The sequence below is a fragment of the Arachis ipaensis genome, chromosome B9 (genome assembly GCF_059453495.1).
Source record: "Arachis ipaensis isolate K30076 ecotype BB chromosome B9, ASM5945349v1, whole genome shotgun sequence".
NCBI lineage: Eukaryota > Viridiplantae > Streptophyta > Magnoliopsida > Fabales > Fabaceae > Arachis > Arachis ipaensis.
In genome coordinates this window covers 143,929,724-144,001,812 of record NC_142444.1, presented here as the reverse complement: position 1 = coordinate 144,001,812, position 72,089 = coordinate 143,929,724, and the positions used below count along the sequence as shown (strand labels likewise).

Sequence of the window (72,089 nt, the reverse complement as noted above, 5' to 3'; positions counted from 1 at the left end):
TTAATAAATATAATATTATTATAAAAATACAATTCACAACTTCATAAAAATCTAGAAGTACAATATGAATACAAAATATACAGTAAACTAGTAAAAAAATAGTAATAGAATTTTATTGTAAATAATCATAAACCAAACAATAAAAAAATATACAATAATATAATTATTAAACAAAATACTTAACAATTGAATAAATTAAAAAATTAATAGGATTAGTATTGGGTCTATAGTCCATAGTCCAATTAGAGAATTATATTATAAATAAGAATATAATATAATAATGTGAGATATTGATGATATAATTAAAAATTCTATTTTCTCTCTTTGACTCTAATTCTAGAAATTTCTATTTGATTCTCTTTGAATTTTTATTTAATTCTTTATATCTTCGTACAAATTTGTATCAAAAATATAAAAGGTAAAAAAATAGAAAAAGATAGCAACAGTAGTAGCAGAAGATTGGATTTGGACCTTTGGGATAATTAAGATTAGAGTTACTTATTTATTTTGATTTTTTATTGTTTTATTAAATAGTCAATATAATATTAATAGTTTTGTTAGTTATTTTAAATTTAATATTAAAATAAGAGTAATGCTATGACTAATAAAATTTATTATTTGTTGTCAACATTCTAAATTCTAAATTCTAAATATTAAATTCTAAATCCTAAATTCTATATTCTAATAGTATAAAAATAAAATATTAATCTAAAATATTGATTTATATTAATAAAAAAATATTAATTCTCTAATATTCTTTTAAAATAATTTTAATAAAATAATTTTATTCAACTTAAAATTAATTTAACATAAACAATTTTATATATTTGTAAAATTAAATCTAACAAAATAATTCAAATAACATAATAGGATCAAATTTAATTATATAATAGAATAAATAAATTTTATTATTATATACTATATAAAAATGTTTTAAAACCCAGTGGGGTAGAGCAAGTTGTCACGACCTTGGACACACTCCAACGCTACCATGCCAGCATTCGGACTTACTCAACCTTTTGAGTTAAGACCAAGTCAGCCTAACCCTCAGTATTATTTAGCAAGAAAGCTAAGAACACAAGAGAACACAAGAGAAAGAAAGTTTTGGTAGAAAGAACATTTTATTACTCAAGTGTTTATTACAAATGACTTACACACTCAAACTCTAACTCTCACTTCCTATTTATAGCCATCCACCTCCTTAATGGATGGTTAGGATTAAATCTAATCAACGGTCCAGATTAATTATCCAAAACCTTCATTACAAATATCTATCCTACCACAACTTTCTAAATACTTTTAGATTGTTCCATACTACTTTTTATACTTCTATTTACATCAAGACTCTTCTAGAATACTCTATGACCTTCTAGGACATTCTAGAATGTTTCGGAACTATCTAGAGCATTTTCAAACACTCCAGAAAACTATGCAAATACCGTTAAATCTAACCTTCTAAAATTTACCGTGCATTCTCTCTCCACCTAATACGCAGACGTTTTCGTCGTGTTCTGTTCATGATAGCGATCTAGGTATTCTTGGAATTGCCCCAGAGCTTCACAAGCTTCCCAACTAGCTTCGGTTATCGGGAGTCCTTTCCACTTGATCAAGTATTGGATACTTGGTGGTACTCCTCTTCGTCGCACGACGCGATTAGCTAAGATCTCTTTGATTTCTTTATCAAATGATCTAATCACCACAGGTGGAGTGCGACTTGAGTCACCTCTACTCGGTTCATCTTGGTCTTCATAATATAGTTTAAGCATACTCACATGCAAGACGGGATGGATCTTCATATAGGGAGGGAGTTGTACTTTGTAAGCAACCTCCCCAACACGTCCAATGATCTCAAATGGCCCTCCGTGTTTACAAATTAAACCCTTATGAACCTTGCAAAAGACTTTGAATTATTGTGGAAGAAGTTTAATCATTATCTTGTCTTCCACTTGATAGCTTGCAGACCTCCTCTTTTTATTTGTCCATTTCTTCATTCTCTTTGCAGCTTTGTCGAGGTAAGAACGAGTGACATCTTGTTTGGAGCTTAACTGCTTCTGAGTTTGAAAGTAACTTGTAGCCACATTATCTATCTTGACGATGAAGTGTGAACCAAGCAAGTATTGGTGCCAAGTTCTCAAACAATGTATCACCGCGGTCATCTCCTTCTCTTGGATGGTGTATTGTCTCTCTGTAGCATTCAACTTGCGACTTTTAAAGGCAATAGGATGTCCTTCTTGCATCAGAACTCCTCCAATAGCATAGTCAAAAGTATTAGTGTGGACTTCAAATACCTTTGAGTAGTCGGACAGTGCTAGTACTACTCCTTCTGTGATAGCAGCCTTCAACTCATCAAAGGCCTTTTAACACTCCTTTGAACATTCCCAAGAGTGATTCTTTTTTTAGAAGATCAATTAATGGTGCAGCCTTAGTGGAGTATCCTTTGATAAACCTCCGATAGTAATTAGCCAACCCAAGAAATGACCTCAATTCAGATACTTTGTTTGGTGGCTCCCACTTTTTGATAGCCTTCGCCTTTCCTTGATCCATGCAGAAAGTTCCATCTTTAATTATGTGTCCCAAGAAGTGGACTTTGTCCCTTACAAAGGAACATTTTTCCTTCTTCACATATAGGTTATTCTCTCGCAAGATCTTGAACACAGTTTGTAAGTGTTCTACATGTTCCTCCAAGATATTGCTATAGATAACAATATCATCCAAGTAGACCACTACAAACCGATCAAGATAAGGTCGAAAGATCTCGTTTATCAAGGTATAGAAGGTTGCAGGAGCATTGGTCAAGCCAAAAAGCATCACCAACTATTTATACGATCCATACCTCGTGACACACGTGATCTTAGACTCATCACCATTGACAATCCTCACTTGGTGATATCCTGACCTCAAATCCAGCTCTGAGAACCACTTAGCTCCACAAAGTTGATCAAACAAATTGGCTATCAAAAGAATAGGGTATTTGTTCTTGATGGTTACCTTATTAAGTGCTCGATAGTCAATGCATAGTCTCAACAAACCATCATGCTTCTTTTGGAACAAGACTAGTGCGCCATAAGGTGCCTTCGATGGATGGATGAACCTGGCATCTAGCAAATTCTTGAGTTGCTTCTTCAACTCCTCAAGTTCTGGCGGTGCCATCCTATAAGGTGCTAAGGTAGGCAGCTTTGTTTTTGACTCCAATTCAATCTTGTGGTCCACCTTCCTCCTAGGCGGTAGTTGTTATGGCAATTCGAGAGGGGCATCACATCCTTATTTTCTTCAAGGACTTTCTTGATTTTAGGAGGAACGTCTTCTCTTTTAGATGTTGACTCCTCTTGTAATATAGTCAAATATGTAATCTCTCTCTTCTTGAACCCTTTCTTGAGTTGTATAACAGAAGTATCGGTAGTCCTCCAGTTTTAGAGACTGTAGGGACCATGCATGGAGACCCTTTCTCCATGACACATAATATGTCGTAGTATGGCATAGGTATTATATTTTCCTTCCTTTATAAATCGAGCCCGATGACTATTTTAAAATCGTCCATGGGTGCTACTGAGAAATTCACAAAGCCCTTCCAAGAACTAAAAGTTATCTCATTAACCTCCTTTTGCTACTCCCTTAAGGGGTTCACCCTTGGTATTCACGGGTTTGAACCAACCATTCTTTTCGGTGATTTTCAATCCAAGTTTCTTTGCTTCATTAGGCGTGATGAAGTTGTGTGTAGCACCAGTGTCGATCATAGTCATGACAGATTTTTCGTTGATAAAGGTTTTGACATACATCAAGCCTTTCTTTTCTGCAGTGCTTGCCTCTTTACCCTTCACAACAGTCATGAGTTCGATAGATCCAACACACTCAGTTACTTGAGATTGAACCTCTCGTTCCTCAGCAATAGATGCCAGAGTCCCTAACTTGGGATAGTCCTTCATTTGGTGTGGTCCCTTGCACACGAAACATCCTCTTTTGGGCACGAAAGTCTTCTTCTTTTCCTCGTACTCTTTCTTTGAAGAGTATTTCTCTTCCTTCTTGGTTGAGAAATTCTTCCTCTTGTCTCCCCCACCTTTAGTAGAAGGTTTGGAGGAAGACTTGGTTTTAGAGTCTCTCCTATGATACTCAGTGAGTGATTCGGCCACTACGATGGCCTTATCAATATCGTTAACATTCTTTCTTTGAAGTTCTTGCTTTGCCCAAGGTTGGAGTCCATCAATGAAGAAGAACAATGCATCATCTAATGCTAAGTTAGAGATTTGAAGCGTGAGAGTAGTGAACTCCTTTAAATAGTCGCTAATCGTACTCTTGTGCTTCAACTCCCTCAACTTCTTTCTTGCTTTAGAGACCACATTCTCAAGGAAGAATTGTCTTTTCAACTCCCTTTTGAAATCTTCTCATGTGGCTATGTTGCAAGTACCCTTTTCTATATCTGCGCACTTTCTCCTCCACCACAAAGTAGCATTATCAAAAAGGTAGAGAGCTACAATGCGTACCTTTATTGCTTCTTCGACCACCCCGTGGCCTTCAAAGTACCTCTTCATTTGTCATAGGAAGTTCTCCACCTCTCGAACATCCCTCACGCCCTTAAACTCTTTTGGCTTTGGGAGATCAATCTTTGTCATCTCCTTTATAATGGTTGGTCAAGATTTTGCCTCCTCGAACCGAACTCGAACTTCCTCAAATAGCTTCAAGGAATTCTCAAGCTTTTCTTCAATTTGGAGCATACTTTCTTTGAAAGCATCTAGTTCTCCTAATATGTGAGTCTCGAGGGTCTCCTTGTCATGTTCTATCCTTTGGAAGCGCTCATCCATAGAGAACAGAACATTCTCCAACATAGAAACTCTCTCTTCTAAGAAGTTAGAGTCCTTACCTCTAGACTCACTTGAAGAACGGGCCTTCTTGCCTCCCTATTGAGAAGGAATAGCATCCCTTCCCCTTTGAGACTCAACATGCTCCATGGTTACACTAGAAGTCATACCCACAAACTACTTGTACTCCTTCTCGAACCTTGCTCTGATACCAAATTGTCACGACATTGGACACACTCCAATGCTACTGTGCCAGCACTCAGACTTACTCAACCTCTTAAGTTAAGACCAAGTCAGTCTAACCCTCAGTATTTAGCAAGAAAGCTAAGAATACAAGAGAAAGGAAGCTTTGGTGGAAAGAACATTTTATTACTCAAGTGTTTATTACAAATGATTTACACACTCAAACTCTAACTCTCACTTTCTATTTATAGCCATCCACCTCTATAATGGATGGTTAGAATTAAATCTAATCAACGGTCCAGATTAATCATCCAAAACCTTCATTATAAATATCTATCCTACCACAATTTTCTAAATACTTCTAGATTATTGCATACTACTCTTCATACTTCTATATACATCAAGACTCATCTAGAATACTTTATGACCTTCTAGAGTCTTCTAAAATTTTCTAAGATATCACGTGACCTTCTAAAACATTCTAGAACGTTCCAAACCATCTAGAACATTCTCAAATACTCTAGAAAACTATACAAACACCATTAAATTTAATCTTCTAAAATTTATCGTGACAAAGCGTGTCCCATCTAGACTCTTCTAACTAAATCCGTCCCTCTCATATCAATCATAATATTTGTCATATATATATATATATATATATACTACAAGAACAATTCTGTTCTGACAAGACATATATCATTCCACAACGCCACAAAGCAGTGACTACAAAGCACATTTAACTCAAAGCGAAAAACTCCTTACCTTTTTTTCTTCTTTCTCAGTTGAGTACATGCACATTCTTATAGAATCGATTAGTGCATGATCTGTCAATATATATATTATCGTAATATATATATTATCGTGGTAACACCGTAATAGACTTATAGATATATTATTTATGTTTATATTTTGTTATGGTATAATGTTATGGTAGAAAACGGCATTTGAATTTTTTTTTTGTCTTGGCATTCGAACTTAAACGGACTAGTGCCACATTGATTGATTTATGTTCATATTTATTTGTCATTTTATCAGTGTATTTTTTGCTTTGACATATGGGTCATTTTGTTAGTTTTGATTTGATGATCACTACAGTGAGTGAGCTTTCAAAATCCCTTTCTCTTTTCATAATATTTGTTACCTTGCTTTTGCTCAAACTTTGGTCGGGTCATCCGGCTACTTCATGAAAAATAATATTTGGGCCTAACCTGAAGCCATCTTGATAAACTTTGGTCGGGGTCATCGGGCTACTTCATGAAAAATAATATTTGGGCCTAATCTGAAGCCATCTTGATAATCTTTGTTCGCCTAACATTCTAACCAACTGAGCTAATAAGCCATTTGTTAATATAAAAGTTATTTTTTCATTTAATTGATTTAAGATGTAAAACATGGCTTAAAAGATATAATTTTCCCTTAACCTTTCCAATAAATTCTTTGACATTTTGGGATCTTCTAATCTAAGGATTTTTTATTTTAATAAATAAAATAAATGTTATATTTACAAAAATAAATAATTTCACGAGTATTTACCGATTTAAATTCCCTTGCCATATCTCGTTTACATATGGCCTGTCCGCGCCTATATATAGAAGTCGTTTACAGCTTAGTTTCGGGCCCCAGTTTGACTTTGTCAACCTCTTTCTCCCCTCTTTTAACCCTTTCTGACTATACCTTTGACCGAATCAATGATGGCGCGCCAAACGGAGAATGACGGAGACATTAACAAGTTGAACGAGACGACACATTACGCCGGGGTGGCCGACTTCAAGGTTAGTTTTGTTATGTTTGTTTAATTTAAGGATGTGGCCGTTGTTAAGTAGTCATGAAAAATTAGAACGTAGTTATATGAATTAGGAGTTAGGTCTGTAGGAGGAATTTAGAACTCTATTCGCTTGTGCTAGGTTGGTATGACATAATTATTAGTTTGGAACTCTGTTATTCTTGTGCTATGTTGTTAGTATTTATAACACTGTAGTTAGGATTTGTCTATTAACGAATATGTAATGTAGAGACATGTGTAGGCTAGAAAGTTAAAATATTGTATTCTTAAGGCTAATTTTTTTTTTCATTCTTCAGAGGCCTCGCCTCCTACTGCCCCGGCGAGTGAACCATACTTTACCTCCACCAGATGCCATCTTCCCGTATCTGGCTGAGGCCGGATTCGGCGACACGGTGCCCCTCAAAAATTTTACTTTTGACAATTCCCTGATTTTGACACTGGTGGAGCGATGGCGTCTAGAGACACACACGTTTCATCTCCCGTAGGGTGAGGTCACTATCACCCTATAGGACGTGACATACCACCTAGACCTACGCGCACACGGTAACCCCGTCGGGGGTGCCTCCGAGACCTTGGTAGGTGGTACCACACGGAGACATGGGCATTGGTGGAGCAGCTGCTCGGCGCCAGGCCTCCCGTGGCAGCACAGCAAGTGGAGCATAGGAAGGAGTCCTTCACCTTGAAGCTTGTCTGGCTGCGGGATCGTGTCTACCAGATGCCCCCAACAGACGATCTCGAGACCCTCCAACAGTACGCTAGGGTTATATCATGTTACTAATCAGAGGGTATTTGATGACCGACAAGTCCAACAATCTGGTGCACCTTCGTTGGCTATCGTTGCTCCAGGACTTTGAGGAGTGTAGGGCGTTTTTCTGGGGCTTGCTGTGCTAGCCTGGACGTATCAGTCACTTTGTTCGGCGGCACAGCGGGGTGTCACGGATATCGCTGGCTGCACTCCACTATTGATGTCCTGGATCTATCAGATATTTCCTCAATGGTGTCCACCAGATAGAGGGGTCTACCAATATCCTCTGGCTGCGAGGTGAGAAATGTCTATTTATGTATTTGAGTTAAATAATTTTGTCAATTCTTTTGGTATGTTACTTAACGAACCATATATGCTCTCCTGCGATGTGTTAGGTTGGTTGGATTGCCGCAGCAGAGTAGGGATCAGCATGAGGCCAGGGTCCTGCATTAGAGGGTTTCGATCGACCGGCTACGGTTCGACGAGGTTAGCTGTAAAATACTTATGTTTTTATTTTGGATAATTAGATAGACATCATATGCTTTAGTATGCTTGTTATATGGATAATTAGATAGATTTCGTATAATAATTGTGTTTGTATTATATCGAACACTTTCTCTCTTCAGTTTGCATGGAGAGTCTATGATGACCCTGCCATGCAGGCTTTGTGTCCGCCCTGGTTTTGTGAGGAGGAGGAGTGGGGGACATGGTTGTCAGTCGTCCCACTATTGTGCTTCAATATAGTCCGGTTTCACCACGTTGATCGGGTGAAACGGCAGTTCAATGGAGAGCAGCAGGTACCAGGCATTCCGGTAAATCTTGATAGGTGAGATTGATGTTATATTTTCACTTACTTATCCGTTGTTAGAGTTCAGTTATTATGAAGTAAGGAAGTATTTAACACATTGTTTTCATTGACAGGTACCTGACTACCACTGGTCGTGGTGAGGATGTATGGTGGTCACTGAAGCTGAAGGAGTGGTACGATAGATGGCACCAGAGGTTTGATCCTGGTCACCGGATCACTGTGCACCACACCTTCGATACTAGGCCGACCCTAGAGTACTATGACTGGTGGCGTGGGGCTTGCCGTGTTAGGCATCTGTCGGGGCAGGAGGTACTGGAGGACCCGAGGCTGGCGAAGTTGCCCCCCGACGTACAGCCCACTGCCAGCCAGTCCAAGGACAATCTCGCCTATCCTCGGGGCGTGCCGGATCGAAGTCGACGTGCGAGGGAGGGTAGGGATGATACTCGACGACCTGCTCGGAGGGACAGAGGCCATAGAGAACGTCGACCTGGCGTACCGGTGAGGAAGGAGATGGCCCGGCCATGATGTTTGGGGGTCGGTGTTGAGTCTGACGAGGAGGCGGAGTATGCCCATCAAGAGGAGCATGGAGACATCGCACAGGACAGAGAGGCTTCACCTCCACCACCTCCTCCTCCCCCGTCACATGGAGCTTGGCATGCATCTGGGAGCGGCGGTCAGCAGCCTCTGGGAGATTAGGACATATCACCTCCTGGTTGGCATGAGGGCGGTTCATCCGGTACTCATCAGGAGGAGGAGGAGATGGTTGACTGATAAACTCCATTTTTAGGGTTTATCTTGTGCTTAATTGAGTGGATTTTATCCACTATTCTCACACTTATTCATTGAATTCGCATGTTTTACATTTTCCTTCCTAATTGTGTGCTATGATTGAAAATATGCTTCTTTAGCCTTAAATTTGCTAATTCTAATCCTCTCTTATTACCATTCGATGCCTTGATATGTGTGTTAAGTGATTTCAGGGTCTATAGGGCAGGAATGGCTTAGAGGATGGAAAGGAAGCATGCGAAAGTGGAAGGAATACAAGAAATTAAAGGAATTGCTAAGTTGTCAAGTCTGACCTCTTCGTACTAAATCGATCATAACTTGAGTTACCGATGTCCAAATGAGGCGGTTCCAGTTGTGTTGGAAAGCTAACATCCGGGGCTTCGAAATGATATAAAATTTGTCATAGTTGCCTTGCCATTAAGCGACGTGCACGCGTAAAGGACGCGTACACATGGATAGTGCGGCAGACAAGCGACGCGTACGCGTGACAGAGCCATGTGCTGGACGTATCAAAAATCGCTGGGGACAATTTTTGGGCTGTTTTTGGCCCAGTTTCAAGCCTGAAAAATACATATTAGAGGCTGTAGAGTGGGGGAATCACACACATTCATTCACACAACTTTCATACACATAATTTTAGGTTTTAGATGTAGTTTTCTAGAGAGAGAGGCTCTCTCCTCTCTCTAGGTTTTAGGATTCTTAGGTTTAGTTCCTCTCAATTTTAGATTTCTATCTTAGTTTAATTTAGTTTCTCTTCTACTTTTATTTGTCCTGACATTCTAGTTTATTTATTTACCTTATTGACCACTCTATGTTGCCACTTTAGTTTATGAATTCTCATGTTAGACATGATTTTTTATTTAATACAATTTGAGGTATTTCATATTTATGATTACTTTCTTCTATTTGTGTTATTGATGCATACAATTGGTTGTTTGGATTTTATTGCCTTTTATTGCTTTTCTATGCTTTTATGTTGTGCCTTTCAAGTGTTTGATAAAATGCTTGGTTGGATTTTAGTGTAGATTTCTATATTCTTGGCTTTGGTTGAGTAATTGAAGACTCTTGAGTTATCAAACTCCTTTGTTGATTGATAATTGAAAGTTGCTGGTTGATTTGGATCCCTCTAAAGCTAGTCTTTCCTTAGGAGTTGACTAGGACTTGAGGAATCAAATTGATCCATCCACTTGACTTTCCTTCATAGTTAGAGGTTAACTAAGTGGTAGCAATGGACAATTCTCATCACAATTGATAAGGATAACTAGGATAGGACTTCCAATTCTCATACCTTACCAAGAGCTTTATTAGCTATTAGTTTAATTCTTGCAATTTACTTTTCTTGTTCCTTATTCAAAACCCCAAAAAGATACAATCTCATAACCAATAATAACTACACCTCCCTGCAATTCCTTGAGAGACGACCCGAGGTTTAAATACTTCGATTTATTTTTATTGGGTTTGCTTTAGTGACAACCAAATTTTTGTATGAAAGGATTCTTTGTTCGTTTAGAAACTATACTAGCAACGAGAATTTATTGTGAATTCTTTACTAGCAAAAATCCGTTCATCATTGACGAGATCCTCATTGATGACGCCTTCCATCTTCACACCGCACCGCCCGTCACTATGGATCGGATAGCCGAGTCGTTCTGCACAGGTAGGGAGGTTGGTATCGGGGAGTACTAGCACCCTTCAAGTCCCGCGCACACGTCCTCCTAGATTCTCCAGATATCACCGGCTTCTGCGTCATCGTTCGGGGCGGGTGTTCGGCCGGGTAGCCAGTATGTGACCCTGCCCTTCCACGACTACGATATGTATCTGACCTCATCCCAGCCGCCAATCACCCCTCCGTCAGCGCCACCTTCGCATCCTCATCTACTGCTACATCAGTACGCCACAGGTCCATCGTCGAGGGGCCCCAGCCATACTATTCCCCATCGCACCAGCAGCCGGCTACCCCGACGATGCTAGTCGGAGACCCTAAGATGTCTCAACCTTAGCGCCAGGCTCAGCCTCCACCATGTGGCATCGGGCACAGGCGCCACTACCAGGATCCCACCATAGATGATGTTTACGTTGTCTTTTTTAGTATTTTTTCTGTACTTTTGTTGGATTGTATATATGTACGTAGTTATGAGTTATGTATTTATTTTTTGGTTGGATTGATGTTATTTTTATTTTGGTTGGATTGATGTTATGTTTATTGTTACTTACTAGTTTGCCTTATTTTCATAGTTACGAAAAATTCAGAATTTTCATGACAAACTATATAAACTTAAAAGGCACTCCAAGTCAAGAAATGTCATCTCCAGCATGACTAAAACATAGAATGTAATAGTGACAATAAGAACTAAAATATGACATCTTCAACGGTAAAGTAAATTTTCAATTCAAAACTCAAACGGCAGTAAAGTACATCCAAACTAAAATGGCCTAGGCATCTCCGGTGGGTTGTTTAGGGCAACCCCGTCTAGTATGGCCGACTTGCCTACACAAGGCACACCGCTTCTCTTGTCGCTCGACGTCATCCATATCGTTTCGGAATCTGGTGGACACTGGTCTTCCGGTCGCCTTTCGCCGCATGGCTAGGTTAGGACGCAGCATCGTCCCATGCCACTCCGCCCATAAGGACTCGTCGGGAATGGGTGGAAACCCCATCTCATACACCTTGAACACAGCTTCCTGCCTGTAGACTGGATGCACATACGGGGCCCACTCAATGCTAGCAGCAGCGCATCCGGAAAGTGTGTGCCGGCACGGATAGTAGAGAGACTGGAATAATCCGCAATCACATGTTCCCTCCGAAAGTCGAACCCGAAAGGAATCATGCTCCCATCCCTCGAACGACTCTAGTTCCTCCACAATAAACACGAAGGCCCGTCTATCACAATGCGTCACACGCATCTTCAGAATGCTTTTTCTATTCTTCTCAATGGCGGCCAAGAGTCTCTGTGAGAAGCGGTTTATGGCCGCCAACTGGCTCTGCACTTCTCTACCCTTCGTAACAAACAACTTCTGCAGTCTCTCGTACGTGATTCGCACAATGGCCAAAATGGCCAAGTAGCGTGTCCCCTTCAACACAGCATTGATGCACTCGGACAAATTCGTGGTCATGTGTCCAAACCTCCGCCCACTATCGCAATGTTGAAACCAAATCTCCTTTCTGAAACGATCAGCCCAGTCCGCCATCGCCGGGGAGACACCTCTCAATGCATCCATGTACCACTCAAACCCGGCCTGACTTGGACTGTAAGCAGTGTTTATGAGGTATCTCTTGCCCTCAACTGACTTGAACCGGCTCATGAAATTCACAGCCATGTGTCTAATACAGTAAGCATGGAACGCCCTAGAGGGATGCCAACCACTATCATCGGAGCTTAGGACGGCCTTGATGGCCTGAGATCTTTCGGATATAACCAGCAAGCCGTCTTGTGGGGTGACGTGGCGCCTCAAATTAGTAAGAAAGAACGACCATGACTCGGTGCTCTCAGACTCAACAATGGCAAAAGTAATTGGCAGTATGTTGTTGTTCCCGTCTTGCGCCACCGTAATAAGCAACACTCCACCGTACTTGCCATACAGATGCGTGCCGTCTTCGAATACAAACGGCTTGCAATGCTTGAAGGCCTCGACACATGACAAGAAAGCCCAAAATACTTTGTCGAACATGCAGCAGTCGCGCACCATGAGGTGTCCATCGTAGTACGGTTTGACGCATAGGTCACATATGGTGCCAGGGAAACAGCTCTGGTGCCTGAAACAGTTTCGGCACCTTGTTGTACAACTCTTCCCAATCACCATAGATTCGTGCAATTGCCTTCTGCTTTGCCATTCACACCTTTCTGTATGAGGGTTTGAAGTGATAGCTTGCTTGGACCGCACCTTGCAAGACTGGAATACTGACAGAGGGGTTGGACTGAATCAAGGACAATATGACCCTGCAGATGAGACTGCTATCTAACTGACGATCGTCTTGAGACATGGTGGGTGCTAGACAGCTGTGTGGTCCACTAAACCTCCGAACCTCCCTAATCACAACAAAAAATTTATGCTTACACTATATCTCTAACCTAGATAACATATCATACAAAAGTACTCAAATTCACAATTAAATTTGAACTTACTAGTATCCAAAATTCTGACGAAGGGCCACATGGAGGCTCCATTGACACCCACTGTCGGCTTGATGGCACTGCACATGGTACTTTAACTGGTTGGACTCGATCACCCGGTACTCAGCACTCCTACGAATATTGTAGTTCTTCACACCTTGAAGCACCGCCTCTCGGCTTCTGAACCTGTGTCCAACCCAAAACTCTACACCGCCGTTTAGGTTTTAATCCACTTCACAGGTGTTAGAAACCGGGGTCCTCTCATGCTTGGCGTTTAAATCTAGACTGTGATAGTGACTTGGCACAGCCGATAGCGCCGGAATCGGGTGAGGTGGAGGCAGCACATGGCGTGCCACACCCCCGGCAGGTGTCTCCGGCACAAACTCATCATCATTGCCACCATCGGAAGACTCACTGTCCGCACTGTCCGCTACGTAATCCTCGTCCGACTCCTCCTCACCCTCCTCTGCCTCATGCTCCGGAATCGCGACATGAATGGGCGGTGGTGCGAGAGGTCGATCGTCCTGCACATATGTTTCATGTACGAAACCCCCACTATCACCGTGACCCACCTTGGCGGACAGCTCCATTATCTGTTTACACATGATCCTCCCATGAATGTCGAACATCAGTTGCACATGCTCGTCCCCGTGAAGTCAGAATAGTCAAAACCGGAAGACTCCATTTCCCATAGGTGCTAGCAACCTATACCCCACCCTACCTATCTCCCTCGCTTGTGTACCACCGAGCTTGCTCAATATCAAACTCTTCAAATCCGACAACGTCTCCACACGCTGAGTGCGAAACAATATCGGATCCTGACACTCAAATGTCACCCCGTTGTCGCCATTTCTCATACGATAATTGGGATAAACAAGCACAACTATGAATGGATTGTTACTGGCCATTCAGCTTTATTTTTGTGAGAAAAACGAGATAGAGAAAGGATATGAAATGTGTGTGGAGAATTCCAAGGGTTACACATCCTTTTATAGATACTTAATATTTGTCTTTTATTATCTCGTTTACATACGTGAAAAATTATCTCGTTCACAGTGTAAACGAGATATGACAAGAAAATTTAAATCAGTAAATACTTGTAAAATTATTTATTTTGGTAAATATAACATTTATTTTATTTATTAAAATAAAAAATCCCTAATCTAAAGCCAATAGGTTCTATTACAATAAAGAGCTCAACGATAATTTATTTTATAATAGTGAACGTAAAAAAATTATTTTTATGTTAGATATTTTTAAAGTTATTTGAGATTTTTAAAGATTAGAGTTTCTCAATTTTTTTTATTTGAGAAAAATAAAATATGATTTCTCATCATATTATAATTTATAGGAGCAATGCTCCTATTAATATTTTGAAAAAATATAAGAAAATATATGTATAAATATATATATGTGTTTCCATTAAAAAAAATGTTTGCTCCCACATTAAAAAAATATTTATTAAATTGTGTTAAAATATTTATTTTATAAATATTATATTTTTTAATTTTTAGAATTAATTTGATATATTATTAGTATAAAATAGTTTTACATGTGTATCTAATTATATAATACCATATCATAAAAAAGAACTAACTTTTACATTGATTGTATTTGTGTAAATTATTATTGAAAAAAATAGATGTAATTAAACAATTGTATAAAATATTTTATACTATTAGTACATCAAAATTAAATTCTAATTTGTATCTAAAAATATAAAATAAAAATATATATTAAATTAATTTAATAAAAACCAAAATATTATTGTAGCACGCATTATTTAATTAATAAATTTATTTAGTTGAAATTTATATCCTTAAATTTTTTCTAATCAACTTAATATTTACTAGTAAATTAAGAATTTTACACTGGACATGTATTCGATGATTAGTTCTCAAACATAAATTGAATTAAAAATTATTTAAAAATCAATTGAATCAATAACATATTTTATATTTTTATCTATTTAAGTAACTAACTTTATTATTATTATTATTATTATTATTTGAAATTAAATTTTGGTCTTTTTTGTTTAAATGATTGAATAATTATTAAGTAATTTATAAAATATATAATGAGGATATGAGAGATTTAATGCATAATTTTTTTTCTAAAATACTATTTATCGTATATAATTTATAAAAAAATATTTTTTTATTTTTATTATTGATTAGAAGATAAATTTATCATCTTGATTAATTTTATTTATTTACTTGTTATTATTATTTTATTATTATATATTTAATTTATAAAAAGGTGAATTAATAACCACATTATTATATATTATTTATTAATATTTATAATGAATAAATAAAAAATTATTTAATATTTAATATTTTTATATGCTTTGATATGTTTATAGGATTTTTTTTGTTATTTTTATATAATACATGTTTGTCTTTATTGCTTAAAATTTTTGGATTTGTCAGTGTACTTCATAAATGAGACCAACAAAAGATATAAAAAAAAATGTTAAAGGATTAACGATCATATATTACACTCTCAATTGAAAAAGAAAATGAAAAGATCCACATTCAGTTTTTCATATACCTTTTTTTTTTATTGCATTTCATTTTACCTTTATGTTTTTCTTTAAATCTTTTGCAATTTTGTGGTATCCACTGTCCACCACCCCCACACGAAAAATCTACGATTAAAGGGTAATTATGTATTAGTCAATTCATAATATATCATATTGAGTGACAACTCTAAAATACATGCGACATATGCTTTACCTTCGGTTGTTCTTGTCCACGCCCCGATTGCAAAGTTCAACTTCCTTCAATTATTTTTTGGACATATTTTTTTAACATTAAGGAAAACGGTTTTTTGGTCGTGAATAAGAAAAAAGTTGGAAACTTCCTTTTGCATAGTGCTTCCATCAATAATGGACAGCCCAATGTCATTGACATGCTCTTTGAATTTCATTTTAACCCACTATAACTTGGATTATATATATGCCAATAACCCAAAAATAAAAGCAACTTGCAAAGTGCAAAATGATAAATTACTGGCAGCGAAACGAAGATTTTGGTTGAGTGACAAAATATAGTGTCTTTTAATATATTATACTCACATTCAAACTTTGGAAACGGCTAAGTAAAAGATAGAACTCTTAAGTGTATAGGTGAATATGAAGTGTGCGTAATTTGTGATGCTTAGGATCGGAGTTATCCAATTCATCTAACAAAAGAAATGATAAATTACAGAAAAAAAAAGGAAATTCATCACAAAGTGGTAGTAGTTTTGGTTGTTCAAGTATGGTGTAATAGGTTCAGCTTTTAGAAGCGTCGTGTATGCTACAGAAAAGTGAGCTCTTAGGTAGCGTTTGGTGAAGAGACATAGACAGAAAGACTGAAACTGAGAGACAGGGATTAAGAGACAGAGATTGAAATAAATCTTAGTATTCTGTTTGGTACAAAATGGGAGACAGGAATTGAAACAAGAATAAAACTCTAATTTAATTTGCACAAAGAGTAAAATTGGAATTAATTAATTAAAATGAGAGTATTTTAGGTATAAAATGTTATTAAAGTTTCAGTTTTCATTTCTAAAAATTTTAGTCCCATATCCTTACTTTTTGGAGGTACTGAAATACTGAAATTTTAGAGACAGAAACAAAAATTTTAGTACCAGTCTCTGAATCAACAAACACGATACTAAATCTCAGTCTCTCAATTTCTGTCTCAGTACCTCAAACAAACGCTACCTTACGGAATTAAAAAATAATTATTGGTATTCGGCTTAGAGATATTCTAAATTAAATTCTTAATATGGTTTCAACAAACAAAACATTCGTATAATTTTGACACATTTTTAAAACACCATACTCGTGCAATATTAATATGTTGATGATAGATATATGAAACAAAATCTATCATTAGTCGTAAAGTTTGAAACTTTTATTTTGGTTGGAAAATTTGAAGAAACGAAAGTTATTTTGACCGATAAACTTGTTTTTGGTCTTGGTAACTGTGAAAATAACTTGTGGATAAGATAAGAATACAAAATTGGGGCGTGGGGTAGGGTTAGTTTTTTATTGGGTAATTTAGAAGTCAAAGAATACTCCTCTACGTTACTATTAGAGAATGGAATCTAATTAATTCACTTATTAACTATTATGAAGTTGACATATTAATCATAAATCTTTAACTGAATAGTGGTTAGTTTGACATTTGAGGGGGTGGGGATGAGGATTCTGAATAGAGATGCTAAATGGAAACAAAAGATTGTACAATTATTCGTTTTATGAAATCATAATAGAATCTGACATTCTAGGCAGTAATCCTTAAACCATGTGTTTGGATGTATCCATGTATTAACATGCATATATACTGATTACTAAATCAATTCTGAATTCTCTGTTTTTGTTAGAATAAATAGATTTTTAACTACTATTACTAGGATTGTTTCCAAAATTAAAAGATTTCTTCTTTTGCATTTAAAAGAAAAAAAAAAAAGAAAAAAAAAAGATAAGTCGCTATATATATATATAGGGTAGGAAGATCTTAGAAGAAAAGAGTAGAAAATGATTGGTTAGTGACAATGACATAGGTATTCAATATTTTATACTTTAAAAAAATTAATATTTTTAAAATATTAATATTTTAATAATTTTAATATTTAATTCCAATTGACATATATATATATATAATTAAAATTAATACTAAAATTATTAAAATACCGATATTTCAGAACATCAAAAATTCATCGGTAGTTTGATTTTGGATCGATTTTGATATATAAATCAATAAATATATAGGTATGGTCTTCCATAATTAATAATACCAACTTGGAATTATCCATTTCACCAGTTATGTTATGTATACGTATACATATACACATAAAAGTTGGATGACGCTGTATCAAAAAAGAATCTTTCATAAAATGATTGTTTTTATCCGATATCATGAATAGGACAATAGAAGAAAATAAATAAAGAGGTGGGATTCAAGCATCAATTATGAGCAGGTGGACATGAAACTAAGTCGCTGACCCTCTTTTTGGGGGTTTTTTTTTCCTTCCCTTATAAATTCACGCATTCCCCGATTATCAAGAATCTAGCTTAAAATGTTGACGTTGAAACCACAAAGCACTTGGAGCATGTCAAATTATACTTTCAAAATAAAATGGAAGAAAACGTATATCACTAGACTAGATTAACAAAATATAATTAATTGTTTATTAAAGTGCTAAACATAATTAATGTATTTGTATTATTTTAAATTAATGTAATAGTATTTTTAAATTAAAATTTTAAATAAACATACATGCATTTTTTAAAATTGACGTATTCGTATTTGTTTAAATTAAAAATTTTAAATAAATATACGCTTGCTAATTTCATACTTGTATAATTAGTGAATGTTAGATAAATATATTGTTGCTAATTTTATACTTGTATAATTAGTAAATGTTAAATAAATGTATTGTTACTAATTTCACTCTCTAACATGGTTTCTCTTTCCAGGTAAATCATGGTTTTTTTTTTTTTTTTTGGTACACATAAATCATGAAAATCTGTCATGTTTTACTCTTTCTTGGCGTAAAACTAAAGTTGATGCCATGATTTATATTTAAAAGAAGAATTTGGCCACTGCACACTATCAATGCATGAATCATGGTATTCATATGGATTTTATATAATTTTTTGAAAACTCACAGCAGATCCGCTATTTATATAAAAGAAGAGAGGATAAAAATGTTATCATTTTTCATTTAGGACAATATGATAGTTTTCGCACTCAATTAATTTATTTAAATAATTTTTCCGTTTCTTTTAAATGATAATTTTTTAACATTAATTTTACTTAATTGATTAAAATAACTAGTATATATCATTGTCCTATACAAGATAATATATAAAAATATATAAAGCATCTTTTATTTTTTTGAATTTTTGCAAAATGATAACACGAATAGTAATTTTGTTATAAAAAAATTATAAAATTAATTAATTTTAAAGTTTAACTATTTTTAATATTGAAAATAATAAAATTAATGAGTAATAATTTTATTTGTTATCAAAATATAATAATTACTCATTAATAATAATATATAGTTTGTGATTAAATTAAAATATTTACATTAAAATCTTATCTTTTTAAAGATTTTTCTCTAAATAATATTAGTGGTTGAATTTGTAGACTTTTTTTCATGATTCATAAATAAAACTTTTAAATACTCTTACTCTTATGTTAAAACTGATTTGAACAAGTACAATCTATGAGATAGAATTTGTCCTTGAATTACCTTCTTTATCATCATAGCAAAAGAAACTATTATGAAGATTTGTTTTTGTTAAAATCTATCTATAATTGTTTTATATTTTAATATTATATATTTTTGGAATCAAAGTAATATAACCAACGTTATTACATGTCAAAATTTATTAACATATTTTATCTATTCTTAAGTTAAAGTAGCTGTATTTGTACTATGAAACAGTTTTATATTTTTTGTTAGTCTAAATACCTACCAAAATAATTAAAGATAAGATAAATGCATAATCGAATACGCAATATCTTGTCTTAACTCTTGTGAAATGATAGAAAAAATTTGTGTCTAAAGTCTTAAAAGAATTCGTGTCTCAAAGAAGCAAATCTTTGTTATATGTCAAAAAAATCAAAATATCATTCAAGCATTTATCGAGTGTTTCATAATATTACCTACTAACCAATGTGTCTTTTTCTGAATTTTGAGTTTGGTTCTCACTAACAATATTGCTTGAAGGTAATCGAGTTAGATCTTTAATATAGAATTCGCAATTACATTTGGTAGTATTTAAAAGAGAGATTGAGACTAAAAGACAGAGATTTAACTAAGTCTCTGTATTGTATTTGGTATAAGATGTACATGATTAAGTTATGTCTCAATATTTTATTTTGTTCAAAATAAATATAGAGATTGAAATGATTACAATATCCTTACTAATCCTAACGTGGCTGCAATAACACAAACTAAGAGTAAATACTCAAATTAGTCCTTGAAAGATTACCCGATCTCCAAATTGATCTCCAAAGATTAAATTAATCAGAATTGTCTCCGAAAGATTTAAAATTGATCACGTTAGTCCTTCCGTCTATTATTTGACAAAAGACATTAACATTTGCTTACCTGGCCGTTAGTGTGACATGTCAGCAAAAGATTGAACGGCATCGTTTTCTTAGGTCACCCCTTACAATGCTTCATTTGCCAATCCTGTTTCATTACAGTCAATTCCATCCTTCTTCTGAAAACAGAACGTCTCTCTAATCCCATCCCTCGTATTTGGTTCTCACCTCCACAAAGATGAAGCATCGAACAACAACCATCAGCATAGACCGACGATGACATTGTGTTGGTGTTGAAGGTGACAGTTTTGCGACAACATTGGTCAAGCGAAGAGGGGCACACCATCGCCTTGCGTAAGAGGTAGGTTACCTTTTTTTGTGTTATTTTGTGAGAGTGATTGTGGTTTTGTCTCCTAAGTAACGTGTTTCTATGATCATTGGAAATCCATTGTTACTGTTTGTAATGTTAGGATTTGGAAAATATGTTCAGGCTTAGGGCTTACGTTATGACCCATGAATGACTCTATTTTTCGATATTCGAGGACAATGTTTGTACTCTATGTCACTGCATGTGTGTGTTTTATTTTCATTTTTGTAGTTGATGATGTTTCCGCTCTGCTTGATTTTGAAAAAAAAATTTTCAATAGTTCAGTGTGTTGCTGTGTTGGTTGCAGATGGAAGGCCCCCTATGACCTTTGTATTTCACCATGGTGGAACGTTCAAAAAAGATGAATCAGGATATCTATTTTACAAATCAGATAATACTAAAGTATTAATGGGTGTAGAAGAAGACACTCTAGATGTGTTTTTTGTGAAGGGATATTATAAGAAGTTAGGATATGCTGAGATGAACAATTGCTCGTGGAAGGTTCCTGGAACACGTCTCGATGATGGCTTGAGGAGGCTAGAAAATGATGCTGATCTGTTGGCATTGGTTAGGGACTGTAGGAGGAATCATCACCTCATAAACATCTATTTTGAGCATGTAGTTTCTAAGCCACACATGGTTGACTGCATGAGCGAGGATGATGATGAAGTACAACAATTTCCAACCATCCCTGAACCTCCAGAAAAAATGAATAAGGACCACAATAAATCAATGTCTCAACCAGATTCTAAGACCACAAAAAATCTCCCCAGCCAAAAAGGAACAACTCTCAGCCCACTAAGTTACTCTCACCTCAGCCCACACATCAACCCAAACCTCAGCCCAGACTTCAACCCAATCCTAAGCCCAACTCTCAGCCCATACCTAAGCCCACACATAAGTCCATACGTAAGCCCATCCATCAACCTAAGCCTTGGAGTAAACCCCAGACTGCTAAAGTTTCTGCCAACCCTACACCAGCCAATAACATCAACTAGAAGGTCAAAGAGACAAGCAAGACAAGATCTGGAAGGCAAGTTAAGGCAACCCCAGTTGATAATGATAATGATTCTCATGATTCATATGAGAGTGCTGAAGACAGTTTGTACAAGTCTCCAAAATTTGTAGAAGATTTCGTATACAGTAGTGACAGTGATAGTGGAATTGATGGAGGACAATCTTCAAGGGCTAAGAAAGTGGATCTTAAAGAGAAGCATAGGCCTGCTGCTGACAGAAAAAGGGGACAAAGCTATTGACACCGATGACTTTAGCTATGAGGATATTGAATCTGATGAAAGCTCTGATGCAGGTATTCTTTATTTAATTGTATATGAGTTCATTGTGTAGGATGCTACTTGATGTATTATAGATCTTTGTGAATTGATTGCTTGTATTATAATTTTGTGGTAAATTGATGTAATTGCAAATTCAGATGATGATTTATTGACTGAAGGATGGTCCGGTGATGACAAAGAGATCTTGTATGAAGTTCAGGGATGGCCAACTAATATGGTGGTAGACTTGGGTAACCGTACTTGCTCCTGTAGGTTCTGGCAATTGACAGGTTTAACTCCTAACTCATTTCAATTTGTGGATATATGCCTTATTTGATACTTCGCTGAATATTATTGTTTTTGCTGTTTGATAGGAATGCCTTATATGCACGCAATCTCAGCCATTCAAGAAAAAAATGATAAGAGGCCTGAGGAGTATTGCCATAAATGGTTGACAATGGATGTGTACAGAAGAACGTATCAATACAATGTGAATCCCATCAAGGGATAAGAACTATGGGAGAAAACTGGTTCTCCTGCACCTGTTCCACCACCAATAAACCCTAAACCAGGGAGACCAACAACAAAAAGAAGAAAAGATAAGGCTGAAAGACCCACTGGCACAAAGACAAAGATGAAAAGGAAGTATAATCCTATTAGGTGCATGTACTGTGGAGAGGTGGGCTACAACAAGAGAATTTGCAGCAAGATAATGCTCAAGAGAAGGCAAGGCTAATGCAACTGCAGCTTGCAGTTGTGCCACCACCAGAAGGTGCTCCTGTTTCGGAAGTAGACGATGTAGCTAACACTCAGCCCATTCAAACACTCCCACCACTGCCACCAGCTGCTCCAGATAATTAGATTGAAATTTCTGTTAGTCAAGATGCTCAGCTTTCACTAACACAACAATCACATACCTCAACCAATGATTCTCAGGTTATCTTGTATCCAGTTTCAAATTGAATTAGTTGAATATTAGTCACTAGCATATGTTGAATATCACCCTTTGTAGTTGATTATGAATCTGTTTTGTTTGATTTAATGATGAATACTATTTTCTGTAGGCTAAAGTTAGAGGAAGGCCTCCAAAACTCCATCTCATCAAGGCCAGGGCAAGGGCTAATGCCTCTCCAAAGCCTGTTGCTCCGAGACCAGTTGCTGTATCTGTTGAAACCATCAAGGGTAGTAGCTCCGCAACAGTCAAGAAGCTTACTAGCTTCATGACATTTGTTCCAACTCCGGAGTTCAAACCTTCTAGGAAAAAAGACAAGGAATGACTTGAAGACTTGAAGACATGATATATAGGGCAGTTAGTATTTTGCTATTTTGTCAAGGACAAAATTTGTGATTTGTAAATAATGTGGTTGTTGTGGTATATTGGACAGCCCTATTTTTTGTATAGCCTTTTAGGTAACAATAGCCTTAGTACAAACTGATGTTAGGCTTTTTGAGCTTGCCCTTTTGACTATCTACACTACTTTTATGTTATTATTATCTTCAAACACTATTGTTATTTGAATTTGAAACAATGGTAACTGGTAGACCATTGGTTATGTTATGCTAATCTTATTTCACTTTATTTTAATTCTGTTTTTTGTTATTTGCTGAAATTATGTTATCATCAATAAAAACAGTGCATGTTGCAGCTTTTGTATTACTAAATCAAGATGAACATGGCATATTAAAAGGTTTACTCAGAAGTTTGTTCACATACAATAAGAGCAAACTAAAAAGGTTCACAACATCCACAATTTGACCATTATTGCTTCACTTAACACTAAAGAACATACATGTAATCATAACCACCACAATCACAACTATTAATCCAAAATATAGTTTTATTCTAAGTGCTCTAACTTCAGCTTCTAAACTCATCATTTTCCATGATAGGTTATGCTGCAAGACAACAAGATCACTCTCCATTTCTGCATCAGTTTTACCATCTGTCTTTGCACCATCTAATCCTTCATACTCAATATTCTCAGCCTACCTAAAGTAATTGCAGTGGCTGCCCTTCTATAAAATATTAGGTAACAAAAATCTAAAAATTCCACACATAACTAAGAGGTTGAAGAAGATCATATTCATAACTCACCCGGTATCTTGGACAAGCATAGAACAATCTATCTGGATTCTCTACTGTCCCAGATTTCTTGATCACTGTCTTCAACCCACAAAAGCACACTTGGTCCATGTTCTTCCTCCATAATCGCGGCGAAGAGCTCGAGGCATTGCTTCCGTGTGATTGCGACAATGACCGACTACGACCCCATTTATGCTGCCCATGATGCAGTTCAACAATAATTTTGGCCTCTGCAGAATCAATTTCTTGCTGCAACAACAATGGCATTTAACGACAAGAAGGGATTATGGTTTATTCTATCTAAGACTAATTTGATAAAAATTTCTAAACATATCTTGTCATCAGCCATTCTGTACCAACCTGTCGTGCTGATATGACACACTAACGACCACATAGGCAAGATTTAACGACGTTACTGACGGCATGAATGGAGGGGAGACGAAAGGACTAATGTGACCATTTTTAAATCTTTTGGGAATAATTTTGATTAATTTAATTTTTCGGGGATCAATTTGGACATCGAGTAATCTTTCAGTGATCAATTTGAGTATTTACTCCACAAACTAACTCTCCATCTCCATTAAGAGTTACACCCACCGTGTCTCTCCTAAACTCTAACCTAGTGAACCTCTCTATTAGTTTCCAAATTCCTTTCACTCCTCTAGTCTTCGCCGGCGGCACCTTGGTTCCTTTCTTTCCGTAGTGCCTTGATTTTTGCAGGCTCCAGTGCCTTTCCCTCCAGTTTTCACAGTGCCGTCGAACCTGCTACACAGTTGGTTCCCCTCCTTCGTTGATCCCCTGTATCGTCGTTTTCTATGCCATCGAGCCATTTCCCTATACTTCTGGCTCTTCCTCTCGGAGAGGTCGTGGAGGCAAGCAAAATTGGAGGGATAGTGGTGGTAGTGGTGAGATTTGTTCTGTGGTGGTCAGATCGGAGCAGGATCTATTTGGATGCATTGAAGACATCACACAGATAGACAAAATGCAAAGGATGTTTCTCCTCCATGAATGTTGCATGTGGTTTCTAATGATGATGTTGATGAAAAATGATTTTTTTTTCTGTGTCCTGTGCTTTGTTGTTAGATGAAGAATCAAATAATCTGCGTTTAATTTTTTCAGATAGGAACCACGATCTTTAGAGCTTGATTGTAGAGGGGTAATGTTGAAAATTTAAAAATAGAGGTAAATACCAAATCGGTACCCAAAAGATTCTGGCGATGACAAAATGGTACCTAACTTTTGTTATTGACAAAATAGTCCCTAAAAGATTTTAAAATTTAACAAGCATGTCCCCGAGCTTGCTGGAGCAAATCTCCAGCAAACACAATGCTAACATGGCCACCGTATTTTGGTGACATGGCAAACCACCCCCCAAACCCTAAGCCCTCCCTCCCCAACGCAGACTCCCTCCCCATCGCAGCCCTCCCCTACCCAACGCAGCCCCCCTCCCCTCCCCCTCCATCCCCATCGCAGCCCCCCAACACACTCCCCCTTCCCTTTCTCTCCCCATCGCATCCCCCTCCCTTTCCCTCTCCATCGCTGTCCCCTTCTCTCTCCCTCCCATCGCAGATCATATAAATGCGCAGATAGAAGCATGCACAACAGAACACAATATCACAATTCAAATTACAATCTACCAATACCATTTGTATTTTTTTCCAAATATATTACACTATTTCATCAATTACATTAAAAAAGAAGAAAAAGAAAAAATTCACCTACAAATCCCCCAAATTTCTTACCAAGATGATCATGTAAAGAACTCTTATCGATCCCTTGGTGATGGTAACTCTTGCAAACAGTAAAAAACGTTCTGCACCAACAATCCCACCAAATTCACAATGACCAACACACCCACAATAACCGTGAAAAACTGCAGAAACAAGTTCTGTATATCAATTGCTATAATAAGCAAAACCAAGAAAATCACGAAGACAAAGTTATAGATGAACATCAAAAGCGTGACCCAGAGGTAAGTGATGAACAAACGCTTGAAGATTTTGGGGATTGCAGAGATGGTGAAGGAAAAGGAGACAGCTTTGTTGGTGTAGAGGGAAGCGATGGTAAAGACGGCGGCGGCGGTGGAGAGGAGAGAGAAGGCGAAGAGGAAGAAAATGTAACAGATTTCTGGGATGTTCAGAAATTGTAGCTCCTCTAATACTAGATCTATTATTCCTTCTTCTTCTTCTTCTCAGATTCTCATTCTGTTCTTCTTTTATCTGAGAGAGAGAATTGAAAGTTTTGGCTTGTAGTTGTTTTGAAAGGATGGAATTTTGAGATATTAGATTGTTGTTCTTTTTTATTGCATAAATGAAATGAGATGAGATAAGATGAGATGAGAGGGACGGAGAGGGAAGGGGGCTGCGATGGGAGGGAAAGGGAAAGGGAAAGGGAAAGGGGGCTACGATGAGGGAGGGGGAGGGATTAGGGTTTGGAATAATATTTTTAATTACAAATTCCAACTCAAAATAAACTTCTCTTGTCAGCAAAAAACGGTGAACACGTAAGCATCTTACTCGCCGGAGCAATGGTCCGACAAGCACGAGGACACACTTGGCAAATTTTTAAAATATTCAGGTACCATTTTGCCAATAACAATAGTTAGGTACCAAAATGTCAGCGCTTAAATCTTTCGGGTACTAATTTGGCCATTACCTCTTTAAAATATAATGAGAGTAATGTTGAAATAAAATGTTATTAAAGTTTTAGTTTCCGTCCTCAAATTAAGGACCAAAATTTTGGAGATAGAGACTAAAATTTTAGTTCTAATTTTTAGCCACCAAATACAATACTGAATTCCAATGTTTCAGTCTCAGTGCAGTACCACTTACTAAATACTACCTAAGTGTACTCTATTCTCCTATTATGATTGAATAAAGATACAAATATACAATATTACTTGAATTAAAATTTAGTGCATTTACCCTTTGATTGAATTTTAATCGAAATCAAACTCTAAAGAAATGTTATTGTCACATTCCATGACTATAAACAAAGCCAAAATTATTTTTTTACGATACACAATCGTAATAACTTTGTTTTATATATATATAGTCAAAGATTAATGTGATTAAAGTTATTTATTTTAACACATTACTCTCAAAGTTTAATTTTTTTGTAGCTATTTTTTTAACTAATAAAAAATCTGTCTACTTCAATTGCTAAAAACATAAGAAGATAGTCTTTTAAGATAGATATTGTCATAAAATTATAAAATTTTATCTAAATTAAATAAACATAATTGCTTAATCTCATTATTTTACATGGTTAAGTATGCACATAATATGTTATAATATTAAAAATTCAACCAACTTAAATGACTAATAATTATAAAAGTCATATTATTATGGTTAATAAAATTTATCCTTCATATTTAGTATTATTCTTTATTGATATAAAATATCATTAAAAACTCATGCCAATAGATATCTTATACATTTTTGGTCTTAGAATATTGTTGGGAGGTAGTCGAACCACATATGATATTGAGGCATATGTGATTGCTTCTTTAATGGCATTATTAAATTTTCTATCCTCTTGTATTAATCTAAGAGTGAAACATGCATGGGTACAAATAGTATGAAGTATTATTTTTGTTGTTCTTATGTCTTGAAAATGTATACATTTTCTTTGAGTATTAAAAGAAGCCGCGAGTAATAATTTTTAGCATTTAAAGAAATATCAATTAAAATCTCACTTCTAAGTTCTAATACATTTATGAGATAATTATACATAGATATAAAATATTTTTATGATAACATGGACAACAATGATAGAGTCTTGTAGTTAGTATATATATATATATATATATATATATATATATATATATATATATAGAGCACTAAACTATAATAGCTAAAAGTTATTTGAATATTTTTTATAGCATGAACAAATCAAATCAAATGAATGTGTAGTATATGTCAAGACTTTAAATTTAAATCATTAAACATGTAAAAATAAATTTGAATATAAACTTTATTATTACTTGTAAGTAGAGTAGGGGTGTTCAAATCCAAATCAATTTAAACAAAATCATTATCCAATCTAAAACCGAAAATCAATCAATATCACATTAATTTAGATTAGATCGGATTCTATTTTTGGCAAACTATATAAATTAGATCAAATTTCATATCCACTTTTTAAAATCAAACTAATTCAATTCATCTCGCAAAATGTGATCTAACATTATTAAATTTAAATTTACATTAATATATTAATTTGTTATGTGTTTTTATATTATTATTATTATTATTATTATTATTATTATTTAGTAAGTATATTTTTTAATATAGAATGAGATTTATTTATTTGTTTGCTTTACCAACATAAAGTTGTTTCTATTTATTTAGATCGAATTTAAAAAATAAAATTAAATAGATCCAATTCAAACAGTAACAAATTACATATTGTATCAGATTGATTTTTCTTTTAAATTCGATCCAAATCGCACCATAAACAAGTCAATCTTTCAATTTAAAAATATCTTTCTTTCCAAACAAATTTAATTAAAAATAACATAAGTCAAATTTTAAGTATAAAGATGTAATCACTTAGCTCTCGTTTAGTTTAAAAAAAAAACTTGTCATATTTTGCCTTTTCAACAATATCATGTATATAACAAGTTTCTTTGCAAAGTAAACTTAAACTACTTATTCTCCAAATGGAATGAATCTAATTACAAATGGTTATTTTTCTTAAATATCATAGCTAAATAATCGTTATAAAATATCACATACCAAAATATATCCACAATTAAAATAATTTATAATTTTATCAACAACTTGCGTTTTTCTAATAAATCATTGGCATTGTATATAGTGATTGTTACGTGATTATTGTTGCGCTTGTATATAGTTTAATGGTTTAGTTTTAAACAATTCATTTTTGTTTGAAGGTGTGTGTATTCAACTCTCACAATACTATATTTATTCTATAGGATAATATATAAAAATATATGAAGTATTTTTTAATGTTTAAACGAAAATATATAAAGCAATTGCTACTATAAAATTTTACAAAATAATAATTAAATCCAAAGTTTAACTGTATTCAATTAAAACATAAAAAATAATAAGTAAAATTATATGTGTTTTTAAAATAGAACAATTACTCATTAATAATATTATATAGTTTAAATTTCAAATAAAATATTTACATTATACGTGAAAATTTCAGCTTTGTCAATGAATTTTTTATGTTGTTTTAACTGTTTATGATAAAACTTTGAACATGATCTTATCTTTATGAAAGATGGACTTTTTCAAATAAAAAATTTGGATGAAAATCATTAACAATAAATGAGATTATTATAAACTATGTATGTATTAATTTTTATAAAGATAAAGTGATATATGAAAAAAATAATAAATTTTTTGCCTTTAATTTATTTAATTAATTTTATTTAAATTGATTGGATATAATTATCATTTGATCACTGGTAGCATTTATTATTTTATAATTTATAGAGTAAAACCCCTTCACTTTATTATATAAGTTAAAATGTCTATATATAATCTTTTGTTTTATAAAAATTTGAAAAGGAATATAATCAATTATTCATATATTTACTATTTATAATAATAATAATAATAATAATAATAATAATAATAATAATAATAATAATAATAATAATAATAATAATTTGTTTAGAATTTTGAATAAGTTGAAACAAATTCTTTATTTGTCTTTGAATTTAGTGAAATTAATGCATGACTTATTAAAAAAATGAGTGAATGAATAAAATTAATTTGATTATATAATGTAATTGTATAATAATCATGTGATTAGTATAAAATGATTAGTTTCACAAATTGTCAACAAAAAATTTAATTATCATCAAGAAGTCAAAAACAAAATTTATGGGAGTACGTTGCATAATTAATATGTAATTATTTATGTTGAAATAATTATATTGTCGTTTTAATTATCATTATTATAGAGTTTAATTTTGATGTACTGATAATATAAAAAAATTTATAGTTAGTCAACCAAATTTATACGTTTATGTTGTGATAAGATAGTCTGAGGTGGATGCCCATTTTCCACAAGGCTCATGTTTCCAAAGAGAATCTTATTTAATGTAGTTTGAAAAACTACTATCATATGTGCCTATAAATAGAGGCTTATGTCTCTGATGATAACACATCAATAAAAAGCATTTCTTTTCTCTCTCTACGAAGTTTTTCTTCCTCTTCATATTACAAATATAGTATTAATATATAAATCATAGTTATTATGGTAGGATGATATTAATATTAGTGAATATTAATATTAGAGTCTTTCATTTATATTTTTTTATTTTATCTTTTTTATTTAGTTATTTTATAACACGTTATCAGCACGAGACTCTGATCAAATTTTTAGGAAGACTCAGGTAACAAATTTTTATTATGTTGAAGCTCTCTCATCTTGAATTTAATACTCTTGATATATCTGGAAATAATTATTTATCATGGATACTAGATGTTAAAATCCATCTTGATTCAATGGATCTTGAAGATACCATTAAGGCTGAAAATAATACATCCCAGAAGGATAAAGCCAAAGTCATATTTTTCCTTCATCGTCATCTTGAAGTATGATTGAAAAATGAATATCCCACATTAAAAGATCCTGCAGATCTGTAGAAAGACCTTGAAAAAAGGTACAATCATGTGATACTTTCTCAAACCCGATATGTTAGAGAAAATTTTCTCGACCTTCCATACCTCGATTGTGCTCCTGCAGCAGTAGTATCGAGAAAAAAGAATTTAAAAATATTCTGAGTTAATTTCTTGCTTTCTTGTTGTTGAACGCCAACAATGAATTGCTCTTAAGAAATCATGAAGCGCGCCCAGATGGCGCCGCCCCATTTCTTGAAGCAAATGTGGCAATTATAACCCCAGAAGAGGTAAATAGCAAGATTTTGATAATAGGAAAAATTATGGAAGAAAAAGAAATTATATTCACAAGAAAAGATCCCACCAGAAGTGGGATAAGGAAAGAAACAATGGGCAAAGTAAATCAATTGAGGATAAATACTTCCGTTGTGGTGGAAAAAGGGCCATTGGTCACGTACCTGTCGTACCCCAAGGCACCTAGTTGATCTTTATCAAGCATCCTTGAAAAAGGATGACAAAGTAAAGGAAACAAATTTTGTTTCAAATGATGAAAATTCTACCACTCATTATGATGTATCTAATTTCTTTGAGGATCCTGAAGGAAATGTTGGCTATTTGATCAATGATGAAATAGTTTAATATATGTGTTTGTTAAGTATTCATGTGAATAATTTTACTTTGCATGTACTTCTACTCATTTTATTATTATTATCATTTGTGTTTGAAGAAAAATGGCAAGGATATATTCTGAAGATATTTGCCTTGCGGATAGTGCAAGTTCGCACACTATTCTTAAAAGTGATATATTTTACCCATCTTGTGCCAAAAGAAGAGTATGTTAATACTATTATTGGCTCAGGCAATGTGATAGAAAGCTCCGGAAGAGCTATAATTTTGTTTCCTGGAGGAACAAAATTTGTAATAAATAATGCACTATTATCTACCAAGTCTCTAAGGAACTTGTTGAGTTTCAAAGATATTCGCCGAAATGGATATCATATTGAAACGGTGAATGAGGAAAATCATGAGTATTTATGTATCACAACTCATGATTCAAATAAGAAAGTTATATTAGAAAAATTACCCCCACTTTCATCTGGATTGTATTATACCAAGATTAGTGCAATTGAATCACATGCCATTGTAAACCAGAAGTTTACTAGCCCAAATAAATTCATAACTTGGAATGATAAATTGGGTTATCCGAGAACAACCATGATGAGGAGAATTATTGAAAACTCTCATGGACATTCACTAAAGAACCAGAAGATTCTTAAATCTAGTGAATTTTGTTGTGCTGCATGTTCTCAAGGGAAGTTAATTTTAAGGCCATCACCAGTAAAGATTGGATTTGAGTCCCCTGAATTTCTAGAAAGGATTCAAGGTGATATATGTGGACCTAATCATCCACCATGTGAATCTTTTAGATATTTTATGGTCCTAATAGACGCATCTTCGAGATGGTCACATGTGTGCTTATTATCTTCTCGCAACCTGGCGTTTGCGAGATTACTGGCTCAAATTATTCGATTAAAAGCACAATTTCCAGAAAATCCAATCAAAGCAATTCGTCTTGATAATGCTGGTGAATTTACTTCACAAACTTTTGATGCTTATTGTATGGCTAATGGAATAAGTGTTGAACATCCAGTAGCTTATGTTCACACACAAAATGGGTTAGCAGAATCACTTATTAAACGCCTCCAATTGATTGCTAGACCCTTGCTTATGAGAACAAATCTCTCAACCTCGGTTTGGGGGCATGCTATTTTACATGCCGCAGCACTTATTCGTTTGAGGCCAACAAGTTATCATCAGTTCTCTCCTATGCAATTAGCTTTTGGCCAGCAGCCAAATGTCTCCCATTTAAGAATATTTGGGTGTGCGATATATGTTCCCATTGCACTACCTAATCGTACCAAAATGGGACCCCAAAGAAAATTGGGGATATATGTTGGATATGATTCTCCCTCTATAGTGAGGTATCTTGAGATACAAACGGGAGATGTATTTAAAGCCCGGTTTGCGGATTGTCATTTTGATGAATCAAAATTTCCAATATTAGGGGGAGAGAATAAGCTTCCTGGAAAGGAACTTAATTGGAATGCATCATCGTTGATGCATTTAGATCCTCGATCAGGGCAATGTGAACTAGAAGTTCAAAAGATTATACATTTGCAAAGAATAGCAAATGAATTGCCTGATGCATTTTCCGATACAAAGAGGATAACTAAATCTTATATACCAGCGGAAAATGCCCCAATTCGAATTGATGTCCCAGTAGGACAAGTAGCCACTGAAGCAAATTCACGCCAGAAGCGTGGCAGGGCGGAAAATGCCCTAATTCGAATTGGTGTCCCAGTAGGACAAATAGCCACTGAAGCAAATTTACGCCAGAAGCGTGGCAGGCCTGTCGGTTCCAAAGATAAAAATCTTCGAAAGAGAAAAGAGGTAAATATTCCTGTTGAAAAAGACATTGTAAAGACACCTGCAGTTGTCCAAAATTCTGATATAACGCCAGAAGACGTTCAGGTACCTGAAATTTGTGAAAATGACGAGATCTCGATAAATTATGTCTTTACAGGAGAGAAATGGGACCGAAATAAGACAATTATCAATGAAATATTTGCATATAATGTGGCATTGAATATCATGCATGAAAGTAAGGATCTTGAGCCAAGATCAGTCGAAGAATGTCGACAAAGGAATGATTGGCCAAAATGGAAAGAAGCCATGAAGGCTGAGTTAGACTCACTTACAAAACGTGAAGTCTTTGGACCTGTAGTCCGTACACCAGAAGATGTAAAACCTATTGGATACGGTGGGTATTTGTGAGAAAACGAAATGAGAAAAATGAAGTTGTGCGCTATAAAGCCCGACTTGTGGCACAAGGTTTTTCACAAAGGCCCGGTATAGATTATGAAGAAACGTATTCCCCTGTAGTGGATGCGATAACATTGCGTTATTTGGTCAGTTTATGTGCATATCATAAACTGCATATGCATTTAATGGATGTGGTAACAGCCTATTTATACGGCTCATTAGATCGGGATATCTATATGAAAGTCCCTGAAGGACTAAAGATATCTAAACCATCCAATGAATATTCACAAGGATTATACTCAGTTAAATTGCAAAGATCTTTATACGGTCTAAAGCAATCTGGACGAATGTGGTATAATCGTCTTACTGAGTATCTGGCCAAAAATGGATTCAAAAATGATGATATTTGTCCATGTGTTTTCATAAAGAAATCCGCATCTGGATTCATTATAATTGCTGTGTACGTTGATGATTTAAATATCATTGGAACTCCTGAAGAGATTCCAACAATTATAAAAACTCTAAAGGAAGAGCTTGAGATGAAAGATCTTGGAAGGACTAAATTTTGTCTCGGCCTGCAGATCGAGCATACAAAAAATGGGATCTTTATTCATCAAGCAACATACACAGAGAAGATCTTGAAAAGATTTTATATGGATAAGTCACATCCATTAAGTACCCCAATGATCGTAAAATCTTTGGATATGGAAAAGGATCAATTCCGTCCTAAAGAAGAGAATGAAGATACCCTTGGTCCTGAAATACCATATCTTAGTGCCATTGGAGCGCTAATGTATCTTGCTAATAATACGCGACCTGACATATCATTCGCGGTGAATTTACTAGCAAGATATAGTTCCTCTCCAACCAGAAGACATTGGAGTGGAATCAAACAAATTTTTCGATATCTTCATGGAACGGTTGATATGGGATTGTTTTATCCCTATGGATCCAAGTCAAACCTAGTTGGCTATGCAGATGTCGGACACTTGTTTGATCCACATAAAGGGAGATCTCAAATAGGATACCTATTTACATATGGTGGTACAGCTATATCATGGAGGTCCACGAAACAGACGATAGCAGCAACCTCCTCTAATCATGCTGAAATACTAGCGATACATGAAGCAAGTCGCGAGTGTTTTTGGCTCAGGAGTTTGATCCAATATATCCTGTCATCATGTGAACTGATTGACTATAAGATAGCTCCAACTGTCCTGTTTGAAGATAATACAGCATGCATTGTTCAACTTAAAAGCGGATACATCAAAGGTGATAGAATAAAGCATATTTCTCCCAAATTCTTCTTCACTTATGATCTTCAAAATCAAGGGATAATTGATATCCAACAGATCTGCTCAAGTGATAATCTGGCAGATTTATTTACAAAGTCACTCCCAAAATCCTCCTTTGAAAGATTGGTATATGAGATTGGGATGCGCCGATTTCGAGACATCAACTGATGTTGACAAGAGGAGGAGACTGTACTCTTTTTTCCTTGGTCAGGTTTTTTCCCATTGGGTTTTTCTTGACAAGGTTTTTAATGAGGCAGTCCCTATCACTAAAGGATGTTGTACTCTTTTTCCTTCACTAAGGTTTTTTTCCACTGGGTTTTTCTTTAGTAAGGTTTTAACGAGGCAATAATCCTAAATGGTCATCCAAGGGGGAGTGTTGTGATAAGATAGCCTGAGGTGGATGCCCATTTTCCACAAGGCTCATGTTTCCAAAGAGAATCTTATTTAATGTAGTTTGAAAAACTACTATCATATGTGCCTATAAATAGAGGCTTATGTCTCTGATGATAACACATCAATAAAAAGCATTTCTTTTCTCTCTCTACGAAGTTTTTCTTCCTCTTCATATTACAAATATAGTATTAATATATAAATCATAGTTATTATGGTAGGATGATATTAATATTAGTGAATATTAATATTAGAGTCTTTCATTTATATTTTTTTATTTTATCTTTTTTATTTAGTTATTTTATAACAGTTTAGTGTTTTTTAGGTTATTTTTATTGATATGTCAATATATGATCAGATATTTAGGTGAAAAAGAGATTTACTAAATTTAAAAGAAATATGTGCATTACACATAGTAAATTTTTATTGATAATTTTTTTATTATAAAAAAAATAACCATTCACCAAAATTCATTTTTTCCTTAGTATTATCCAACAAATAATGTTTTTTGGTTTGGTATCTATACTATGCCAATATAAATAGGTCACAGATGTAATCGATGGTAGAAGAACAAACAAACAAAAAATAGATCAAAAGGGTCAAAGAAAAAAATCATTAAAGAGCCATAATTACATAATAAATTAAAAAGCCATAATTAAAATTTCTCATAATTTTACGAATGGAACGAAACAAATTTGATAATTATTGCTTTAACTGATTGTTATTTTTTCTCAATATTATTCCCAATATGATAATAAATAAATAACTCTATTGAACAATATAAATTCTGTTACAAATCATTATATTAATATAAAAAAATTAATTTAAATAATTTGATATTTATCCTAATTAAATCAAAAACTCATATATTAGACAAATTATAATTAATTTGGTTTAATAAAATTATCAATATGTATTTGTACATTTTTAAGCACATAAGGAACAAAATTAAGGACATAAAGAATATAATTTAAACACCGAAAAGATTTATTATGTAAAGAATTATGATAAATTAATTTATTAGTGATAAAAATGATAAAATTTATAATAAAAAATTAAAAAAATTAAATAAATAAGAACAAAATAAAAGAAATAGAAAAGATGGAGTATAATTACGAATAATAATATTTTATACTTTATCAAAAAAATTAAATAGTAAAAATAATATATCATAGGAGGAAAAAAAAGTATTACCGAATAAAAGAAACAATTGGTAAAAGTATATTTGATGCAAATCGAAAATTTTTAGGATAAAATTAAAACAAAACAAAATTTAAGGGTATTTTTAAAACTTTTATCAAACTTCAAGAACAAAAAGTATATTTTACCCAAAATATAATTATTTAGCTCAATAAAGTAGGTTAAATAAATAAAAAATATATTATAAAAATGTCATATAAAAATTATAAAATTTTTAAAAATTATTAATCAAAATACTTAAGACAAAAAAATAATATAAATTAAAATAAAATTAATTTATTTATTTTAGTCAAATCAAATAATTAATATAATTTATTAGTTATAGTTAAAATTTTCAAAAAAAAAGATTAAATAATTTGATATTTATCTCAATCAAATTAAATAAATAATTAATTATAATACTTTAAAAAATTATTAATCAAAATATGAAAATTAAAATAATCAATTCATTTATTTTATTTAAATCAAATAATTGATATAATTAATTAATTGTGGTTAATATGGTCAAACAAAATATTAAATAATTTGATATTTATCTCAATCAAATTAAATAAATGAATCAACTAAAATAAAATAGAAAACGTCACGTTAGTTATGCTATTAATTCAAAAAAAAAACTTAATTTTAATTATATAATAGATAGATTCTGTATTATACTATTATAGTAGTATAATAGGATTGCTATACTTTAAAATATAAAAAAATTAATTAATGCTAGATAGATTTAATTATTTATTTTAAGAACAAATAATTATAACTATGTATGAGAGTTTATAATATTAAGGGATAAGTACTTTTTTCGTCCCCAAGGTCTGGGGTCAAAATCGATTTCATCCCTAACCTTTTTTTTTTTGTTAAAATCATCCTCAACGTTTAAAAACGCTTTAAAATCGTCATTTTCTATTTTTTTGGACCAAATTACCCTCATCATCATCATTCTCCTCTTCACCACCACCACCACCACCACCACCACCACCACCACCACCACCACCACCCTTCCGGTAACCCCCACCCCCACCCCCTCACCCCTTACCCCTCACCCCTCACCCCTCACTCCTCACCGCCTCCCCTCACCGCCTCACCTCACCCCCCACCCCTCACTGCCTCCCCCTCACCCCCTCACCTCATCCCCCACCCTCACCTCACCCCTCACCCCTCACCCTCCACTCCTCACCGCCTCCCCTCACCGCCTCACCTCACCCCCACCCCTCACTGCCTCCCCCTCACCTCATCCCCCACCCTCACCGTAACCCCCCCTCACCTCACCCCCCACCCCTCACTGCTTCCCTCTCACCCCCTCACCTCACCCCCACCCTCACCGTACCCCCTCACCCCCCTCACCGTAACTCCCCCCTCCCACCCCTCACCCCACTCGGTCATCATCATCATCATCATCATCATGATCAACAGATTTCATCAACAACAACAAATTTCATCAAAAATTTAGAAGTTTAAATTTCACCAACAACAAATTTCATCAACAACAACAAATTTCATAAAAAACCACAGAAGAAGAAGAAAAGAATAAGAAGCAGCAGAAGGCAGAAAGCAAAAACAGAAAAACAGGGGCGGCGGGGGGCTGGACGCAGGGGTGACGGCGGGCTGGACGCGGGGCGGCGACGAGGGGCTGGACGCGGGGCGGCGTGGAGCTGGACGCAGGGGCGGCGGCGAGGGGCTGGACGCGGGGCGGCGTGGGGCTGGACGCGGGGCGGCGGCGTGGGGCTGGACGCGGGGGCGGCGGCGGAGGGCTGGACACGGGGCGGCTGCGGGTTGGGGGTGATGGAGTGAGGGTGGGGGGTGGGTGTAGGAGGAAAGGAAAATTGTGTGGAGGGGGAGGAGAGAAACGAAGAGATCTGATGGGGGGTGAGGGTTGGGGTTTTTTTTTTTTTAATTTTTATTAATAGTTAAGGGTAATTTGGTCCAAAAAAATAGAAAATGATGATTTTAAAGCGTTTTTAAAGGTTGAGGATGATTTTAACAAAAAAAAAAGGCTAGGGACGAAATCGATTTTGACCCCAGACCTTGGGGACGAAAAAAGTACTTATCCCTAATATTAATAATAAACAATTTTTTTTTAAATGATAGTTTCTTTTCATATTAATGTTTATTAAAATTAGTTTCTTAAAATATTATTATTCATGTAAATATTATTAATTATGTAGCTGAACAAATTCTGATTCATGGGAAAGTTAATTGTCTATTTTCACTGAAATAGACTCACGAAAAAGTGGACAATGTTTATGATTTTTTTAATTATTAAATTATAAAATATGATTCACCCTATAATTAAATGGCTATTGTTTCTATAATTCTATTACACAATAAAAAAATATGATTTAAATTTATTAAAATAATTAAAAATTAGTAGAATTTTAATTATTAAATATTAATTTTTATATAATTTGAGAGAATATACTTTCTAAAATATTCTGAAAAAAAGAAGCATACATACGAATTTTAGAATATTTTACTCAGTATTTTAAGCACTAAAATATTAGCTGTTGTAAGATAATATTAATGTATATATTTGCACATCTTATTATTTTTATTTATTTCCTACATATGTTTAATGAAAAAAATGTTTATCGACGTTTTTATTTTTAAATTAAGCTCATGTATTTTTTGTTATTAATCTGAGAACTAAACAAAAAAATATAATAAAAAAATTAACAAAATATTTAGATTAAATAAAGAAAAAAGCAAACAAATGTCTTGATTTGTATGTAAAAATATGTGTTCACATTTTTTTTATAAACAACTAAAACTTTAATTTGTATCTCTAACATTAGTTATATAGGATTGATATACTTTAAAATAGAAAAAAAATTTAACTAACGTTAAACTAATTTGATTATCTATTTTAAAACAAATAAATTTAATTATGCATGATTGGTGTGTAATCTAATTAAATAAATTAATATATGCTAGTTTTTTTTAAATAATAATTTTATTTCATATTAATGTTTTTTAGCATGAATAATACTATATATCTAAGTATTTTTGTTAACCAAGTCTAACCAAATTGGTCTAATATTAATAAAAATCAATTATAAATAGCTTTATTCTAAGTCTTATTATTTAATTTGGTTAGACTTTATTCATAAAAAAATTTGAATGTATAGCATTATTCTTTTAACATTAACTTATATAATTAATTAAAATAATTATGCATTTATACAATAATAATATAGTAGGATTGATATACTTTATAATAAAATAATTAATTAATGCTAAATTAATTTAATTAGCTATTTTAATATTAAATAATTATAATTATGCATGATTGGTTCAAAGCAACGTTGATAAAAAAAATTTGGGCAAATCACTGATATAAATCAAGGGGAGGAAAAATTTACGCAAATCAGCCAAATCAAAAACTAGTTTATGAATCAACCAAGAGACATTTCTATATAGTTCGAATCAGTCTGATTCGAACTTCATCTTTATGTAATTCGAATCATACTAATTCGAATTACACTCACACGCACACACCCACTAATTCGAATCAACCTGATTCGAATTACACACTGTAATTCGAATCAGGGTGATTCGAATTACACCCACACACGCGTTCCTAAGTAGTTCGGATTTGACTGATTCAAATTACTCACTTTTTGGCTCTAGTAGTAATTCGAATTGGGCTGTTTCGAATTACTCATGCTTCGGCTATAAAAGGAGTTCGAACCAACCTCATTCAAACCACTTCTCCATTATCATACCCCACAAAATCCCAGAGAAAACGATCCAGATTCGCTCCAACAAAGGCTCGAGTAGGATATTCAGCCCATGGGGGATAATCCGGACAGACTATATCGTTTGGATAGAGTAGCTCATATAGCTGGGGTCATCAACGAAGAGATTAGTACGTAATATTTTTTTTAAAGTAGGATTAAGTAACTTATTCGTTTGTTTATATACGTTATGTTAGTGGTTTTGATGATAAATGACGTTGGTAACATTGTATGTGACTGATTTTTTATGTATTGTTAGTGATTTTGCAAGTGGTTTATGTTAATGGTTTTGTTAGTGGTTTTGCAAGTGGTTTATGTTTGTGGTTTTTGTTAGTGGTTTTGTTAGTGATTTTGCAAGTGGTTTTTGTTAGTGGTTTTGTTAGTAGTTTTTGTTAGTGGTTTTTGTTAGTGGTTTTGTAATTGGTTTTGTAAGTGGTTTTAATTATCTGGTCCATCATATGTGCAGCCCCAGCGATGCATCTCGAGCATGCGACGGCAGCAGGGCATACGACTCGACGAGAGGTACGTTCCGTACTTGCAGATGGCGGGATTATACCATCTTGCGAGACTGAACGAGAGATGGTTCAGATTGGATGAGCCCATTGTGAGTGCTTTCGTCGAGCGGTGGCATCCGGAGACGCACACATTTCACATGTCATTTGGGGAGTGCACGATCACACTGCAGGACGTGGCGTACCAGTTGGAGTTGCCAGTCGACGGACGTTATGTCAGTGGTTGCTTGACGGATTTCAAGACATATATCTAGGGTGGCCGTCCAGCTTGGGTGTGGTTCCAGGAGTTGCTTGGTGTGTTACCTCTTGCGAACCAAATCCAGAAGTTTGCAGTGAACTGCAGCTGGTTCCAGGAGACGTTTGAAGAGTGCCCTGAGGGAGCCGACGAGGAGACAGTCAGGCGCTATGCTCGGGCGTATATCATGATGCTGTTAGGCACTCAGCTGTTTGCCGACAAGTCCAGAAATCGTATTCACATTAGGTGGCTACCCTACGTGGCTAGGCTTGAGGATATGGGTGGCTATAGCTGGGGGTCGGCAGCACTCGCGTGGTTGTACCGATGCATGTGCCGAGTGGCCAACAGACATGTGGTGAAGCTAGCTGGTCCGTTACAGCTACTTCAGTCTTGGATCTTCTGGCGCTTTCCTGGATTTAGACCTGCTGGGTATGACACGTTCAGCTGGCCCTTGGCCTCAAGGTACTGTTATCATTTTTTTCTATTTTGTCAAAAATTATTTTATTCCATGTCCGCTTATAATGTTATACTATGTGGTGATACTTTGGTTTCTTTATACCACCGATGTGAGTTGCAGGTGGTCAGGTCACAATCCTTCTGCTAGCGAGAAGGGACCTCGAGTGCAGATGTGGAGACTAAGGATAGACCTGTTATAGGCTAAGGATGTAAGTATACGAACCACCTTTTTTTAATTAAGTAACCTTTCAAAGTTCGCATCCGGTTTGATGTTGTGGCAGACCCAGGTCCTTCAAATGACTTCTTGGATTGGTGGGATCAGCATGGTAAGAGATTTCTGTCACTTGAGATGTACCTTGGGATTCGAGAGTCATGCTTATTCCACTCGAACTGAACCCAAAGTGTGCCGCCGTCGCATTCAGGAGCACCTTAATACTGACGGATGCATAAGCTCTAACCATTGGCATGATGAATTCCGAGAGCACATGATAATCCAGACTCCTGTGATCGCTAGAGATGGACATCGCGAAACACGTTTGTGGTTCGTTGTACCATTTTACCTCCCAAATACCCTTGCGCTGCCGGAGACTTAGCCTAATCAACCATGTGCACCCATTCCCGAGAACACTTCCCAACATACCGGCGATAGTCAGACTCCACCACTTTGTACTGTACCCCGCGTTGGATGCTATACATCTTCACACTTAACACAGCCTCATCTTTATCCTGAAACTGCTGACCAACCTGAAACTCTGTGAGACCTGCAGACCCCTGGTCATCTCTAGCACCAAATCCAGTAGGCTCCCCTGAAACCCCCTCCTGTCTCATGGCATCCAAGTCCAAAGATGAAAAGTGCGGAGGGTACTGCTGTGTGCCAGAGCTAGAACCACCTCCAGTCCTAACTGGATCACTCGCTCCAATATCATCGCCACTGTCATCCGCAATGATATCCGGCTCCACATCATCATCGTCAACATCATCCAGCAATCCATCGTCCAGACCAGCCGGTGCAGCACACTGTAAAGAAGTCGGCACAACATCCACTATTCCAACCTCTCCACCTCCACTATAGTTGAGATCAACAGCGAACGACGGGGAGGCGACATGCTCGACCGGAGGTTCATTCACAAGGACGAACGAAGATGCACCAACAGGTCTGGAGCTAGAACCGGCTATCGTGCCTATAGTGTGGGTATTTCGGTTCGAACCCCTCGAGCTAGATACCACATCAACCAACTTCGCCAACAGCTCAGGTGTCCTAACCTCGGGAAACTGCCGACGACAATGAAACAGGACCTGCAAGTCCTCATCACTCCCGATCGTGAAACAATCATACTTCACTATTTCTTACAGCACTGAGATCAGAATGTGATAGAATAACTTGTGAACCCGTTTCACGCCTTGCAGACCAAGTTTCTGTAGTATAGAATTCACAAACTCATCATAGCTCGTCTTAGGCCTGATAAAAATATTGAGAGGATCCTTATCAGTGAACTTCACACCAGATTGTGTTTTCCTCTTAATCGATCCTCTGTGATGAACCAACACTACAAAACTCTCCTTGCTAGCCATTTTCTCACTCTAATGAGATCAACTCACGTTCACACCATATTTATACACGTCTGGCCCAGTATAATTCGAACCAGTCTAATTCAAATTATACCTTGTGTAATTCGAATCAGTCCACTTCAAATTACTTAGGAACGCGTGTGTGGGTGTAATTCGAATCACCTTGATTCAAATTACTGTGTGTGAGTAATTCGAATCAGGTTGATTCGAATTAGTGGGTGTGTGCGTATGAGTGTAATTCGAATCAGTATGATTCGAATTACATAAAGATGAAGTTCGAATTAGGCTGATTCGAACTATATAAAAATGTCTCTTGGTTGATTCATGTACCAGCTTTTGATTCGGCTGATTCCTGTAATTTTTTCCTCCCCTTAGCTTACTTGAGTGATTTGCCCAAAAAATTTCGTACAATTAATAATATATTTTCTCTTTTTCTATCGATATTTTATTATAACATTACTAAAAAAATTTAGTATAATTAGTAATATTACTAATATATTTATGGATTTAGTTTTTATGTAATAATAATTTAAAAATATACGAAAATTAAGTCACTGTTTATTATTAATAGTATTTTTTAACTTAATTACTGGAATTTTTTTAGTTATGCTAGAAACAAATATAAATAAACTTATAAACTAAAAAAAGAAATTCTATATTAAAAAATTTAAAAATATTGTATCCAAATTAAATAGATGTAATAAATAAATTTTGGTCACTTTTTAAATTTTTATAAAGCTAATCTAATTAAATCTTAATATTAGAACTAAATTATTTAAATAATGTAAGCTATTTAATTTGGACCTTATTAGATACATATATATTAGAGTTATTTTTATAACGACAACAAAGTAAAATAATATTATCAACTTGAACATTTAAAATTCGTATAAATTCAGACTATCTTTTTGTTAAGTAAACATCATCATCCGCTATCCATGTAATGGGGGACCAAGAAACCAAATTAACGTTTATTTCCCTCATTGATATTGCATTGACGCACCAGCTAAGTAATAATTTATGAAAAAAAATACAATACATTAAAAAAATAATTTTTATTATAGAAAATTTAAAAGAATTTTAAACATGGTACTAATATTTTAAAGAGATCTGCTACACATACAAGTCTTTTTCGCATACAAGTTTATACAAGTCAATCCTAATTCAATAAAATCTACTTTTATAATGCAAGGAAGAAGAGGGAAAGTTTAAATTATATAGAATTTATCAATACACATACATAAAAAATTCTTAAACAATACAATATAAATGACTTGTATAGACTTGTATGTAGAGAATAATTCTATTTTAAATTACATCTCCAAATCTGGTACAATAATTCAAAAATTGAATCTAAAACGAGGGAACTCAATCTTGTTATATGTTCCACTTCTAATTTTTTTTTGACACACGTAGAAAGCATGAAATGAATGGAATTTGAACTTAGTCTATAAAACTCTTTGAAAGTAATTGTTCAATAAAAAATCAAACTTCTCTTAAAAAAATTAATTTTACCCACATTCTATTAGGTTGGTCATAATATATAAGTATATTCAATCATCCTTTAGTAAAATAGAGTTTATTATCTCTTTGTTGAATCAGTGAATACAACTCGAAGTGATATTTAATGAATGTGATGCATTGTAAATGATTGCGACAAAAAATAATCATCCTACAAGATTAGATAAAATTTTTTTGAATAAGAACAATTATCAAATGATCAAAAGAATAAGAATTTGGATATATTAATAAAAGGTTAAAAAATATTGTAATTTGTACCTTAAAAAATTAATTTCAATAAAAAAAAAATACATTCTTATTCTATAAAAGTGGTCAAAGAACAAAAATAAATTAAAAATATTAATCAAATGCTTTGGTTATAAAACTTACACTCATAAATAATAAAAAATACTATCTATAACATTTAATCGTACATAAATTAATAATAGGAATTGAAAAAAAAAATGGACACATATACTTTTCTAAATCATTATTCAAATAAATCTTATTAGTTAGGTAGGTATGTCTATTAACACTAAATGAACAAATCTTGATTCATAGGAAATTAATTGTCTATTCCACTAAAATTGACTACCAAAATTTGAGCAATGCTTATTATTTCTATTAATTATTAAATGTATAAAATATGATTCATCCCATAATTAAATGACTATTATTTCTATTACCAATATAAAAAAGGCATGATTTAAATTTATTAGAATGATTAATAATAATTAATACAATTTTAGGCATTAAAAGTTAATTTTTGTATAATTCTAATGAAAATAAAAATATTTAAAAAAAAAAAGAGGTATGTATAAAAGTATCAAAATGCAACACGCTAATATTTTTAGCGTTAGAATGTTATTTATTGTAAGATAATATAATGATAACGATTTGAGTTTTAATTATGTAAAAAAAAAAAAGAATTCAATTCATTATTGATTTGAGTAAGAATTTGAATAATTCCATTCAGTATTTTACTGCAAACAGTTTAGACTCTTGTTTTCCACTCTTAAATCATACTATTGAAAAATATGATAAACACTTTTTTTTTATTTTTTTTTTAAATAAGAAAACTCCAATCCATAACCTCTAAATAAGTACGAGGAGATAATGCCGTTGGATAGCTCGCAAAATATGATAAACGTTGGAATGACATCATTCATTTAAAATTGCTTCAAGTCTTGAACCACCCCAGTCGTTGAGAATAATTAATGGCAACAAACCAAAACCATTTATTCACACCATTTTCAAGAAATTGGAAGTCTCCATTAAATCAATATTCTTAGATACCTGGTGGCAATTGATTCATACTTTTACAATGACTAAAATGTCTCTATCTACTGACCAATCAAAGTTAGCAAATTAAGTGTTTAAGTAGGTAAGTCATATTCTTTAAGATCTAAATTTTGGAATTTAAAAAAATTTAACTAATTTGTGAGACATATTTTAAAAATAGGTATTTACTATGGTATCTAAAAAGTATTGTTTAATTACTAAAAAAAATTAAATAATTAATTTTAAATTTTAAAATATAAAAGTAAAAAATTTAAAATATTTAAAATTACTATAAAAAATTAGTTAAGTATCAAATAAAAGACGTTATAGAATTAATCTTAAAAATATAATAATTTTTTTTAAATATTTTTGATGTATTTAATGTGTTGAAAATATAAAAAATTAATTTTTGTAATAATTTTTATAAAATATTTCTTTTTATCATATGCTTAACCTATATTTTTATAGCACAAGTTAACAAAATTTTAATAAAACAAGAAAAAAAGTATTATCTTTTGGTACACTTTAAGTATATTTCACTTTTCGCAATTTTTTAAATAAGTTAAAGAATTACTTTTAATTAATTAATATTAATTAATTTTTAATTTTTATTTATTAGTAAAATTTAAATTTATAATTTAAAATAAAATATAGTTAATATTAAAAAAAGTCAATTTCTAATTGAACATTTTCATATATTTAAATAAAAATATAATGTAAATAACGTGTTTCAAAAACTAATTACTTAAATATTTTATACAGTCATATAATTATGTGATTTATATTCATTTTTTTGAATAATTATTTATGTGATTAATATAAAGAGTATTTATTATGGTTGATTTTTTTTTGGTGACTTCTTATTATTAATATAAAGAGTACTTATTATGGTTGATTTAATATTATATAATTAAATATATATATATATATATATATATATATATATATAAAATTATTTTATAATATATTAAAATTAAATTCCTACTTAAATATGAAAAACTACATATTAAACTACTTTTTCATCTTAACTCATGAATCATGACAACAATAAAAAAATCTTATAATTCATAAATTTAGTCCAATAAAATACATAAATTCAATTTTAATTTTAGTCTTTATTAAGTTATCTTATCTTTACGTTATCTTTTGTTATCTTATCTTATCTTATCTTTATTTTTATTTTTCGTAAGCAATACTTTATATATATATATATATAGTTTTATCTTCATAATTTTTAATTCAATTCAATTCAATCAATTAATAATTAATAAAAAGTTTTTTATTTTTTTTATTCTTTCACAATTTTACCACTACAAATTCTTAAACAAACAAAATCTCAAAAGTGAAAAAAATCTAGTCACTAGGATCAACTAAAAGATTTCTTTCCTGGAAAAAAAAAAAAAAAGGAAAGTTGACGGCATTATGGTCCATTGGCATTTATACATGTATGTATTCCCCGCCCCCAGTGACGCACCACACACACAATAAAACATTTGCTTTACATTTTGGCGTGAAACAGAAGGCAAAGCAACAAACACACTCGGAGAAAAGGGAAAGAAAAAGAAAGGAACATAAAAAGAAATTACTGGAAAAAAAAAAAAAGAAAAGAGGGAAAAAATCTCGTGTTGTTTTTGTATTGTATCTTTGTATGTAACGCTTTCAGCTTCAGTTTGTTGTTCCAAAGTCACTCTCTTTGCAACCTCCGAGGAATTTCATCTCTCTCTCTCTCTCTCTCTCTCTCATACGCAAAAAGGAAGCAGCTTGTGTCAGCAGCAACAAGTGCCTTCTGTTTTCTCTTCTCCATTTTTTTTTGTTGCCGGAAAAAATGCTGGTTCGGAGGAGGGTAATGAGTTGGAGGAGGGTGGCGAAGTCCCTCAAAGCTCTCTTAGCGCATGCCTTGCTATTCACCTTCTCTCTTCTCCTTGCTCTCAAGCTTGACCATGTTCTTCACTCTTCATGGTGGTCAGTTTCAATTCTCAATTTTTGCGCTTTTTGGGTCTTTTCTTTTTCTTTTCTAAAGCTGGGTAAATTTAGTTTTTTTTTTTCCCCCATGACCCATTTGAGAAAATTATGGAGCGAATTATGGGGTGCCAACAAGATTTCAGCTTTGTTGTTTTAAGATTTTTTTTTTTTTTGAATTTTCATGTCTAGCTTCATATTCTCAATGTTTGACTTTGTTCTGCGTTTAGACTATTCACGGTTCTGTGCTAATTTGTTCCCCTCTTTTGTTATGCAATGCTTGAATGGAGGATTTTCGTTTTTGTCGTAATTCTGGAAGAATATGGCATTGATTGAGATTCTTATGTTAAAAAAGAAATTTTTTTTTTGGGTACACAGAATTTTGTTGGTTGAATTTATAGATTGAGGCTCCTTTTCTCACACTCCCCCCCGGCCCCTCCTCCTAGATGTTGTTGAGGACTCCTAAGTCCTGTGTCCCAATTAAAGAGAAGGATAATCTACCAGTAGTAGAATACATGATTTTTTAATTGGGGAATGAAACTTGAATACGTTTATTCACCAAAATTGTGAAATGCAATGTATTGTATGGTATAATAATGTGTGCTCAGATTGTAGTCCAGATCCCGTGAATATGGTCTAAAAACATTTATTCTGGTCAAAAGAGTGTTGTTGGTTCAGATAATATAAGGAGTAGTATCAATTACTCTTTCCTTGGCTTAGATTTGATTTTGCTCTCCCTTGTGTTCCTTTCTTAGTCACACAGTTGTAAGGCTTCCAACCTTAAAACTATGCTACATTTATGATGTGTTCATATTAGGAGTCATATTTCATGATGCCCTTTGTAACTAAATCACTTACTTCCGTATCTGGATTCAGTTGCACCGGTTAAGTGATATCATTATGTGAAAAATGAATGTTCTTATGATGTGTGAGCTAATTTAATTAGATTTGGCCAGCTTGCTATTGGAAGAAAGTTTAACTCATAATGAGAAGATTGTGACATTGCATTCTTCAGTTCTTACTTATTATCTCCTCTTGAGCTTTTTTACTATTTGGTTCAAACTAACAGCACTGTCAAGTTTGTCACACTTGGAAATATGCGTTGCCATGTGTATTCATGTTGGTATCTTTATGTTTCTTTCTGGCAGGATTGTATTTTCCCCTCTATGGCTTTTCCATGCCATGATAGCGCGAGGCAGGTTTTCCTTGCCTGCTCCTTCAATGCCTCATGGTCGTCAAGTAAGATATCCTTTTGTCTTTCAAAAATTGGAAATTTTACTTGTTTTGTAGGATGTTGGAAACCTCAGCCTGTACTAGGTCTTTGTAACTTATGTTAATAAAAATTGTGTATGGACAGTGGGCTCCTTCTCATTCAGTGGTAGCAACGCCATTACTTGTTGCATTTGAGATTCTTCTGTGTATACATCTTGGGAGCAGTTATGGTAAGCAACATTTGTAGTGGCACAACCATCAAGGATATTATTGATCACTGTGTTCTTCACATCAAGATAATTGTGGTATTATTTTATCAGAGAATTAATTATGCTTTTAAACGATGCAGTTGTGAATTTGAAGATTGTCTTCTTGCCCCTGATAGCTTTTGAACTAGCTATTTTGGTTGATAACATCAGGTATTTTATCTTATTTCTTTTTGAGTTTACCAATATTTATAGTTCATAACTAGTTTGTTTCTTTATGAGTTGCTACATAATCTATCCATTCAGGTCTTAGCAATCTTTGTTGTATCTATCTTAGGATTTCTTATCCACTTTTGTACATTCTCTTGAAATAATTGCTTTCGCTATCCCCCCAAATAAATGTTAACCCGATTTATGATCATCTATCAAATGGATGCATGGATGACAAAAATGTTGTTTTATAGGATGTGTAGGGCTTTGATGCCTGGAGATGACGAAAATTTGACCGATGAAGCAGTATGGGAAACACTTCCTGTAAGATTCTATTCATTAGTTGATATATTATTAGTGGCAAGCTCTGAACTAGAATAAATTAATGTCCCCTTGTGATACTACTAGATTATGCAATTAATGGCCTATTTTATCATAGGGCCTCATCATGCTCATCTGTAATGTGTATGAATTGTGTGTTCCTTGCATTGGGATGATCTAGAAATATTTTGGCAGAAGCATGATGCTTGCTCTGTATTTCTTTTCTCCTTCCGAGCTCCGACACATAAGGATGTGTAGGGAAGGAAAAGGATGATTGAACAGACTCAATGTTCAAAACCTTTTGTTCTCATCTAATAAGACTTGACTGTGATGAAAGAAAGGTGTTTTATTCAGTAGATTATGTGATCTTGCTTTTGTTTTTATTTTCCAAAACGGACAACAATGAATTGTATACTTCTGTTTTTCTAGCACTTCTGGATTTCAATAGCCATGGTCTTCCTTATTGCTGCTACAGTATTCACCCTTCTAAAGATTTCTGGTAAGTCTTTTATTTTCTCTTGAAAATTGTTGGTTATAGTGTAATTAGCTTGTTTTCCATTATCTTGGAGTTTCCACAGCTTGTTGATATATTTTTTTATGTTGACTGTTCTTAATATTCAGATCAATACTGTTTTGTGTTGCATTGGTTGCACTCCTTAAAAAACTCACTGTTCAACTGATACTACTTAGTACTTAAGTTTATCTTCTTTTTTTTTTTAATTTTATTTTATTTTTTAAAAACTATCTTTAAATTACCTGCAGGTGATGTAGCTGCTTTAGGCTGGTGGGACTTATTTATTAACTTCTGGTAAAATCAACATTTTGCACTAGTGTTAGTATTTTGCAATTGGCCTTAGTATTGAGCCTTTTCCTTCATAAGAACCTTTTACCCTTTTGCAGTGTTGCACAGTGCTTTGCCTATCTTGTTTGTACAAAATGGCATAATCCAACAATCCATGGAGATTGCCATATTACAGAACCATGTTCATCCTCCAGTTCCATAACATATCTGGACTGGAATAGAAGAGGCTTAGTAGTTTCCTGTGATGAAGATGACCAGCAATACGGGTTATGCAGTCGGCAGAACATTGGTGGTCACATTATGAAAATTCCATTCATTGCTTTCCAAATTCTTCTTATCATGCATTTAGAGGTATGGTAGATTCTATCACGAACCTTGTCATTATGTTCTCAGCATTTGTTGATTTCCTCCACTTTCTTTTTTCTTTTTTTATTGTTTGCTCCCTCTTCTAATTCCTTTTCTCAATGTATTTCATTTAAATTTTAGGGAACACCATCGAGTGCAAGGGATATATCGAATAGGGTCATTTTTTCCCCACTTCTACTGTTGCAAGGTGTTGGGGTTTTATATGCACTGTGTAGATCAGTAGAGAAGATAGTTCTTTTAGTCTACACTGGAGATATTCCTAGAAGTTACTCATCTGTAGCATCAAAAGCCTTTGATTGTTTCGGGTTCTTCCATCGTGGGGCAAGGTATTAGTTTTGATCTGTTTGCCTACAAAAAATTTCATCTTTCGCCAATTTTCTAATCTCTACCGAACTTGAACAAAAAAATGTTGCTCAAACTGATTTGGAGAATTGTTATTTTGTGATTTATTACCTAACAGGTTGCTGGGTTGGTGGTCCATAGATGAAGGGAGTAGGGAGGAAGAAGCTCGACTTTATTTTTCCGGCACTTCTGGGTTAGTAAACTACCCTGCTTCATGTTTATAAAGCATATCTTTAGGTTGTGTGCCAATTTCCCCTCAATTACAAGCTTGCTCAGTTCTGTTTGAAAACTTGAAATAGTTCTTAAGACATCGTTTCACTTATGTTCATTAGTGATGGTAAGAACCTAGAGCTATATTATTTTGACTATTGGTGTGTGCTTCCAATAAGCTGTGTATTATTCTTTTTGTGCTGTCAATCGGCTCTTATGCTTCAAGTGTTTGTGCCTAATTCTTATACCTTCACTGTTTTGAGTGGTAGTATATAAAATGCTTAAAGATATTTCTTTCTTATGATATGGGATTCAATTTACTATTTAGGTACAATACTTTCTCCCCCGATACGGTGAAGAAGATGCCTAGAACAGATCTCGTTGAGGAGGTGAAAACCCTTTATCTGATATGTAGTTACAGGCTTACATTTAAGAATGAGTTAAACTGCTATATTTTTTGTTAAACCAATTATATAAGCAGGCTTGAATCCTTTTCATACGTCTCGGTAATAACAGTTCTTTATAACTCAGATTTTTAGGCTACAAGCTGCACTGGGTGAGCAGACACAAGTTACAAAGTTTAGCCAAGAGGAGTACGAAAGGCTTCAAAATGTAACACTCTCAAACTTGATCTATTATTTTCTGCATTATAATATGTAAATCACCATGTCTTAGTTGTGTAAGTAGTTTAGTTCAGAATCAACCTTTTAAGATTAAAAAGAAGTTATATATTGATGGATGAGCATTGTTTTTATGATTTAGTAGGTTATTTTTTTCCAGCATGCTTGAATATTTCTCAACCATATCAGGATCTCACTTTGAATTGATTTGACAAATCTATCAGGAGAAGATCTTATGTAGGGTTTGCTTTGAAGAGCAGATTAATGTTGTCTTGCTTCCCTGCAGGCATCACATTATTTGCAGGTAAGATCCCTGGCAATGTCATCACTCCTCCTCGCCCCTTTCTTATGCTTTCTATGACTGCCTTTAATATTGGATTTAATTACTTTCTCTTACCATAGCCCGACCGAAAAGGAATATAGTCTTTGCTTCGAAATATTACGACATCTCAATCTTCTCTAACAATTATTCTCTCTGTTCAAATTTATAATGTTCTCACTTATTTCCTTGACAATTATATTGCCTTTGAATTTGTAAAAGGATGCTGTTTTTATAAAGAATCTATTTACTAAATTGCATGTTGTTATTACTTAACAAAAATATCTTATACTTATTATGTATTGACATATTGATTTTGTGTTAATGAAAGTACTTGCTGTGAGAAATGTAAGAGATGCCCCGTATGCCGAGTCAACATCGAAGAACGGATGCCTGTGTATGATGTGTAGATCGAGTTCAATGAAGATGTATAGAGAGATATTCTAATCCGGTTGACCATTCTGGCTTGTGTTTTTAGATGAAACAAGCACACATGGGAGTACCAGTTTCTCTCCTCATAGTTATAGTCATGATGAGCATTGAACAGAAGGAAGTTGTATATACTTTTTTTTAGTTATAGTGCATTGATGCAATTCGTATTAAGGATATCAGAATGGAAGATTTCCATTCATAGGAACATTGTTTTTTTTTTTTAATACATACAGCAAAAATGGGAAGTATGGTGGTCAAGGTCATTGTTGAAGTGTGTATATGAATTTAGAATAACATGCAGTTGAGGATTCATATCCATTCCAACATATACTATTGAGACTTGTTTGCAGTTTGTTACCTTAAAATCTAATTCTAGATGACTTGAGCAAGTTAAACTTTTATTAAAAATAATTTATGGTATGGTAGCAGAAGCTTTATAATAGAAAATATTTAGAAATTGATTCTTGTTGTATTTGTTCTTTTACCTAATTATACTTAAATATTAAAGTATTTGAGCTCGATTATTTTAATACATAACAAAACTAATATTCATTTAAGCTATTCTGGATAAAGAAATGTTGGTGTGATTTCTTCTTGTTTATTTTATACACATCATCTTATTATTATGTTATAAATAAAGTTTGACTTTTAATAAAAGAAATATGACATGTTATTCTACTTGTAATGAATCAATGTTAAGAAAAAAAAAAAACTATGACGTTTTTAGATTTTTTTTTTTAAATATTGGGTTAAGATGGTGTTATATCCTAAAATAATTCATTATGTGTGTTGTACTAAAGTGTGGAAACGCCGCAATTTTAATTTTTAAATTTGTTAAAATAACAAAATAGCGATTTCGTTTTTTTTTTTAAAATTTGGTAAAGTTTTTACTTTTTGAAAGTAGCTTATGAAAACTATCTTCTAAAAGACAGCTTATGAAAACTATCTTCTAAAAGACAGCTTTTTAAAAACTGCAGCTTTTAGTAAAATCTTATTAAAAATAATTTTTAATAAGTACAAGCACCACAATTGTGTTTGATAAAATAATTTTTAAAACTTAAAAAATTATAATAAACATGTTTATAACGAAGAATAATTTCTTTTTTAAAATTTTTTAAAATAAAATAATTTTAAAATAAAAATTATTTTATATATTAGTTCACCTTTACAGATCACAAAAAATAAGACACATATCTCAAATAAATTACTCTTATGATTATATATCTATATTTACATATGTATATACATGTTATTATAATTTTGACTAATGTTCATGCAAAAAAAATTTTATGATTGGTTTTCATAAACCAAGTCAACCTCTTCACATTTCAAAGAATAGATAAAAAACAAACAAACATCATAGATCTATTGAAAAATACAAAAACAACGCACAAAAAAATAATATAAATAGATAGAAGTTCATACCTAATATGTGATAGAGATGTATTTGTGTTGAAATTTGTGAAGATTAGGTTGAAAAATAAAAAATATATGAAGACTGTGTTAGAATTTGTGAAAGTTAGGATGAAAAGTTAGAAATATATGAGGATTTCAATAACAATATAATAGCAGAAAATATGTGCGGGAAAATAAATAAAATTTGATAAGCATAAGCTAGTTTTAAAAAGCTCCCACTTAGATGCTTTCAAAAGCACAACTGACTTTTAAAAACTACAAACACAAGTACTTAGTGTATACTTAAAAAAAGATCTTTTTTCAATGAAAAAAGATCTTTTTTTATTTTTTAATGTTTGACAAATTTCTAGTAGTAAAAGTAAAAGCACTAGTAAAATAAAAAAAAGATTTTTTTTGAGAAGTTGTAATTTACATCTTTTTTTAAAAGATCTTTTTTCTTTAAAAAAAAGATATTTTTCTTGTAATAAATGAACAAAAAAGTACTTTTGTATTGTTATACCCAAACATAATTGATAGATAAAAAGACCTTTTTACATGAGATATCCAAACATAAAATTATTTTTACTTCTCTATAAGATCTTTTAAAAAAAGATAACTCAAAAAAAGATCTTTTTTCAAAAGCTCACCCAAACATGCCCTTAGACTTTTTAATTTACCAAATCAAGCCAAAAAATGACGTTTTGTATCTTTAAAAAGTAATATATATATATATATATATATATATATATATAACAAAATAAAACTCGACTAAAGCCAATAACTTGATGTGTAATACACATTTTTTACGAGTATTACAAAAAATAAGCCTTATATGGCCTTTGGTGAGTCAAAGTATAAACACTAAAATTTACCAATCATATCACACTGTTCTTAAGGCATAAAAAATTTCTGACTACCGACTATGAAAATTGACTTGGCCTTTTCTGCCTTGTGAAATGCCAACCAGAAAACCATCAACAAGACCACAACTCCACAAGAACCTTAGACTTGCACAAATGATTAGTCAGAGTCAATAGCATCAAATTAACAACCGTGCCACCACCAATGTACTACTATTCTATACTCTTCTTCGAGGGGGACACTTTTCTTTTCTTTTCTTTTGTTCAACATTCACAATTTCACACTACTTTATCATTATCTACCATGCACTATTACTAGTAATAAGCTTCTAACTTCTTTACCAAGAAACCAATTTTTGGACTTTGGACTTTTTATGTAATACTTATTAGTCCAAATAAAGGGTGTTGAATACATGCGTCATAAGCATTTCTTTTTTTTTTAATGTTATATTTACAAAATTAAAGGAAAATTACACGTGTAGAAGTACTTGGAAGTTTCAGAGAAAGAGACAAATTCTCAAACATAAGAACAGGAACATAAATATATGATTTTGAATCTCCGTCTCTCTACTTGCATCACCAGCCACTTTCTCTTTCTCTCTCTATGGCCGGGTATGTACTTTTCTTTTCCTTTCCCTGCTTCAACTCCAAACTAGTTCATTTTCCCAGTAGAAGCTGAACTTGGGCATCTACTTTTCTTTCTATGTTTAGAATGCTAAATAGGGTTAACTTTTACATCTGAAAAATCATAGCTTTTTCTGTTTTTGGGTTTAATTTTTGTGGTGGGGTTCGCCTCTTCCTTGTTGAATGTTCTATGGTTGAGAACTAAGTTGGATGTCAGCATAAGCAGATGAAAGTTGAGATTTTTAGTTTCTATGTACCTTCCCCCTTTTTATCATGCAGTTGCTGGATGCACCATTGAAATGAATGTTGTGCTTATTTAGCTTAATGTTTATGTATTGTTCTCTAAATATAATGGAAATGTCTACTAGGTTCCGATTTTTATTACATTCTCCAAAATAATAATAATAAATAAATAAATAAATATAAATTATTACTCAGTGGACTTATGCAGTTCCAAACAACTTAAACTTGTGATAAGTTTTTTGTTCTTTTGTGCAACCATTGTGTCTTACGAATTTCTAACTTCTAGGACATCTTCGTACTGATATCAGAGAAGTAGGAATTTTCCTCCCTTTTTTGAATTAGTCTTTGTAAATTTTACAATAGTAACTTCCTTTGAGGTTCTTTATATGTTCTTGTTTATGCAGATCATCCTGGTTGGTAGACAAAAGTAGAATTGCAACCAAAATAAAGAGTGCATCTGGAGCAAGTGGGAAAGTTTTATGGAAAAGCAATCCTACCAGAACTTGTCCGAATTGTCAACATGTTATTGATAACAGTGATGTATGTATATCTTTACAATGTACCGTTTCATTTGAGGTTCTATATATTGACACATATGTTCTGTACTTCTGTGTGGATATTGCACATGTGTGTGTGTAAGGTTGCGTTCACGATCACTTGTTCGCCATCACCCTCGTCACATTTGTGTTTTCATTGTTGTGCTTGTGTTCCATTCATTTACTCTAGTTTTCATGATTTCTTTGATCATGATTCTGTTACTCTTGCTGGTATCATATGGTTCTGAGTTACACTTTGTCAGTGATATCGCATGCATGTGATTATATATAGAAAGAAAGAAATCAGTTGTACCGTAGTTGAACTACCATAAACAGAAAGCAAAATTCATAGAAGTGTTTTATCCTAATTGAACTAAATGTAAAATAGTCATAGAAGAAAGCAATACATTACTATTTAAACTGTACTGTATCTAAGGACTGCCACTTTTCTTGACAGTTGTTTCTATGAGATAGAATGAGCATTGAGATATGGTCATATGGAATACAAAATAAATAATAGCCCCCTTTTGGTATCCCCATCTTCCTTTATGCATATAAATATTTAGTTGTTGAAGCTGTTTCTATCATAAAGTTTTTCCTAATTGATGTACTATACTTGGAAATCATCAACCGAATAATCAAAATACCTTTTGTGTGTGTGTATGTGATTTTAAAGCGTTCTAGTTTTCATTGCATCATTAGATTTCATGCATTAATTAGAGCACACTTGTTATAACTTTCCGTTAACAATAATGTTTCTGTGGCTGTGGGAGGAGCAACCAATTTCATAGGAAGTGTTGTATTGTGGATTCTAATATTTCTCTACGAAGCTAGAGACATGAAAATCTTTGAAAGGGCTACAGTGACTGTTCAAATATTTTTTCGTTACATCACACATTCTGAACAATGCGTATTGATGGTTTCAAATGCTTGTCACTTTGGTATTTTCTTTACTTGTTTTCAGTTTGTTTGTTGCCTTATATACAGTATCATAGAAATGTATCCTATAAATTTAATTTGCATTATCAAGTTGAAAGTTTAAACACATACATAAATGTGAAATTTCTTCTTATCTCAGTCTCAATGTATTGCTCTTATGAATGTTCTAACATAGTAACACTTGACAATTTTCTATTGTCAGGTGGCACAAGAGTGGCCTGGATTACCAAAAGGTGTGAAATTTGATCCATCTGATCAAGAAATAATATCGCACTTGCTTGCAAAAGTTGGTGCAGCAGGTTCAGAGCCTCACCCTTTCATTGATGAATTTATTGCTACTCTTGAAGTGGATGATGGAATTTGTTATACACATCCTAAACATTTACCAGGTGGATATCATGACTTTCATTCAAATACGATGATTATTTTTGTAAACATAATAACATGTGATTTTTTTTCCCTTAAAAAGGTGTCAAGCAAGATGGTAGTGCTACACACTTTTTCCACAGATCAATCAAGGCTTATAATACCGGCAATCGAAAGCGTCGGAAAATAAATGACCAGGACTCTGGCGATGTCCGTTGGCACAAGACTGGAAAAACTAAACCTGTCGTCTCGGACGGGGTTCAGAGAGGCTGTAAAAAGATTATGGTTCTATATATGACTTCAGTTAGAGGAGTAAAAGCTGAGAAAACTAACTGGGTTATGCATCAATATCACCTCGGGACAGACGAAGATGAAAAGGAAGGAGAGTATGTTATCTCTAAAGTGTTTTACCAGCAACAAGTTAAGTTTGGTGAAAAAGATGATCATGATGTTCCTGGAACCAATGAAGCAACTGTTGTGAAAGATGATCCAGTCACTTCCAAATCTCTGACTTCGGAACCTCCTCATAGTGAAAAGCAATGTTCAGATCTCGACATAGGAGAAAAAACACATCAGATTCTTCAGGTAATACCTCCAACCATGTTTTTTAAAAAGCATATAGCTTAATCTAAGTGCCATTCTTTCACGAAAATATTGTCTTAATTGTGTGGATAGACATTAATTGATTTGCTTTTTCTTGCAACCAATGCATACTTGGCCGGAGTCGATGCTCTTAAATAATTCGTGGCCCTTCTAATCATTCTTTTTTATTAGTAGTACTGCGGAATGCCACTTAACCACTTAGCTAACATTCTAATTTTTAATGTCTTACATTTTAAGGCAATTTGAGGTTGACAATGATTCAGTAGTCTTATGATATTAGTGATGGTTATTAATGCTGTTCTCCTATTTTGTTTTCTGCAATATATTTTACCAAGGGTCCTCAGACAGATTGTGTAGAAGACATTCAAGTCGAGTGTGAAGAGATTGTAAAAACTGATGTATCCATGGCAGATGCTCAAAATAATGAAGGAATGGATAATGTAGAAAATAATGCTGACGGAGAACAAAAATGGTGGGACAGTGAGTCACAGAATTTGTTAGATTCACAACAACTTGTTGAAGCATTGGCCTTGTGTGATGATCTCCTCCATAGCCAGTGTTCCAATAAGGATGATGAAAATGAAGAACACAAGGAGCACTTGAGTCTTTCCATCTATGCTCATCTAGGACCAGAGCATCTGAAGAAAGATCTTGAAGAGTGCCAAAACCTTACTCTTGATCCTGCAAACGTAGAGCTCGAGACACCACCTTCAGAGTTTCGACTAAGTCAGCTGGTATTCCCATGTTCTCAATCATTCTTCTGTTTTGTCACGAATGCCGAATGTCATTGACTGATAACCTGTTTCGCATTTGCTATAGGAATTCGGTTCACAGGATAGCTTTGTTTCCTTTAGCGGCGGCAAGGCAGTCGATTAATCCGGCCCTTCTTCGGCTAATATGGGAAACAAACACATTTCTAACTACTTTTGTTGTAACATTTGATCAACAGTGGTGTAATTAATACTGTCTTTTGGTGTGGTGAAAGCCGTGGTATGTTCCTTACAAGTTCTCTAGAAAGTTGCATGTGGACCTGACTTGTCCAAAAATCACTACATGTTTTTATTTCACTCTGAAAGTAACATATGAAGATGAACATGTACATTTATAATTTTACATCCCTATCTTGAAATGTGTTGTCTTGTCTCCCATAAAAATCTATTGTATGTATATTTGGTGGCGACAGATTCATGAATGCTGAGTGTGTTACATCCTAAACAGATCATGAAACATGATGAGATAGAACCTGATTGGATCCCATGAACTTAACATTTTCCAGGTTGGCATCACACTATCACTCCCTATAGGGCTAGGAAGGTGCATCCCTCAAGAACATAAGCCAAACCGTTTCGAATTTTCCTGTTTTTTTGGAAGTAAACTATCAATTCAGTACCTGAAAGATTGAAATATTGACAATTTGACCTCAAAATTGATCGCTTATCTAAAAAATTGAACAGGACTTGTGTTGAATTGACCAAGTGTCTTGGCCACATTAAATGCATGTTGAGAGAAAGAACAAGAGCAAAGGCAAATGTTTATATTGGATGCCTTCACATCAATTTGCAGAAAATGTATCATAATTCTAAATGAAGAGAGGCATCATAATGGATCCATGTAGGAAAAGTGGGTCATCTACAATGACACAATCCAGGTAAGTCAAATTGTATTATTACAAACACATACACACTCTCTCTCATATAGTCCAATCCATCACAAGGCAAAGGGGGGCCTTACAGAAATAAAGCCTGCAACTTTCAACTTGTTTTGGTTCTGACATGTGTTTCAATTTGGCTTGGTTCATTTCTGGAAAACAAGTCCAGGTAATCATGCTAGACATTAGAACTATTTGCTATGATCTTATCATCAATAATTGAATCATTGATCTAATGCTACTTATCAACTAAAGTTAGATGGTTTTATGCTATTAATTCTATATAATTGTAAGAAAAATATCTGTAGCAATATTTTAACAAAGAGAATATAATTATTCTGATTGCATTGTTTTAATTAATCAGTACTAATCATGTTCATCATTATTCATCTGTATTATTATAATTATTGTTATTATATGTGTGAGACAAATTGTTGCAGGGAATGTTATCCTGTTAGGTATCTGAACCATCAACAATGCGAAATTATAGGCGTCATGTTTAACAATTATATCACCCATCTAATTGAATTTATTTTTATATATGTTATTGTTAACAGTTAACGCATACACCAATGAACACAGAAATAATGTTCCAAAACCTGCTACAACACTGAAACATTGTTGTGTGGATCGAATTTTGTTCTATTTCCTGATTCATTCTTTAATTTTCCCACTTTTACCAAAAAAAATATATCTGGTGTCCAATTAAATGAGACTATGGCAAAACAAAGAAAGCACGTGATTGTGCTCATATTATTGATTCAAAGTTCCAGGAAAGTGTTTAATAATGATTAATTAGTTGGTGAAACTCAAAGCATACACGAATATGAATATAATGATATGTCTGTAAGACACTAAATAGTAAATTGTGTGAAATCCTCACTAAATCTCCAAATAATAATAAATTTTATAATGACATGTACTATGTAGGAAAAGGATATATCATATTTTTAATGCCTTCATTTTTCAAAAAAAAAAAAAACAAATTTATTAGTATAAAATTAGAGTAAAGTGATAAATAAATTCTGGGAATTTATATTTCGGACAGATTAGTTTCTAAAAAAAAATACCAATAATAATAAATAAGGACAAATTAGTTTCTAAAAAAAAAATACCAATAATAATAAACATGAACAAATTAGTTTAAATTAAGACCTTTTACTTTAATCATATAAACTAATTTAAAAGTAATGTGTCTACATCTATTATTTTAAAAAATTTTATTAGTATTTTTCTTTTTGAAATTAATCTATTTAATGTGTAAATTTTCAAAAATTTATTTATCATTTTACTAAAAAAATTACATGAAAGACAATAGTTAAACGGAAAAATTCAAACACCGTCACAGGCTAAGTGGGTGTTATGTTGTAGACATGGTTAGACAATAAATATGAGTAGTTATTTTAAGATAAGGTTTAAACAGTTTTACAATATAATCACCTTATCTTTTGTCTGTTAAATAGTTTCTTAATAATGCAAGTATTTGTAACTATTCCACAACGGATAAAGTCGACTACATAAATGAAACGAAGATACTAGATAGTGTCAATTATTATTATTATTATTATATAGGAACATATTTTGCTAGCTAGGTATCAAATATATATGTGGGAATATAATGAAGATAGATGGATAAGAATAAGACGAGCATGCATGAATGATGAATATAGAAGTGCATATATATGATGAAAGAGAGGGGAAGAGGATGTATGAGAATAGAAGAAGAAGAAGAAGAGAGAAGAGGAAGAAAGCAAAGACATGATGGGACAGGGGTGTGAATGGAAAAGAATGGTGGTGGGGTTTTGGATAAGGGACTTGCACGTGGTTGTCATAACCTTCCCATTTCACTCCTAATCTTGTCTCCCCGACGAAAACTATATATTAATTTTCTAAAACACTAACTTGGATTTCTTTTTCTACACCTTCTAATAGCGGAGAATTTTCAAATATTTTAATTAATATATTATATATTTTTTAATAATTAAAATTAATGACTAAAATTATTAGAATATTGATATTTTAAAAACACTTAGAATTCTTCATATAATACGGTGTGCTAATATGCATCGAAATAATAAACGTTTTCTAAAATTAAATGTGTTATTAAATGTATGAAAAATAAAAGTAAAAAATGAAACATTCCAAATTTTAAATATTGATTAAATTCTGAATTTTAAATTTAAATTATTTACATAAAATATAATAAATAAAAAATTAAATTTGAGTTTAAAATTTAGATGTATATAAAAATATACAAAACAAAATGATAATACAAGTAACACAACTCTTTGTTAAAACTTTCTTGTGTAATTTTTTTCTCTTCAAGTATAGTTTTTTTTCATATGTAAAACTTAATTTTATGAGAAGGAAGGAATATTTCTTATTCGATCTAATTTTGTGCATGCAATAATTTATTGGTCAACGACAAACTCTTAAATTGAATTTAGATTCGCGATGAATTTATCATACACCTATTAGATTGAGGTATATTGTAAAAAAAAAAAAAATACTTCAGTAATGTTTTTTGGTCAACTTTATATAAAAGACTTAATTTCACCCATTTTTTAATATGAATTTCATTTCACTAATATTAGAATATAAGTTTTTTTATTTAATTAATATTAAGAATTCTAAGTTCTAACAAAAAGAAAGAAAGAAATTGTTTACTTCCATAAATTGTCATAAAAGACCTTGTTGTGCTATTAACTGCACACAAACGTCATATCCAAAATTTTCACATTATGAACTTCACACAAAAAATAATGGTAAAAAATGTATGTAATAGTAGCTCGTGTTATTATTAACAAAATAGTAGCACTTCACATAAATATTCTTTTATATATATTAACAGTTCTGATTGTGAACAACTATAAATATTTATAAAGTAAATTGTTCTCCGACAAAGAAAAAAAAAAAAAAAACAAAAAACGTGTGTTGATCCTAAAATATCGAAAAAGGAGAGGATAGTAATATTGGATGGTAAGTAGGCCCATTAAGGTGTAGACGTGGCACACGTGAATATGGGCTGGAATCCAATAATTCAGTGAGGCCCACATTCCACACAAAAGAGATTTGACCACTTTTGTTCCTTGGTTCACCTCAAACGGTGGTGCTGTCTTGCATTTCTAAATCTCCCTTTTCTTAATACCTTGATTTAAAAATTGACTAACTTGAATGCATGAATGATCCAAGCACATAAAGTATTGATCACATTAGAGAAATAAAATAATTTAAATTAGTTAAGTAGTGTTAGATGGTGTTGTTAGGTTGAAGACAAGAGGATCAAGCCACATTCAAAAGTTCACAAGGAATGGAAGACAACAAGATCCATTCCCCTAGTGTTAGTGTACACCAACCAGATAGGTCTTTGTCTTAGTTACTCAGTTGAGCACATATTCATGTTCCCCCAACAGTTTCTTAAGCTTCATTTTTCTAAAGAGAACAACAAAATAATAATTTAAAAAAAAAATGGGAGAGTTTAAAGGCTAATGACTTTTTCTCAACACGCATGCATACATGCATATCCCCTTCTATTATTTAGTATACTTTTCTTTATTGGTTAAATTATTTGGGTGGTAGCAAATGTCCCTTTAACGACTTTGATGTATGTTAATATGAAATTGACCTATTAGTTTATGGTACATGTTATGGTGGAGAGAAAAAATAATAAAGAGATCAAAATATTCTTTATCAATAGATGGTTAAATAGCTATCACATGAAAGATATCATTTTATTTTTTGTTTATTTTTAAAATAAGATTAAGTACTTTTTATTCTATGCATACAAAATGCTCTTTACAAAATGCTCTTCATCATATAATTGACCTTAGTTTATTTATATTTGTACATGTCATTTAGATTTTTATTTAGTTCGCACTCTTTTTACCAATACTATCTTTAATAAAAAAAAACTTAATAATTGAAAAGAAATATTTATTTGATCCTATAATTACCAATCATGGATTAGAGTTAGAATAAAAAGTTTAAAATTAGTTAAACTATTTTGTTAGTCCTTATAATTTCTTTAAATTTATAATTAGTTTCTTATATTTTAAAAATTTTTAATTAGATCATTTTTAAGATAAGCGTTATACAAATATTTTTATCCATCTCATACCACTAGCAAATATATCTCAGCATATTTCATTGGACTGTATTTGGAAAAGAGATTGAGATGGAGAGACAGAGACTAAATTAAGTCTCTATATTATATTTAATGTAAAGTATACATAACTGAGTTATGTCTCAGTATCCTGTTGAAAAGAAAAGATGGGATTAGATTTGAAATTTAAAAAGTTGAAAGAGAATAATTTTAAAAATAAATGTTATTAAAATTTCAATTTCTATTTTTAAAATTGTATGTTTTAGAATTAAAATTTTAATTTGAATTTATGACTATCAAACATAATATTAAATTCTGATCTTCAATTTCAGTTTTAGTCTTTGTTTTCAAATATTATCTTAAGTAATTTGCTTTTAGAATGGCAAGAGTGTGATTATAAATTAATATGTGTGTAGGAATCTAATTAAAGGTTTTTAAAATATAAAGATTTAATTATAAATTTAGTAAATTCCAAGGATTAAAGGGTAATTTAACTTTTAAAATTTTACAACTCCTTAATGCATTTAGTACATTATTTTCCCCTTGTAAGGGCAAGGCAAGCACTTGGTGCATATCGCCATAGGAAACACTCTTTGGGTTCAAGCTGCAACAACTTTATTGATATTGCCCTTTTGGGTAAAAGTGGGAAATAAAAAAAAGGTAGATTCCATAAACCATATAAAATGTTATATAACTTGTTGACCAAAAAATAAAATAAGTTACTTCCTAGCAGTTACATTATGCTATAGAGTCATCAACAAAATCTTCACTTCAAATGATTAATGGGCCTACAATATATGTTCAATTATTGATGCCACTTGCCATGAACTAATCTTCATAAACAAAGTTTTTTTTCTTTCATAATCTCTACTTTATTACTTTAAAACTTTATTCCTCTTGTTTAAGAGGTAATAGACTGTGCTATCTCTTAGAAAAAAAGAGATTCTCATATAGGACAAGGAGAAAAGTGGCACTTTGAATACTATTCATGACTTTAATACACTAGTTATGATTTATGAATATTACAAAGTAATCCTCTTTTTAATTATATTTTTAAGAATCTTCAAAGTTCAAAGAGCTTATAAGAATTTCTTAAAATGAAAGTATCATGATATAAATAATTAGTTATTTTATGAACCAAAATTTTTGCCCCTACTAGATTAACGATTAATAACCAACAGAAATGTAGAAATATTACAAGATAAATATAGATATCCATAAAATGTTTGTTTGAAGAAAAAATTTGTATAATAACAAAGTCTTGGCTTAATAAATATTAGATAATTACAAAAATTAAACAACACCATTGTACTTTGTCATAAATCATGTTCATATACAACACTTCTACAATTTCTGCAATTCTGTGAAACTGCAGAAACAAGCACTTCAATCATTGCCGATATAATTTTAGTGTTATTAACTGATTTTTTCTGTTGAATATTCCAAAAAAAATCTAAGGAAAACCCACCATTTCATTAGATCCTTTCTTCCTTTTGTGCTTCATGAAAAACTAAGCTAAATCTTCCTCTCATGAAAATCCTTAAGGAAAATTTTATGGGGACTCATACTCCTGAACCAGAGTTATTATTCTTCAAAAATCTCATCATAGACTGAGATCATACAAAGAAGAACAAATGATATAAATATATATATAAAAAAAGGAAAATAAAAAATGCTTTATCCAATTGGTACTAGGTTCTGAAAAATGTAGAGGCCATAAACAAAGTAACTTAATTATATGCTTATATTCTATATATATATATATAAAAGAATGAAGGGAAGAAGTTAAGAAGAGAATGATGTGAGAAAATTGAAAATTGTTACCATTAATAATAATTTTGCTGGCTATTCTAATGTACATAAAAGCCTAGGCATACAAAAAATTGTTACCCTTCCTCTCTCTCTCTTTTTCTTTTTCTCTCCACCATAATAATATTTGATCCCTCATCATTGATGAGCTATATACACTCCACCATGAATCAAAAGAAGATAGAAAAGAAGAACTAGTCATGCCAGCAGAGAAGCATGACAACACATCTTCTTATGATGTAAAGCCTAGCCCTTTGCTCTCTCAAGACTCCACCAAATCCTCTGCTTGATGATGACATCCTTCTCTTTGATCCTCCCATGGTAGCACTAGCACTCCCCATCTTCATCTTATTGCAATGTTGTATGTACTCTGTAATAAGAATAAGATAATGAATGAATGAATGAATGAATGATGAAGTGTGAGAGAGTAAGGGAGGGTTCTTATAGAAGAAGGGGAAGGGTGTGGTCCAAACACACATAGGGGACTGATGGGGCATGAAAGGGTGTGCAGTGCCTCCAAACCAACCAGACAACACAGGGTATTGGACCCCACTACTCTCACCACTTGTGATTCCAATTCCAATATCACTCCACCATTTCTTATTCATATAAAACAACCAACTCTCTCATTTTCATTTCCTATCTCACACTCTATACATTGCCTATGTATTGTAGCCACCAACTACCACCATGGTTTATGCATGATTAGTACTACAATTAGTGTAAATCATGTAAATAAATTCTATGGATGTAAATATTACCCGGCCCATTGGTAAATCGTTAGAGGCTACAACAATTTATTATTTATGTGATTTATCCAAAAAAATTATTTCTTTACAAACTTATTGAACTTGGAAACATACCAATCTTTTTGTTCTTTAAAATAATAAGGTGCCCTTAATTTGTGCATGATAGGTGAGTTTCTGGTTGTCTATGAAGACAAAAGCCTTTTCTTTTTTCTTTTTTTTTTTTTTAATATTCTTTATAATAACGCTTATTGTTTTGTTGTTCCTGCCTTATCTTAAGTTGGATCCACATAATCAGGGAAATGACGACTGATGGATAGAGGGTTGTTTAAGTTGAATCATGCATAAGAATTCAATTCATATGTAACAGGTTAACAACCACCATTAAGAAAAAAAAAAAAGAGAGGGGGTGTTTAAGATTAGATCACAATCATAATCACAATGGCATCTAAATTAATTATCACTACTTTGACTATATATAGAATAAGAAAAAGATACTCAGTCTTAGGGCCCCAGTTATTAGTGTCAAATTTTGCATATGCCATGGTTAAAATTGTTCATATCCCAACAGTACAAAGTGAAGAAATTATATATTGCAAACCTTCGTGCGATCACTGATCACTCAATAAAACAAGATACTGAATTTGGTGAGCCTAACCTCATCAAAATTAAAATCTTCAGTGCCTAATCCCATCACAAAGAAAAAAAAAAAATTGACTTTGGCTTGTTGAGGAAGCTAAGGAAAATGCATGCTTTTGAGAATTATCGAACTAGTCTATTATTCGATTGGGTTTACTAAAAACCGATCATTAGATAGGTCTAATTCAGAGACTTGTTACCAAATTGATAAAAAAAACCAAAAAAATAAGTTAAAAATTCAATAAATTAATATAACTGTTTTGATTTTTTTTAAATGTTTAATGGATTTAAAATAATAGAGTATAAAAAATATCTTTTAAAAAATACACACACATATATTTAATATTTGGTATAATCTCAGTTAATTATCAGTTGAATTTTTAAACTTATAAATTTTTAGTTTTATCTGTTTAATGATAGACTCTATTTTAAAAAACTTGAGAAAATGTATAATAAGATACTTATAATTTAATACATAATTATTTTAAAGAGTAGATATTTTTTTTTTAAACAAAGAAACTGAACACAATAAGTAGAATAAAAAGACATAATAAAAACTAAAGTAACAAAAAAACAAAAAAACATAACCAAAAAAATTATCTCATTATCATTTTTGTCATTACCATCAATAACAAAAAGGATCCACTTCTTATAACTCTAAAGAGAATTGTTAATAATTTCAACAACACATGATTCCTTAATTTAAAATAAAAAAAAAGTGTAGTAATTTACCTGAATGACTAGACAATGAGAGATGAATAACAAGAAAAATACTAAATTAGGTGATCTATAAAATCAGCATCAAATCAACTTCTTCTTTGATATTGATTCTGACCACATATGCTTTCGTTTGGAATAATTATTTGTTAGTTTAGATAGGAGATTCTTCTGTTGATATTAGTTTAGAAAGAGTAGGCAAAAAAAGCTGCAAAATAGATATGGAAAAACAAACTGAATGAATATGGGAATATATGTATATGTATATATAATTATATATGTTAAAGGGTTCTGACAGCTTTAGAGGAGACAACAAGAATATGGAAGCAGTAATGAGATTATTTGCATGAGAGCCAGCCATGGCTTTGAACCACACAAGATTCTTACACATCAACAATAGGCCAAGAATTTTCTGACCCCTTCATATTGTGTTTTCTTTCTCTTTAACTGCAAAATCCAATAACTTCCCCAAAAAGGGTCATTAAAATTTAAGCAAATAAAGTGCCTTTTATTTGCATAACCATGCAAGCAATAATTAATTATGTAAAGGATCAAAACTTAGAAATAATAATAATATTACAAAATATTATTTTGGTTTCCAACCTTTGAGTCGAATCTTAATTTAGCCCTTAAAGTGTAGACGTTTTATTTCAGTTCCAAAAACTTTTAAACATTTTATTTCAATTCCAAAAAAATTTTAAGTTGGTTTAATATTGTCTCGCTATTAAATTTGATATAAACAGTTCGCATATTGAGGAGTCGTATTCAATTTCAGCATACAAGTAAAATTGATCCACGAACGACCTTTAGATTTTGAAGCATTGATGATTGATTGTTAGGATTTATAATTTTGTACAAAAAAAATTAAAAAGAAGTGTTACAAAAAAATTTAATTATATTTTTCTTATAATAAAAAAAATATATGACTTAACTAGTAAGATTATTAATTATTAGTATCAAATTTTTAACGATATAATCACATTAAAACTGTTTAAAATTTTTTAGAATAAAAATAAAATATTTAAAATATTAAAGATTAAAATTAAAATTTAATTCAAACCTTAACGCTAAAATACCACTTTACTCATTTTTTATTTTTCTTGGACAGCATCACAAAAGGCCTAATAAGAAAAAAAAAAAAAAAAAGTAGGCAAAGACTACGTACGTTTCAAGCTTTTGACTAAGATTCCATAGGAAGCGACATAAAGTTTTTATTTATAATAAACAATGATATGATTAGAAGAGCCAGCCAGCTAAGTGATTAATTAAACTAATGATAGATTAATGATTTTGAGGCAAATGCAGCACGAGCACCCACTTGGTTAACCTCGTGCTTTTCCCTAATCACTTACATTGACAACTTTTTTTTCTTTTTTCTTTTAAATGAAATTGTTACAAGAATTATTTAGTTAACATATATTTTAAAGACACATAAAAACTACTATTAATAAAATATTTTAAATATTTTTATTTAATAAACAAAAAATAAATACATTAAAATTTAAATTATTGTATTTTTAATAAAAAAATTAATTTATAATTTTAACCTATATCGATAAAGCACATAATAAATAAATTCTTGTTATAAAAATACACCTTATTAATTAAATAACTACTTAATTGTTTGTTGTTCTATCTTGTCTTCCAGGTTGGCAATTTTAAACACTTAATATCGAATTAGGTGCTTTGTGTCAGTAATTTGTTGCTTCTTTTAACATCTCCTTTGTAATTAGGCTTTGCTATTCTCACCTTCACTTATTTTATTTGACTTTGACCAGTTGAAGCTAATTAAGTGGCTTATCATTTATTTTCTTTAATTCAGATCAACAATGTAAAATTACATGTACGTAAAAAAATTATGAACTATTGTATAAAATATATGATAAAATATAAAATATATATTAAAAATAATTTAAATAATATATATTAATAAATAAATACATAATAACTGATTTGATGACGAATTTTTTTATGTACGTATAGTACTTTTGAATTTTTATAATCAATAAATTTAAACCTTGTAAATAAATAATATAAGATGAAAAAAATATTTAACAGAAAAAATTTGATTAAGAGAATATTGTTATTATAAATGATGAACTAAATCAAATTATATATATATATATATATATATATATATATATATATATATATATATATATATATATTATATATATATATTTCGAATTTATTTTTGTTTAAAAATACATACTACTACCTAAGATTCTGTATTTCTGTTACAATATTTTGTGTGAAGTTTTAATTTAGTCTTTCAAATTTTAGAATAAATAGTGTTAATATTTCTTTTATCAATGTTATCAAATGACACAAAATTCTCCTTTATCCTAATTTTTGAAGAAATCTCGTTCAACACTTGACAAGAAATTCTACATGATCCTGCCGTAGAAACTTGCAAAAATATCTAAGATTCTTTACAATATAATGCATGCTATAGAAATTTCCTTTCTTTATTTCAATACTAGAGACTAGAGAGAGTATAGTGTAAGGTCTTCCCTTTATTGGTTAAAAGTCTAAAATAAACATCAATCACTAACCAATCTATCCCAACTTCAACTATTGAATTTAATTTAAAGAAATAATATAAGCTAAGTGATGACCATGGTAACATAGAATTATTAACATTCATAAACCAGTATTCATATATTGATTTGATGATGAATAGAGCTATATAGTTATTAGCACTAGTTCTTTTGTTAGTTTAAAGTTTGGACAAATTACCGTGTGAGCCTTTAACATTGGAGATAGAGAAGGTAACATTAATGTCTGAAATACACTGTGATCAAAGTGGTCCAATTTAGAAAGGGGAAGTTTATTTAAATTTACACCAATGTATCTCTAATACTTTTTCTTATTATATATATCTTAGCGCATGGTTACATAAATAATTAAAATAAGATTAATTTGGGTCTGTTGTACTAAACAAGGAAGTCAGAATCGCACGTGAAGTTCTCGTGATTCACAACACTCCCATTGCCTGCAATATAATCAACATGATCACCTAATATAGTTGTTAATTAATATATATACTTGATCCACAACCCCATAATCTCAATTCCTCAAATTTATGCTTGTTTCTGAAGGAACAAACTCACCGGTCACAATGTCACATGCACATATACGCATAGTATTAGAGAGGCTTTTGAGATGTTCAAATAGCCACCATCTCTGTTAAAGGATTTTAGTGTTAAAAGAATAATGCTATATGTATGCTATAATGGGAATAATGTATATATTTACTGTTTACATGGCAAATACCTCATGACTTATGTTCTGAGCAACATTAATTATACCTTATTAGTAGATTACTATATATATATAGTTAAGTACTACTACTAATTGTACGTACAGCTTTAAAAAATGGACTAATCAAGCGTTAATTATTCATTAAGTAATTAACCAACATAACAATCTCTCAGCATATACGACTATATCCATTGCTAGCAAAAACAAGGTTTTGCATGATATTCAATGAAGTAATAATATATTGCATTAGTAAGTTAAATTCATTTAAGAACAATTATTGCCTTAATAGAAAATTATATATGTAAATAATATAATTATGTAATCTAATTAATTCCAGTTTATAGTGATTTGACTATTAGGAAACATATTAAGTGTATATATAATAAAAAAATATCAAATGTTTCTGAAATACTGATATTTTAATAATTTTATTTGTTGATTTTAATTCATATATAATAATATATATGAACACTTAGGAATACTGTAAATTGTATTCATTCTTCAATGATAATCATGAAACTTTATAATCCAAAACTTGTACAGATCCGGAGCTAGATCTTATCTTCAAGCTGAATAAATCAAAATTTGATTGTCCATATATGACACAATGAAATGAAATAAATAAAAATGATAAAATAAAAGTGGAAGCAGCAGCATCAAGGAATGTGCGTGCAATTCTAAGATAATGTTATGTTAATGTCACCATTCAAAACCTAAAATCAGTGAAATCAGAATATCTCACATCATAAAGTAGGTTCTACACGTGTGGTTGAAAGATTCCCCTTACATCTCCATCACATTCTAGCTACTATATATAGGAAATGCTATGTATATAAACTGGCTTCTATCTAATCAAAGATAATTAATTTCATTAATTGACAAAAAGATTATACTCTCACGCATGGCTATCCATCTCATCATCAATGGCTTTTCTTGAGGATAGAGTTTGATATATAGAACATCAATTTTCCTTCTTTCAAATCAAGGAGAAAAAGAAAACACCCCACAATCAATCA

The 72,089-nt window shown here is 32.5% G+C and overlaps 6 protein-coding genes across 7 annotated transcripts; 3 read left to right on the top strand and 3 right to left on the bottom strand.

Annotated features, from left to right (window-relative positions):
- The first annotated feature begins 8,160 nt into the window (after positions 1-8,160).
- LOC148546645 (uncharacterized) lies at positions 8,161-8,837 on the top strand. The gene is made up of 2 exons (XM_088498440.1): positions 8,161-8,330; positions 8,426-8,837. The coding sequence occupies exons 1-2, from the start codon at positions 8,161-8,163 to the stop codon at positions 8,835-8,837; spliced, it is 582 nt and encodes a 193-aa protein (XP_088354566.1).
- A 2,694-nt stretch (positions 8,838-11,531) lies between these two features.
- On the bottom strand, positions 11,532-13,800 carry LOC107616478 (uncharacterized). The gene is made up of 3 exons (XM_016318430.1): positions 13,509-13,800; positions 13,223-13,415; positions 11,532-13,014 (listed from the first exon to the last, which is right to left on the bottom strand). The coding sequence occupies exons 1-3, from the start codon at positions 13,798-13,800 to the stop codon at positions 11,532-11,534; spliced, it is 1,968 nt and encodes a 655-aa protein (XP_016173916.1).
- A 28,027-nt stretch (positions 13,801-41,827) lies between these two features.
- Positions 41,828-42,805, bottom strand: LOC107616480 (uncharacterized). Its single transcript, XM_088499278.1, has 3 exons — positions 42,623-42,805; positions 42,137-42,529; positions 41,828-42,052 (listed from the first exon to the last, which is right to left on the bottom strand). Exons 1-3 carry the CDS (start codon positions 42,803-42,805, stop codon positions 41,828-41,830), a joined length of 801 nt encoding a protein of 266 aa, XP_088355404.1.
- Positions 42,806-47,055: 4,250 nt separating this feature from the next.
- LOC107618747 (uncharacterized) lies at positions 47,056-52,971 on the top strand. The gene is made up of 14 exons (XM_016320889.3): positions 47,056-47,545; positions 48,691-48,781; positions 48,900-48,984; positions 49,104-49,173; positions 49,425-49,494; positions 49,921-49,990; positions 50,254-50,299; positions 50,392-50,644; positions 50,780-50,985; positions 51,120-51,194; positions 51,540-51,600; positions 51,743-51,823; positions 52,056-52,135; positions 52,482-52,971. The coding sequence occupies exons 1-14, from the start codon at positions 47,409-47,411 to the stop codon at positions 52,558-52,560; spliced, it is 1,404 nt and encodes a 467-aa protein (XP_016176375.1). The 5' UTR covers positions 47,056-47,408; the 3' UTR covers positions 52,561-52,971.
- Positions 52,972-54,999: 2,028 nt separating this feature from the next.
- On the top strand, positions 55,000-59,302 carry SOG1 (NAC (No Apical Meristem) domain transcriptional regulator superfamily protein). Of its 2 annotated transcripts, none has more exons than XM_016321361.3 (6): positions 55,000-55,449; positions 56,109-56,244; positions 57,382-57,568; positions 57,649-58,130; positions 58,484-58,882; positions 58,968-59,302. In XM_016321361.3, exons 1-6 carry the CDS (start codon positions 55,442-55,444, stop codon positions 59,022-59,024), a joined length of 1,269 nt encoding a protein of 422 aa, XP_016176847.1. In that variant the 5' UTR covers positions 55,000-55,441; the 3' UTR covers positions 59,025-59,302. The 2 variants fall into 2 exon arrangements, with proteins under 2 accessions (XP_016176847.1, XP_088355971.1); XM_088499845.1 differs by having other exon boundaries at positions 55,322-55,449; positions 58,493-58,882.
- A 6,398-nt stretch (positions 59,303-65,700) lies between these two features.
- Positions 65,701-66,323, bottom strand: LOC107616735 (uncharacterized). The gene has a single exon (XM_016318668.3). It carries the CDS (start codon positions 66,313-66,315, stop codon positions 65,902-65,904), a length of 414 nt encoding a protein of 137 aa, XP_016174154.2. The 5' UTR covers positions 66,316-66,323; the 3' UTR covers positions 65,701-65,901.
- Between the last annotated feature and the right edge of the window lie 5,766 nt (positions 66,324-72,089).

Bases quoted from the DNA above. Each gene is read 5' to 3' on its own strand.
- LOC107618747 (XM_016320889.3), top strand. From the start codon at position 47,409: ATGCTGGTTCGGAGGAGGGTAATGAGTTGGAGGAGGGTGGCGAAGTCC. The intron at 48,985-49,103 runs GTAAGCAACATT...TAAACGATGCAG, and splicing joins ACATCTTGGGAGCAGTTATG to TTGTGAATTTGAAGATTGTC. The intron at 51,195-51,539 runs GTTAGTAAACTA...TTTACTATTTAG, and splicing joins TATTTTTCCGGCACTTCTGG to GTACAATACTTTCTCCCCCG.
- LOC107616735 (XM_016318668.3), bottom strand. From the start codon at position 66,315: ATGAATAAGAAATGGTGGAGTGATATTGGAATTGGAATCACAAGTGGT.
- LOC107616480 (XM_088499278.1), bottom strand. From the start codon at position 42,805: ATGGCTAGCAAGGAGAGTTTTGTAGTGTTGGTTCATCACAGAGGATCG. The intron at 42,530-42,622 runs GTTCACAAGTTA...GAGGACTTGCAG, and splicing joins GTCTGCAAGGCGTGAAACGG to GTCCTGTTTCATTGTCGTCG. The intron at 42,053-42,136 runs GTTAGGACTGGA...GCCATGAGACAG, and splicing joins ATATTGGAGCGAGTGATCCA to GAGGGGGTTTCAGGGGAGCC.
- SOG1 (XM_016321361.3), top strand. The intron at 56,245-57,381 runs GTATGTATATCT...TTCTATTGTCAG, and splicing joins ATGTTATTGATAACAGTGAT to GTGGCACAAGAGTGGCCTGG. The intron at 58,131-58,483 runs GTAATACCTCCA...TATTTTACCAAG, and splicing joins AAACACATCAGATTCTTCAG to GGTCCTCAGACAGATTGTGT.
- LOC107616478 (XM_016318430.1), bottom strand. From the start codon at position 13,800: ATGGAGCTGTCCGCCAAGGTGGGTCACGGTGATAGTGGGGGTTTCGTA. The intron at 13,416-13,508 runs GTCACTATCACA...ACGGCGGTGTAG, and splicing joins GGCGCTATCGGCTGTGCCAA to AGTTTTGGGTTGGACACAGG. The intron at 13,015-13,222 runs GTAAGTTCAAAT...TCCTTGATTCAG, and splicing joins CGTCAGAATTTTGGATACTA to TCCAACCCCTCTGTCAGTAT.
- LOC148546645 (XM_088498440.1), top strand. From the start codon at position 8,161: ATGCAGGCTTTGTGTCCGCCCTGGTTTTGTGAGGAGGAGGAGTGGGGG. The intron at 8,331-8,425 runs GTGAGATTGATG...TTTCATTGACAG, and splicing joins ATTCCGGTAAATCTTGATAG to GTACCTGACTACCACTGGTC.